General features: G+C 38.2%; 1 protein-coding gene across 1 annotated transcript; it reads right to left on the bottom strand.

Moving 5' to 3' along the window:
- Positions 1 to 7510: 7510 nt before the first annotated feature.
- PAPOLG (poly(A) polymerase gamma) lies at positions 7511 to 40171 on the bottom strand. Its single transcript, XM_036262725.1, has 23 exons — positions 39926 to 40171; positions 36128 to 36289; positions 34383 to 34449; positions 29472 to 29553; positions 29154 to 29263; positions 27829 to 27882; positions 25496 to 25607; positions 22924 to 23013; positions 20534 to 20672; positions 19684 to 19756; positions 18532 to 18652; positions 18100 to 18184; positions 17637 to 17690; positions 15677 to 15796; positions 15150 to 15259; positions 13353 to 13474; positions 12964 to 13139; positions 12485 to 12573; positions 12176 to 12396; positions 11561 to 11626; positions 11207 to 11263; positions 9316 to 9410; positions 7511 to 9146 (listed from the first exon to the last, which is right to left on the bottom strand). The coding sequence occupies exons 1-23, from the start codon at positions 40153 to 40155 to the stop codon at positions 9029 to 9031; spliced, it is 2553 nt and encodes an 850-aa protein (XP_036118618.1). The 5' UTR covers positions 40156 to 40171; the 3' UTR covers positions 7511 to 9028.
- Positions 40172 to 60948: the final 20777 nt, after the last annotated feature.

The following is a 60948-nucleotide window of genomic DNA, read 5'->3' as shown; positions in this document are numbered from 1 at the left end:
AGCTGGAGGCAGGCAAAACAGGCGTCTCTGCAGCAGTGAGTGGGCCTTGCTGGAGGAGTGGCTGCTTTGTGCAACCTCAGGGCCTCCTGCAGATCAGGCTCAATCGCCTTCATTTCCTGTGCTCAGGGAGATTAGATACTGCCTAATCAACGTCGATTTTTTTTCTTTCTTTTCTTTTCTTAATATTTGAAACTATCAAGTACCAGTTGCCATCCTAGTGGGTGGCCTTCAGAAATCCCCTCTTTTCTGGTGTTTGACTTCTTGTGAGTTTCAAGAAACCAATCTATTTGGAAAGAACCTGCACTTAAAAGTTCTTTGAATTGCTCTGATGCCCCGGCAGGAAGTGACTTGGGATCTGGGTTAGACAGTCTTGTCTCACTCCCAGGAAAGGTGGGAGTAATGAGGTATAGGTGCATCTGGGAATGGGCGTGGCTTTAGGTCACTCCTGTGGCCATTTCTCCATGTGTGGAGTCTGATCTGAAATCCGAGGATGTGTCTATTGTACATCGGCGGTGCACCTGCTCTAGAGGCGCTCCGGGAGTCCTGAGCTGGCAGGGACTTTCTCATCTCCACCTAACCTGTTGTAACCTTCAAGTAGACTGAAGAACAAGCCTGTAAAACCCTGTACGAATTAGATGAGTCTTACACACTTTCTTCAAATAAAACAACTGTTCTGAGAAGTATGTTTGGAGAGGGTTATATGGCAGGGCAAGAAACACGACCTCCACATCATTGCATGGGGGGTAGAGATCTATTACTTACTTCAGCCCACCTGGGGGGACAGACACTGGCTTTCTTTCCTGATTTTTCTGGTGTGTTTTTAGAAGGAGATGCACATTACACTATGTGTCAAGAGTTTCTGGATTCTCTTTCTATCCATTTAGCAACTCTCTGAGGGAGGTTGTGTTGTTATAATTACTATTTTTTAGCAGGAAAAAACTGAGGCACAGATAAATTAAGTACTTTCTACAGTTTCTCACAGTCAGTGAGAGCTTGAATCTGAGCCTACAAGTAAGTGGTAAGAGATGACCCTGAGGGCTATCTGTTCCAGTCTACGACACTCTTATTGCATACTGGTTAAATAGTAGATACATTAGTTTAAAAGTCAGAATGTCCTACACATTTTCTTTAAAAAACAAAACAGCCCTGGCTGCTTTGGCTCAGCGGTTAGAGCATCGGCCTGTGGTCCAGAGATACCCGGGTTCAGTTCCCGCTAAGGGCATGTACCTCTGTTGCAGTTTGTCCCTGGCCCTGGTTGGGTTGTGCGGGAGGCAGCCACTCGATGTGTCCCTTTCACGTCGATGTTTCTCTCTCTCTTTCTCTTCCTCTCTCTCCTTCCCACTCTAAAAAAGAATAAAAAAACCCAAAAACATAAAAACAAAACAAAACAAGTCCAACTGGTATGGCTCAGTGGTTGAGCATTGACCCATGCACCAAGAAGTCACCAGTTGGATTCCTGGTCAGGACACATGCCCAGGTTGTGGGCCCGATCCCCAATGGGAAGCTTGAGGAGGTGGCCAGTCGAAGTTCTCTCTCATTGATGTTTCTATCTCTCTCTCCCTCTCCATTCCTCTTTCTCTGGAATCAATAAAGGAAAAACAAAACAAAACAGAAAACCCAGCTGGTGTGGCTCAGTGGATTGAGTGTCGTTCCATGGACTGAGAGGTCCCAGTTCCATTCCTAGTCAGGGCACAGGCCTGGGTTTTGGGCTCAGTCCCCAGTAGGGGGCGTGCAGAAGGCAGCCAATTGATATTTCTCTCTCACATCAATGTTTCTCTCTCTCTCTCTTCCTCTGTCTCTAAAAATCACTAAAAACACATACATTTTTTAAAAAGTGATCTCCTTCCTTCCTCCTCCCATTCCTGAGTTCTGCTTCCTGGAGGCAATTATTTTCTTTTTCAGACTTTTCTCCTATTAGTTACTACTAGTTTTCTATTTGTGTTTCTTCTATTATTTCTAAATGACATGCTTACATATTCTAGACTTTACAGTTTTCGGTATTTTCTACTTACTACCAGTGAAGATGAGAATTTCACTCTCACCCTGTCCTTCCTCACCTTACTCCCACCTTCTCAATAGTTACAATGTTGGGCTAGTTCAATATTCTCTACTTTTTTTTTTTTTTTTTATAACTATATGAATATTCACAGAGGAGCCATGTGACACTGTAGTTACAATTCTTTTTTATTTAGCTTTTTGATTTTCCTAAAGTTAATGTTTTAAAACATGTACTTGGTTATTCTGAAACTGACAGAAATGTTAATTTCCTTTCACTGTGATTCAAGCGTATCAGGCAAACCTTCATTTTCATTTTTCTTTTCTTGGCAATATTTCTCTCGAATTCCTGTTCTTCCTCCTACAGCCTAGACTAACAGCTAGGGAATGTTACATAGCTTTATTCTGGGAGAGCAACCGTCTGTCCATCCTATCTGTAGAACTCAGCAAATCTTTTGGAATGTTTTCATGTCACAGCTTTGCTGAGATTTGAAAGGCAAGTGTTTCAGATGAGAAAACAGCAAAGTTACTTAGATGTTAAGCGGTAGTGCTGGGCTAGAACTAGGTTTTTCTGACTCTTAGCCTTGGACTCTCTGCAGGAAGCCACAGTGCCCCCTGCAGCCCATTACAAATGACCATTGTTGCTGCTGACCAGGTTTACCTCAAAAGTTTCAGACTCCATGGAAGAATGCAGGATGGCAGGGATTTGATCCACACCTCCGTTTAACTTCTTTTATAAATGGGAGATATGGCTGAGCACTAGGCTTTGAATCATACTTCCTGAGTCTGCCAATTAATATTTATGCAATTTTGAGTTGATCACAATCTCTCTAAGCCTCAATTTCCTCATTTGTAAAATAACTGCTACCTCATAGGATCATTGTAAGGACTAAGTACCATAATGTATTACAAGGCACATCCTAAATGTTAAACACTTTTATAATTATGGTCTAGGATTTCTCAGGAGATAGTAATACTTTTACTATTGGACCTCAGTTCTCTAGTATCCTCGAGTTCCTGGACCACACTGGGATATTATGTGAGTTGTGTACAATAGCATTTTCTAAACGAGTAATTTATGCATCTCACGTGAGTGACTCGATTCACGTCTGTCATTCTTCACTTTACCTCCAGTCCACCCTCCAGGGACTGATGACATCCCTTGGCTAGCCAAGGTCAACTGACCAATACTAAAATAAATACCATCCAAATGTTCCAATTCTTGCTCTTTGCTGATTTTTGGCTTTACATTTTTAAAAGTATTGATTGATGCAAAGATGTTAAGTTTCCTGGGTAATATTTTTTCTTAGGAGAAAGAAGTTATCTACATATACGTCATCTATTTCTTCCACATTCTTCATATTATCCTTTCTAGTACTAGTTCCTGTACCAGTTTGCATTCTAGAATAGACCAAATAAAGAAAGATGACCCATGTTTGAGATAAACTTTTGGGGAAAGAACTTCTAATGCAATGTATTTCAAACTGTAGGTCATGACTCAGGGGAGGTTGTGAAATCACCTTAAATCACAACTAGCACTTAAAAAGTTATAAAGTATCAACCTGTACTACATTGTGAAACGTGTTTTCATTATATGCGTGTATGTACAAATATAAAATATATATGTATTCATTTGTGTGTATACATGTGCTGATTTGCAATGTAAATGTATTTCTTACTCAGTGTTATAGTTTGAAAAGTTTGAAAAACATGTCTTAATGATTTTCACTAAGTTTTGTTTGCCTCTGCATCTAAGTTCTTTCGTCAGGCCTCTTCTAGACAATCCTATTCAAATGAAACAACAAACAAATAAAAAACAAAAGATCAAAAACTAACCAAACAGGACTCAAGCATTTTCTTCTTCAGCATTTTCTGAGCACCCATTACATAAAGATTCTTGGATAAAGGTTACTATTCTCAAACCTACAATCTCATCAGGCAAACAAGTAGGTAAACTGAACATTACCAAAGTGAGAATAGTTAAAATGTTCAAAGATGCAAATAACATGTTAGGGAATGTAGAATGAATCACTCTGGCCAAATAGTCATGGAAGGCTTTTATGCAATCATTAGGCCCAAAATGTCAATCACTAAATTGTTAAGGGAGGGTTCTCAACCTTCCTAATGCCAAGGCCCTTTAATACAGTTCCTCTGTTGTGGTGACCCCCAACCATAAAATTATTTTCGTTGCTACTTCATAACTGTAATTTTGCTACTGTTATGTCTTAGGCGACCCCTGTGAAAGGGTCGTTCGACCCCCAAGAGGGTCACGACCCACAGGTTGAGAACTGCTGGTTTAGAAGCATGTCTTTTTCAGGACTAATAAGTAAGTTTGGCTGGATCATACGGTTTGAGATAGATTTAGAACATGTGCTTTAAGATAAATTCCCTTGCCCTGGCTGGTTTGGCTTAGCAGAATAGCGCCGGCTTGCAGATCAATGAGTCGCAGGTTCGATTCTGGTCAAGGGCAAAACCTCAGTTGCAGTTCGTCCCCAGCCCTGGATGGGGTCATGCGAGAGGCAACCAGATGTGTCCCTCTCATGTCAATGTTTCTCTCTCTCTCCCTCCTACTCTGTCTGAAGATTAAAAAATAAATTCTTTTGTCCTTCAATACATTTGGATCCACAACCTATTAAGATGTTAACTTACTTTAAAACATTTCAGCATAGTGGGACATTTGTGTTATATCCTAGGACAAGTGAGTTGCTCTAATCAGAAAGTCACACTCCAGGGATGGTCAGCTGGCAATCCAACCTGGAAGACCATGCTGCACCAGTGAGGACTAGGTTGCCCTTCTGTTAGCCATTGCTCAATTGATACAGGTGGCCTTGCAAATTAGCTCAATAAATGTCAAATGTGTTTCCATTGGTGCTATGAGTGGCTTGCTAATAATTTTAATGATGTAGACACAGGTTCTTATTTGTGAACTTAGTACTTCTGATATTCAAGATATGTGGATTGGCTATAATAAAGTTACTTCATTAACAAGAATGTAATGTGTACTTCTGTAGACAGTACCAAAGGCATGACTGCTAACTGTACCTTTGTCCAGCCATTAGTAGAGGACTCTGGTCACCTGATATTGGTCACAAGGCTGACAAAATTTTGCCCTCAATACATGAGGCAGATGCTATTGCTTGCTAATAAATGTTTAATAAGTGATTCTTGTGAGGCAAATTGAGGATGAGTTTTGCTTTCAGATTAAGCAGGAAGTGGATACCATTATCTGCCCCAAACAGTCTGAGTGGTAAACAGGCTGTCAGTTTGAAAAATAAGTAAAGATGTCTGGTACATTTGTTACTCCCAAATAATATCAACCATCAACACCTATTTATCAAAGCAAGTTTATTTGATTACTTATTCCAGACAAATAATGAAGCTCATGTGTACAACTAATAAGACAATCCAAATAAAAGGCAGGAAAAATTAATATGAACTACACAAACAGCTAGCCAGAAAGGAAGAGCAGCTGCCTTCACTTTACATTAACACTGTGGAGTGAGCGATGTAGCACCATTTACCTCAAAGATATCCTAAGTACTTTATAAGGTAATTATGTGGGTCTTTGCTAACATGTAGCAGTAACTTAAAAATTATTAGCAAGTCTGATGATAATCTTATGTTCAACTAACTTCAAATATAAAATTATATCAGAAAAATTATTTCAGAAAAAAATAGGGAATTTGGGAAGGATCTGACCTTGTACAATTCTTTTGAAAAAATCCTAAGGAAATAAGTAGTTACCATTATTGAGACTGGTTTCTTCCATCATCTGCACTATTTATCACTATCACCATGACCTAAATTCTAAGCTTTGGAAGATTTAATAGGTAGTTATTTATTTAAACACACAATTTGATTTATAAAAAATATTCTTTAAACAAAAGTTCTATTTGTTGGTCTGTTCAGTACGTTCTGGTCTGAACTACAAACATGGAGGAACAAGAGACCTTGAATGCTACTGAAATCAAAGGATGAGGATCTTTAATGATTAACTGTACTTTTTACCATTTCTAATGGTCATTCTAAGCTATTCTGTCTACACTGATCAATCTCAGGTTGAAATTTGTCAAACTAAAGATTGACCCAGTTGATGAATCTAAATTAACATGAGGACATTTATAAATCCAATAGGAAGCATTTTTCTAAATACTGAAGACGTTTCATCTAAAATATATAAAGAAACTTGGAGAGAAATTTGGTGTTCCAGCCTTCTCCATCAGCCCACTTTACTCGTTAGGAGCCACAGTATATTTTCAGATACCACAGAAAAATTTTAAGGAAAAAAATTCCCCAGACCCGGGATTATTCAATTGTGGACAACTGTGGTTCCTAACCCCCACCCCCCTTTTAGGGTCATGAACCACTTTGAAAAGGTTATGAAAGCTTTGAATCCCCCCCCCCACCCCCGAAAAAATGCATATAAACAAAAACTTCTTATATACACTTGCAAAGGATTCCCTAGGGTCTACGACACCTAAATTAGGAATTCTGATTTCGAAGCTGTGAGACAGTGGAAAATAAGATTAGCCCATCTCAACATTACCTATCTTCACTTTATTGTTTCTATAGTGAGCATTTTAATGTTACTAAATTGCCTTAAAGTTATTCTTATTGTAAGCACCAACGTAGTCTTTTAAAATTCATTCTCCTGCCCCAATTTTATAAGGTCTTAAGCCATGAAACCTGTCTCTCAAAGTGTCCCTAGAGTAAACTAGCAGATAATTGTTCTCCTTTGATATATACTATTTTTCAGAGCCAGCCACTGAAAAGTGAGATTAAAATTTAATACCCTTGTGAAAATGAACATGTGTCTACATAATGAAGAACAGATTTGACTTTAAAAAGTATAGTTTCACACCTGAAATCAAACACATCTACTTAGTCCCTCATAAAATAACACCCACCCTGATCATACTTTCCCTTTACTTAGTTGGAACCAGTACCATGGAGGTCTCCTACAATAGTAACAAAATATACTGAACATTCTACCTACTGTTCAGGATAATAAAAAAACAAACTTCATTTGTGACCAAACCCAACATCTTAAAAGCATCTCATCAACTCCCAGTTACCAAACAAGCTGAAGAATACCAACTTTGAGAGTTCCAACTTGAACCACTGGTTATGTCTTAACCCCATGTTGAATGGACCCTTAAAACAAGAGAAAGGACTATACTATAGTACAAGGGTTAGGCCTATTGCTTTCTTAGTAAAGAAAGACTCCACTAGTCACTCCAAAGAATCTGTTTATAAAATACAGGTAAACACGGATGTATAATGTACAGGGAATTCTTAAAAGAGACTCTGAAGACTAATAATAGAAGGGGATAAGAGGTATATTAAATACAGAAATGCAAACACATCATATATAAAATTTAATCAAATCCCTTTCTAAAGAATTTTTCAAAGTTTGAAGTCAGATGACAATTACTTAATCCTTTCATAATCATTCACTTTTACTCAAATAGAGTATTTGTAGAAGAAATCTCAAAATATTCAAATAAAGGAAAAGGTTCAGCTAACAGAACAGCTTGCTAAGGAAGCTACAACTTGGTTGTGGAATTTCATTCTCGTCTTCTGCTATGTAAAAGGTGAATAATGAAATCATTATTTTTCCTCGCTCTTCTTTACTTCCAAGAAGTTTTCCTTTGTACAAGTAAACCCTAGAATTTTCATTTCGGAGACCTATGGGTCATGGAACAGGAGTGGGAGGAGAAGTACTGTTCTTTGACAATCAGAATTCAAGTATTTCAATAAATGGTAAAGGGCTCACAAAATGGACTGCTATTACTTCACTGGCTAAAAGCTGTCCCATAAGTCCTATAAAATACATAACCAAATATTTTCCCTGCATTATTCAAATGTACCACTTTGTGTTTTTCCTACTGGATCTACTAAATGCTGAGTGAAAGCTGAATAAGGTAATATATACCAGCGTTCCTGGCTGTGTAATCTATACATTTCATTTCAAGAATAATTCAAGCATAATCCATGTTTAAAAAATTAGACTAAAGAGAGACAGTAAAGGTTTTAAAGTTTTCTCTTTGAAAAGATGGTATCTTACAGTACATACAAAAATACTCTGAAAATACATACGACTTCATTTACAAAACACTGAATCAACATATTACAAGAATTACATGGTTATGGATTTTAATAAACTGAGCATGCGGTTCATGAAACTTAAAAAATATTACGAAATGCGTTGAAAAAAGCAGTGTAAAAAAAGACAACTCATATAGTTAAATAAAAATTACAAAGGTCCTGAGCCAATTAATGTTGGTAACAGTGTCATTCAAAAATGCCTTTAGGTTTCAATAAAATCCACTGCTTATTTCTGCATGCCTAGTCTGTGAAGAAAATGTGTGAGGTTGTGGGGTAATAGTCAGGAATTATCATGCCAATTTAATTTTACACCTCAAAAATACAAGTTTGCCATACTTAAAGGTATCTTACTGTTGAGGCTGGAATGAGTTGCTTCTCAGTAAAAAATACCAGCCAGCTAACAAGAATGGCATGAGATAGGATATGTAACAATTTCACCATTCATATACTGTTTTTTAGTATCCTGGTTCTATTTTGATTCTTAATAAAGATGCATTTTGAAGGCCTCCATGGGAGGCAAAATATAGAGAATTTATGGTGCCCAACTCTTTTGTAATCACTAGACTAATCCTCCCTAGTAACTATGCAACACTTGAACAGAAAGGCACAAAAAAAAAATTAAATATTTCATGTGCCAATCTGGAAAAAATAAGTTAAATCAAACAGAAGACAATAAGTACATCTACACAAATGAGGAAAGCAGAAAAGATACCTCACATTAATTTATCTCAGTTTTCACAAAGTGGTTTCAATGCTAAAGTAAATGTGTTAACATTTGGAAAATTACAAGACAATTTTTTTTTTCAACTTTTTCAATTCTATACAATGATTACAACATAAGACAAAATGAAAGGGGGGAGTGCAGGACTTGTTTTATCAGTGTCCAAAGAGCCAAGAACTGGTTCCCATAATAGAGAAATATGCATCAAAAGTTAAGGCAGTAAAACCTCCAACACAAAGCCATAATATGGTAGATGACAATTTGCCAGCAGGTGATCCTCAGAGAAGTGTATGTAGCAATCAATGAGAGGATGCTACAGCATCTGCAGGTCAAAGGGTGAGAGTTCAAAAACCACTTGAAGGTTGTTAGACCGATGACTGTGACTTTCACCTTATTTTATGTATGACAGCCACTTCTATTTTTTAAAAAGTGGCTTTATCTGAGTCACTAACGATTGCATATTCACCTAAATAAGGAGGCACTGCTTTTACCGATTAAGGGTCAGTCGAATGGAATTTTTGATGACACGAATGTTATTTGCTGGAACTGGAGATGATGAATCTGGTAGTTCTTTACTGGGCAGTCTCTATTACAAAGAAATAGAAACAAAGGAATAGCAAATTATAAGGCCCAACTAGTAAATCAGTCATAACTGAGTTTTCCCCCCAAATCCCTTAAGCTCCTAAACACTCAAGTATGTGTTGAATATTTTATCCCAATGTTCATAGGCATTTCTTGTTTGGGGAACTTTTTTTCTTTTTTTCCAGTCAGAGGTAAAAAGTAAAGGGATAGGAAAAGGATGAAAGTGTGAAGAGTGTGATGTATAGGAAAGAGGACTTTATTACATTAAATCAATCCTACTTCTGGACTAAGAAATACATAAAGAACACAGTCCTCAAAGTCAGGCAATGATAAAGAGAAATAGGAAGAACTTGGTTACTACACAGGAAACTCTTGGGGTGTGAGGTGTAAAATGAGTGTGTGTTACAGAGGAAAATTTGATATGTGGTTACATCCCTCAATTAGTTTCTGTAACACACTCATAAAGAACACCGTGAGATAAACTTTAGTTTTCAGGAAAACTGACTTTGTAATCAGGCAAGGTAACTGCAGTGATGGTGAAATTCAGGAATATCTATATGAGGGCTTTTGAGAATATTAAAGATTATTAAATGATGAAGGCAAAGTTTAAGAAATTGAAAAATGAAGACACCTAAAATACAGTGTGTGATGGAAACAGTATGTTAGCTTCTTGTCAAAGATGACTGCAAGAGTTAATTCTTCTCACATTGGCTAAACAAATATCTATATGATATCCAAAGCCATTCAAAATAACATGAAAAATTTCAAACATATAAAAGTAGGAAACAGGAAAAAGAAGGTTTCGATGCCATAACCAAGACTCAGACATTAACATTTTGCCACATTTGTTTGGTTTATGCCCTTACACGAAATATTTTAAAGCAAAACCCAGACATTCCATGCTTTCATACTTTAATATCCATTTCAAAGCTTTTTCTTCCATTATCATATCCATATTTTAATTATACACACATTTTTTGTAACCCACTCATATGTTAAAAGCAATTTTACAAATCTACTACTAATAGAAAATATGAAGTCACTCTATTTTGCTTTAGAATGGCCATTTAGAATACATCCTGGGGAACCTGCTAGGGCCCTATGACAGTTGATTGTGATGAAAAAAAACCCCACTTTATTATTTAATTGGGGGTGGTGAAAATAAGCCATTTTCTTCTTTGTTCACTGTAAACTCTCAGAGGACTTTCTCTGATTTACAAAAGGCTGATTTTTGAGGACCTGCTTATCAGTTTACCATGCTTAATAATACTATATTATTAGTTTCAATGGTAACACTTTAAAAAATAATTTAAATTGAGGTTTAGAAGCTCTTTAGCTCATGTTTTAAGGCACTCAGTATGTACACTAGTACATATGATTCCTTCAAAACATTAATAATATGGTTCCTAACTAGTCACCCTAAATCAGGACATAAGCAGTGGTGCATGACAAAAGATAACTATCAAGTGTTGGTAAGAAACTACTGTGCTGTGCACTAAACTGCCTTTTTTAATGATAAATAAAAAACAAAGGTTGAACAAAATATGAATAAATCATGAAGTCTTAAACTACTTTGTCTTTTCTAGACTTTTGGGGTACATATATTTAGGATCATATACTTTGCTTGCTATTTCCACTCCTAACTCCCAACTATATTGCTGGTCTTTGAGGGTAGGGACAAAATCTCTTTACCCTTTCCCTTCACCTAGTGCTAGGCTCTTAATAAGTTTTTGTAGCTGTACATTAAGTATACATTTTAACCTATGTATATTATTACCTATCAGTAAGACTATCTGTTACCTTTTTGCGTGAAGTATCAATAGTTGGAATAGGCATACATTCTCCCCCAATGGCATCCTAAAAACAGAAGAATTATATACAAGTGTAAACTTTCTCTCTTATATAAAAATGCTTATTTCTATATGAAATAAAATATAACAAAACTCTACAGATCCGATCTGATCCACTTTCAAATACAGTACTTTTCCTGATACATGGGGCCTAATTAAAAGTGTTTTGGCTCTGGCCGGTTTGGCTCAGCGGTTGGAGCATCGGCCTGAGGACCAGAGAGTCCTGGGTTCGGTTCCCACTAGGGGCACGTCCCCCAAAAAAGAACAATAAAAGTGTTTTGAAGTACACTATTAATATATTTACCACTGATTTTCTTTTTCTGTTTTCAGCAGCACGCGATTCCTTAAACTTTGATTCAAGTCGAATAAACTAAAATATAAACATTAAAATAATTGCTATTATTACCTATAAAAAAACATACAAAATCAATATAAACTGAGAGCTAATTAGTGATTAGGCTATCATCAAGACTACTTATAAATATGGGTTGATCACATAAGAGAATTTATAGTAGGCTTGGATTCAACGACCACCCTTAATTTCTAGTTTGAGTGATCTTTTGATTAAAACAATTCAGTTTATAATACATAAAATAGTTTTACCACCCTCTACTGGAGGCAGAGGAGATCAACATTATAACACACAATAAACATGATTGTTTAGTTACCAATGACTTCTGTGTAAGTCAAGAAGAAACTTATATTAATCATTCAAATTTTCAGACACAATAGTAATTTAAATTTAGGAAGAACAATCAGTATTGTTCCTTTAGGGTTAGAGTAAATATTATTTTTGAACAGGCAAATCCTAATAGAATACTAAGATGACTAGGGAGAACTGTGAGTTTCCTTAGTACTCCTTTAAAGTTAATTTTTTAAAAATCAACTACTGAAATCATGACTAAAGTTGTAACTTTACCTTTTCTATATCTTTCAACCTCTTTGAAGATACATCTATAGATGGGGAGTGGGATCTCTTGGGCACAACATTCTTTGTTATATTTGCCATTCCATTTAGATGTGGTTGTCCCTGGACAGGGTTGTGGGGTGTTGTGATCCTAGGAATAACATTTCGTCCTACTACAGTAGGAATAGTGCACACAGCTGGGGGTGATACAGCTTTTACTACAGAGTCAACTTCTGAAAAGGAAAAAAGACAGATTGTAGTAATTAAATATATATATATTTTTATATTAGAATCATTACAAACAAAAGTGTAGATACCTACTTGCACCAATGACTGGAATAGATAGTCCTTGAGCTGGTGGAACACTTAGTGGCTTTTCCACAATTACAGCAGCAGGCTCAACGTTATTCCTATTAACAGTGTTAAATGAGCATTAAATGACTAAACTTTACTTATTTAAAACACTTTTAACATTTAGGATTACTTCTTTCAGGTAGTCCTACTTTAATATTTCATTAAAAAAGAGAAAAGGGAAGAAAACGGAGGACACAGTGAGAATTAAGAGAAAAAAATTAAACAGAAAACGTGCATTTCTATGTACTAATCTAGACCCACATATTCATAAATCTATACCATGTCCCATAGGGTTACTAAAAGTTCTCCAGTATTTTTAAACACATTAACTGGTAAAATAAAACAAAATAATTTAACAATTAAAAAAGGTATTTAGAAAAAGATAGAAAAGTTTACATTATCCTCATATAAACTGAAGACTGAAAGGACAATTTTGAAATACAGACCTTTCTGTTTCTCCTGAAGGAGAAATATCAAGCTTCGAAGGTTTGTTTGTAGTCACTGGGGAATTAAAAGGTGTTCCATTATCAGTGTCTCTGGAGCTATCCAAACAACTGCTATCCAGAGATGATCTTTTGGATTGAATTCCACTTGAACTTCGACTGACATCAGAAAGACTTTGCTGAAAGGAGGGAAAACTTTTAGGATTTCAAGAAGCAAATGAGAACAGTAACTTTTCAGTTCTTAAGTACATATAAAATAATCTTTTGTGATGAATGAAGGTGAGATGTTGGTCTTAGATTGAATTGTCTGTACATTCTCAATGGGTTTGGGAGCTGTAAGAATGCAAATTTGGTCCAGGAATCATATTGGCAAGTTAAGATTACAAACTCACCTTTTTCTTTTTTTGAAGAATCTCTGCTGGAAGATAGTGATGAAGTTGTTTTTTTTTAACATGAGTTGCTTCAATTTTCATTCCCTCCTTTAGCATGTTTATATTATTTGCTTGTCTGTACACTGCAACAATGTCAATATGTTAAATGGAAACTTCTTCCTGAACCAAGATTTTTTTTCTAAAATGCATACTCTCCATCACTACACAAACACAAATGCACATCCCTTTACAGAACAAATACTTCTAAAACATTTTCACCAGGTCAGTGCTATTCAAATACTGACTACTTTTCTCATGTACAATTTCTAAGATGTTCCCAAAATCAAATCACATTAACAATATAAATGTATGAATAAAAAGTTTCTATCCAAATCTTGTTTTCTGTTATTTTCCCAAAAGGAAACTCTCCTCATAATTATTTGCCCAAGTCTGTTAATCCTTATACCAAATATCCAAGATGCAATTCAAGTCCTCCCCCTCCATGAAGCTTCTTTTACTATACCAATCATAGAATGTCAGATGTCAGAAACCAACTAGAAGTATCATCCTTATTATATAGGTGGGGGAATGAGGCTCATTAGCCCTGAACACCTTTGCTGGGGTCAGAATACACACACCTAGACTCCTACACAAGTGCTTTTCATACCTTATCAGAAAACCAGTTTTATTAACTACTGCATAAATGACTTAATGTATGTTAAATATGGTTATCCAGTTAGATTATAAGCTTACTGGCGACAGGGATGGAAGGTTTCTTTTGCATAGTAACTACTGTGAAATGAGATAAATTAATCTCTTGGGGTCTCCGTATCTCTACCTGGAGAACATTTTATACATTTATAATAATGATTCCCAATCCCCTCATTTTAAAAAAGTCAAGCCAAATTAGAATGGAAAAATTGATATCTATGTTTTCATTCCTGACTGCTGATAAAAGAATCACTAGGAGTGCTTGTTCAACTTGCAGACTCTCTGGCTCCATTCCCAGAGTGTGATTCAATAGTTCTAAGGTAATGCAGAGGAATGTGCACTTTCATGATAAACGTGAGGGCTAGTCAAAAAACATCCTGAAATCTCAGATGGGTCCAATCAAGAATATTAATAGTATAAATGTACACTATTCCAGTTTAAAACTATTCCAAATTTATAATAGATATATTAAGTTATACCAGAGAGAGGTATTAGGGAGCTAGATGTGAAAGACACTCTTTTCACTGACTCTGAAACATTCTGCAAGCCTGTATTGACTGATATTTATTTCACATTAAAAACGAACCAAAAAAACGTAAAAAGCATATCATTTTTATGACTGTGATTACAAACCCTGGCTTGTACACTAAGAATCACCTGTAGAGTTTCTTTAGTCTTTTTTTTTTTCTATTTTAGAAAAAAGTACATTCACATCGTACAAAACTCAAAGGGTTCAAGAATATTCAGTAAAGTCTTCTCACTCCTATCCCCTAAACACACCTGATTTCTTGACTTAGAAGCAACCAGTTCAGCCAGTTTCTTTTTAAAGAACTATATATTCTTCCAGAAATATTCTATTTTAAACAAGCATGCATATATTCTTTACTTATATAAATGGTAGCACACTATACTCACTGTTCTGCAATTTCCCCCCTACTTAATATGTCATGGAAATTGTTTTATCATGCCTTTTAAAGCAGCATAGATTTTCAAAATACAGATGTACGATATTCACTTAACCAACTGTAGAACTTTAAAAACTCAGCCAGATAATACTGCATTACAGCCAAGATTGAGAACCAAAGCTCTACAATGACGAAGTCTTACCTGTATCAGTAAATGACTGTATATCATATGTCAAGTCTATGTTAACACTTTCTGCATTTTCTACTCTTCGAAAAATTATTCCGAGGAACCACATTGATACGTAATTATTGCTATAAAATAAAATTTAAGAATTTCCATTAATTTTTTTACAATTTTACAGATGCCATCTGGTAATTAAAACTTGTGTCTTTATGAAAGAACACATATAAATTTCAATGTTTTGGCCAAATTCTTGAAAATGACACCAAGAACATTGGTATGTTATTATAAGGAAGATCACGCGGCTTTGAAAATGACTTACTGAATATATACTTGAAGATGCTCCAAATATTGTGATGGAGTTTTTGCTGGGGTCTGTGGGCTACCAATATAGCATGCACTTTGTTTTAATGCACGACTACTCAAATACAGAATGTATCATCCCCCATTAATGCCTATTAAATAACAGTCTCACAACTGATCTTATACAATGCATATATCAAATAACATTATTTAAGAACTATAATATTAAAAAATAATTAACTTACTCTTTATAATGTTCCTTACTTCCTGGGAATGACTGGGGATTTACATGGGCAAGAGTAATAAATTCATTCCGTTCCAAATTTCCAACAAGTACACGAATTTTAGATTCTACTAATCCAACCCTAAAATACAAAACAAAATTTTTCCATGTTAAATTTGGAAGTTATAGCCAAGTAAATCAAGCATTTCAGCTATGATGCTTTACATATTCATTTTTAAAATTCAGTCCAATATCTTAGTGACTCTTTAAAATATCATTCACGGAAATGACAAGTACTCAGTGCATTTCTTTTTTCCTTCTTTTTTAAAAAGAAGAACCGATCTATTTAATGCATTCCTGGTCTAAAATATCTGCCTGTAAAGACCATAAAATAGTCATGATTTCAGCATGGTTAATCTGTTTCTAAATATTTTTTCCACTTTCAAATTGTATGTCTAAACCCTAAGGCTAAGATGTGTTTACATAATGTGACACAAAACTAATAATTGGCACTTAATTTATGAAATACATATGCTCTGATTTTTACAAAATTGATACTAGATATTGCATTTAGAAATTCACTAAAATCAGATCTGATACTACTAAAATATCAAAAGTCTCATCAGATTTCTATAACTTTTCTATTTCACTTAAGAAATGTGACTGCTGGTTTGGCTCAGTGGCTGGAGTATTGGCCCCCAGACTGAAGGGTCTCTGGGCTGCGATTCTACTCAAGGGCATGTGCCTAGTTTGCAGATTCGAACCCCAGCCCTAGTTGGGGTTGTGTAAGAGGTAACTAATTAATGTCTCTGTCTCTATTTGTCCTCTCCCTACCCCCTTAGTCCCTACCACTCTCTCTTTTACAAAAAAAGGGAAAAACATCCTTGGGTGAGGATTAACAAAAAAACAAAAACAACAAAAAAGAAATATGACCACTGTCAGCTATCATATTAATGATTTTAAGAATTAGAAAGAATAAGTACAAGAACATTTTTACATTTTTTTAAACACCAGAAAAAGCTTACACATTATAACTGTGTGCTCAACAGTAGATATACAAAACACTGAATTATTCCTCACGGTAATCTAAATGAGAAACTGGTAAACTTTCTCTGTAAAGGGACAGATAATAAATGATTTAGGCTTTGTGTGCCATTCTATTTCTGTTGCAACAGTTCAACACTGCCTTGTAGCAAGAAAGTAGCCAGAGACAACATATAAATCAGTGGGTGTGGCTGTGTTCTAATAAAACTATATTTATAAAAACAGGTAGCAGATTGGATTCGGCCCAGACCATAGTTTCCTGACTTATAAAATACTGTTTTAGTGAAAGGTTTCTTTTTAGGGTCCCTTTAATTATCAATGAAATAAGCATTAAATCCTTGAAGAAAAATTAGATAGTACTGTCCTGTTTTCCTTTTCCAGAAGTCAGACCTGAAGAAAGCACAATCATCTCCGGTAGCCTAATAGCTTCTGTCTGATGGAGCTATGAAAGTCAATACACTAGAGACAAAGGAAATATATTTAGGTGCACTAGAAAGAATGCACTGCTTCTTGACCAAAATATCTCCTCTCTGTTGACAGAAGCTTAAAATTCTGAAACCTTTCATGCCACCATCTCCTAAATTAAAAGAATATATAAAATGTTTCTTTCTTATAGTTTTGATGGAAAAAACATGATGGCAAGGATGGAAAACTCAGTAAGAGGCTATCAGAATTATTTAAGTTGACTCACAACTTTGCTTAAAACTGATTTTGAGAAGTGACAGAAGGCAAAGATCTGTATATATATCATTATCTTGTCTTATTTTTGATTCTGAAACATTACTTTGATAGCATTTCTTAAACAATGATGCTCCATAGTCACGTATAACAGCATCAATAAGATTTAATAATTTTAAAAATAGAAAAAGTAAATGGTAAGGCACCATACAAATGTAGCCACCATACAGCAGGTAAAGAACTTGAAATATAAGTCTTACCACTCTAGATGGTTTTCTTCTGTTGATGCACTGGCAGTCAATACTATATAATGTCTATGAAGAATTTTCAGCAACAATCAGAAAAAAGGAAAAAAAGCCATAAATGTTGTTAGTGTTTGATTTTCCATCATTAATTTTTCTTTCTTTCTCCCAGTGAACAAAAGAGCTAATGCAGGCACACACACTTTATGAAAATCAAAACAAGTTCTAATTTTTACAAAAGTAATTACAGACCCTACAATTAAGGCACAATTCACTAAAAATAAAACCCAAAAGAATCACTAACACTGGGTTATATAATACTACAAAACAGAGACAGACTCTTTCATTACTTAGGAATTCTGTTAACCTATTCTCTACCTCATTTGAAATATAAGTGACAATTTTCACCTATCATTTATTAACTTTGTAAGTTTAACATTCTTTACACACACACACTAAAAAAAAGGAAAATTTCAAATACCTATACTTTTGAAAAAAATTTGGTGGCTCAAGTAGTTTGGACCAATCCGATTTCCCTTGAAGAATTTCACCTGTGACTGTGAGACCTAAGTTGAGAGAGAGAGATTGGTTGGTTGATTTTGAACACCGACAATCATATTACTGTATTACCCTACCCCCAAACCTCTAACCCCACCAAATTCTTAAGTTAAAAAAAAATGTAAATTTATTATGTTCTTTCTCAGAACACAAAAATCAATTTCAACCATATTGGGATGGCTCCATTTCTGGCCTTAACAATATCATGTATTTTGGAAAACCATTTACTAAAAAAGTAAATACACAGTTGAAAGAACTTTAAGAAATAATAGGCATAACTGCAATATAGAATAAAACTGTTGTCAACCAAAAACTTGTGGGAATTTGTAAAGGGCAATAGGGCCAACAGGTTTACCTTGTTTAAATTCTTCTACCATTACTGTTCGAGTTGATGTGGACACATTATACGTAGAATTCTGTTGTGGGTAGGCAGGGGTGATTATGGGCATGAGATGATACCTATCTGATGGATTTACCTGTGAAATTAGAAGCAGAATAATTGATCTATTCTCCTATTTCAGTTGTCCTCACTTCATTTCCCCAAAAGTCTGAAGAATATGAAATATAAATTCAATACTACATTTCCTCAATTCTAAGAAGTACATTTTCCCCTCCCCAACTACATTTATTTCTGAAGTCAGATGTGACTGACAGTCAAAGGAAATACTGCAGAAGTTTACTTTTCCCCTAAAAAGTTGTTAAATTGATGGTGCATCTTATAAACATGGTCTTTTAGAACCAACAAAATACAGTATCATAGCTGCAAAAGGCATTATATGGTCCAATGGTTCTCAATCCTCTTTCTGCACCTATTCAATGGTTGACTTCCCCTAGGTTACTCAGAGAAATGAGCACTTACTCTAAAAGCAAATTAAAATGCAAGGTGAGGCCCTGGCCAGTTTGGCTCAGCAGTTAAGAGCATCGGCCCTTGGACTGAAGGGTCCCGGGTATGATTCCCAGTCAAGGGCATGTACCTGGGTTGCAGGTTCAATCCCCAGCCCCAGACAGGGTTGTGCAGGAGGCAACCAATCGCTGTGTCTCTCTCTCACAGATGTTTCTCTCTCTCTCCTCCCACCCCTCCCTCTCTTCCATTCTATGCAAAAATCAATGGAAAAATCCTCGTGAGAGAATTAAACAAAAAGCAAGGTGAGTGATAGCTATGTGATCTTGGAACCATGAATCTGCTTTAAATTGTACTGCAAAGCAAATCTTTTATATACCTCAGTACTTTATTAGAAATTATAAGAGTTTTTAACAATGGATTATGACATTATAGTTGATACACCTACTCATCTAGTCTTATATGGGTGATTTTTTAATTGATGTAACATCTGGATTATCACTGGAGAAACACATCATCTGCACCAAAAAACACAGAAGAAGAAGGGAAAGGACTATAGTTATATAGAAGGAAGATGAGCAGGCACAAGAGGAATTATCTTTAGACTGTAATTTAGAGAATCGTCCTTTTCAAAAAAGATTTAATGAAATTCTGTAAGTCACATACCCGAGGATCCCAAACAGGCAAATTCAAATTGCTTTCTTCTGGTTGTTTCAGCAGCACAGGATTTGGCCATTCCCTAACATGAATAAGACAAATTAACTCACATAGGACCTTACTTCAGCAACTATATGAAATGCTAAAATCATTACTTTCCACAGCAAATGTTTTGGGTATTTGGCATTTTAAAAAATAGAACAAATCTGCTTATTTTAAAGCAGTATTCTCTGAAAGGGTAAATCCTGCTTTATCCATTTGCTGTATCTAATTTAAATCTGAATTTTCCCCTTCTCATTTACTTTTATGGATTTAACTCTGATAATAACAGCAGCAGCTAATATTTACTGAAAATACTCCTAAAAAATCCATGCAGTAGCTATGATTATCATTTCCATTTTACATATGAGGAGACTTAAACCACCTCAACATAGTAACTGGCTAGTATTGTGACCACTCTCTCAAGCTAAAGGTACACATTTACAGATCCCTGGAAAGTGCCATCTGGTATCCCACTGGTTCAAATTTGATGTTTTTAAACTTTTAACTTAAAAAAGGAATGCAGCCCTGGCCAGTGTGGCTCAGTTGCTTGAGCCTGGTCCCATGCACCAAAAGGCTGCCAGTTCAATTCCTGGTCAGGGCACATGCCTGGGTTGTGGGCTTGATCCTCACTAGGGGGTATGCAGGAGGCAGCCAATCAATGTCTCCCTCTGCCCTCCTCTCTAAAATCAATAAAAACATATTATAAAAAAAGTAATGTAAGATAACAGAAAAAGTCTATACATAGCTCTTAAATTTCCAAACAAATTTACATAAAGGCAGATTAGTAAATAGTGCAAGTATGCACATGAATACTTACCACTTAGAAAAAACTAAAAAGAACTTATGAACTAAAGTAGAGGCTGCTGCATTTGGATATAATTGGCAAGTTCTTGCAACTAGCATTGCCCAAGAGACACCACCAAGGAATCCCAGCATGTTGGAATAAATACCACGTCCTATAAAATTAACATATTTGTTAATTATTGTTAGGACCTACTATCCATAGCATTCAACTGTAAAGAACAGGATTACTTCCTTCCTAAGACTGTTGTTTAGAAGTCTTTTCCTCTATAGAGATATTAAAATCAATAAGCAGACCTTCATGCTAGGCCCAGTCTTATTGGTAAATCATCAGCTGCTCACCTCAGCCTTCTACTTAGCCCTCCAATACAGACACCCCATTCCCTGCCTCAGTTCTGACTGCCGAACTAGGTTCCACTGATATAACCTTGGAATCTCCCACATTTCAATATTTATTGGTTGAGAAAGAAATGAAAAGAAGGAGGCAAGATCTGGAGGGTCTGTAAGTAGGGAAAAATATAAACATTTCATTAGCAATCATATTCCTGGGCATTTTAAAATCAAGTGTAAGGCTGGAGACTAACTTTAGTATTTTGCATAATTTGGATACTTCTCCATAAAGTATAGCATACCACCGATATTACTCATTTCTAGTATGATTGTTTCTTATAGCAATCTATAAAAAAGCATTACCATATTTCATCAAACCTAAGATCCTTTCAATTATATAATAGAGCATGATTTTATATCCCATTAAGAGAAAAAAAATACAAAATATCAATTTCAGATATATTAAACATAAAAAATATGCATCTAAGAATTAACAAAACATGGTATTTAATCTGTAAGGAAAGACAAGTTGTTTGTGATATCCTCTCACTGCAAATTACTTTATTCTCACTATACAAGATAACTGAGCCAAATGACAAATTCTGCTTGCTTAAGGTTTTTTTTAGATGTGTACTAATATTATGGTAGCCACAAGTTATATATGGCTATTTTTTGGGGGGTGGGGGGTAACGACTTTTATTGAGACATCATTTACATACCTTAAGACTCATCCATTTAAAGTATAAAATTGAATGACTTTTAATATATTTTTCACAGAGTTGTGTAATCATCACTATAATCAATTCTGGAACATTTTTATCACCATCCAAAGAAACTTTTAACAGTCACACCCCTCCTCTGTGCCTGCCAATCCTCCCAGACTTAGGCAACTTGAAGTCTACTTTCTGTCTCTATAGATTTACCTATTCTGGACACTTCATATAAATGGAATTGTATAATATGGGTCTTTTATGACTGGCTTCCTTCATTCAATATAATGATTTCAATGTTCATGTATGTTGTAACGTATCAATAAATACTTCATCCTTTTTTTATTGCCAAATAATACTCCACATTATGAATACACCACTTTTTGTTTATCTGTTCATCAATTTATATAACATAGTTGTTTCTACTTTTTGACTATTATGAATAATGCTGCTATGAACATTTGTGTATAAGTTTTTGTGTGGACATATCACTTCTCTTAGGTGCAATTTAACTGTAAATTAAATTAAAGTTAAATAAAATTCGGTTCCTCATCTGCACAAGGACTTGGTAGCTACATGGTTACTGTGTTGTACAGCACAGATAGGAAACATTTCCATCATCACCGAAAGTTTTATTGGAGAGCACTGTTTAGACTATGTAAAACTTAGTGCCAGAAGTGTAGCACTACTTAAATGTAGTTACAAATAGTACAAAATGTGCTGTGTCAGCTCAGGATTGGGTCTTCATCAACCACATCCTATACATATAAACTAGTGCAGTTCCAGGTTTTATTAGAAGAGTGTTAAAATGTAAAAACAGCCCTGGCTGATTTGGCTCAGCGGTTGGAGCGTTGGCCTGCGGACCAGAGAGTCCCGGGTTTAGTTCCCGCTAGAGGCACGTACCAAAAAATGAATAAATAAAATTAAAAAAAAAAAAAAAATGTAAAAACAAAAAGTTAAACTATCACTGTAGGCTCTTCATTTAATAAATTTACTGTGAACACTTACTATAAACTTTGTTGGTGATGGGGAGACAAAGATAAGTAAGATGGTTCTGCCCATAGAGAGCTCCAAGTACAATGAGGGTTTCACTCTTCAAGTCCTAACTCATTCTGACTGCCTGGCTGAAACCTAAGATGGAAAGTCAGGGGCTTTTCAGTTTTCATCAATGGGAAAAGGAGGTAGAGTCACACATTATAGCACCATAACCCCTGCACCCGAAAAAGAAATAACATCTCCAAAACTTATTAGACTTCAATCCCTCAATATCAACAGGCTCCAGAGTTTTCATGTATGCTTCTATTATTGGCAACTAAAAATTGTAAATTTTATAATACAAACATAAAATAAGAGTTGGGATACTTACGTTTTGCCCATAATTTGACTGCTCTTAGGGTGAGTCTAAAAGTTTCTTTATTTGGCACTAAATGCAAAATTTCATCAGTAACTCTACATCCTGAAAAAGATAAAATATTCACTTTTCATTATGCAACAAAACCCAGTTAATCCTAAGCCCTTTTACCTCCAGACTCTCAAATGCTAAAAATATCAAAGGTAATAAAATGTGAGGGTTTATTTTTCTCTCTGTCTTTGAAATTTTGCACTTATATATATGAGAAATCACTTTACTTTTTAAAGAATTAAAAAACACATTGGGTAAAGTAACCCAATAATAAAATAAGAGATAGGACTACCTTTTTAGCTTTCTTCCACATTTGATTTTACTGTTAATCAACATGCTCCCAAGTTATAAATGTGTTATTGCTTTAATGCCAACCTTATTCACAAACACTGTGATTTACTGTTGCACTCTGGAAATACTGCTAAACACAATGATTCAGTTAAACAAGATGCTATAAACCAATGGTTCTCAAAGTACGGTCTGTGGACCCCTGGGAATCTGTTAGGTCAAACCTATTTTTATAATTACACTAAGGTTTTCTTTGCCTACTTCACTGTGTTAACATCTGCACTGATGGTGCAATCGCAGTGGTGGGTAAAACTGCTGGAACTCTAGCAATGAATCAAAGCTGTGGCAACAATGTACTGAACAGACATATTTACTGCCATGTATTTGCAGTCAGAAGACAGGAAAGGAACCTGTGCAGATATTTGAACATGTTCCATGAAAGCTAAACTACCTGCTTTTTTTCAAGGAATACCAGTTTTACTTGAAATAATGGTTGATAGACAAACTATGGTTATTCATACTTGGGAATTTAGCAGATATTTTCTAAAAAGAATAAAGTGAGCCTTGCATCAAGGAAAATTTATTGCCAATAATATTTGAGTTTCTAAGTAAAACTGAGAATTTTGGACTAGTATCTGCTACTGTGAGCTTCTGAGCTCTCCAATACTTAAAGACTTTTAGATAAGATTGGAGATGATATTAATAAATATAATTTTGATTTTTGATACTTCATAATAAAATGTGAATTAACATTTAGAAGAGCCAAATTATTTTGTGAACTAAAAATTTCCAAATAATGAAGGCATCATAGTACAAAATCAAGCATGAGTAAAAGATCCAGTCAAAGAATAAGACAGACCAATGGATTTTAATGTAATAGAGTACAAAAAGTTAACTGATATAGTTTTAGATTTGATATTCTAACCAACCTTTAAAAACAGATCACTTCTACTCAGCAATAAAAAGGACAAACTACTGATATATGCTACAGACATAAACTTCAAACATGCTAAGTAAAAGAAGCCAGACATAAAAAACTACATATTGTATGATCCCATTTCTATAAAATGTCCAGAAAAGGCAAATCTATAGAAATAGAAAATATATTAGTGGTTGCCTGGGACTGGGGGTTTGGAAAAGGGAATGACTGCAAATAGGTATGAGGGATCTTTTGAGGATGATGAAAATGTTCTAAAATTGAATTGTGCACAACTCTGAATATACTTAAGACTACTAAACTGTACACCTAAAAAGAATGAATTTTACAGTATGTAATTAGACCTCAATAAAGCTGTGGGAAAAAAACACACCTGTTGCCCTGGCCAGTTTGGCTCAGCGGTTAGAGCGTAGACCTGTGGTCCAGAGAGACCCGGATTTGGTTCCTGCTAAGGGCACGTACCTCGGTTGCAGTTTGTCCCTGGCCCTGGTTGGGTCGTGCGGGAGGCAGCCACTCGATGTGTCCCTTTCACATCGATGTTTCTCTCTCTGTCTCTTCCTCTCTCTCCCTCCCACTCTATCTGAACAAAAAAGGAAAAATGTCCTCGGGTGAGGATAAAAAAAATAAAATAAAACAAAAAAACCACACCTGTTACTGGTCAAGTGTTAGTGTAGTATCAAAAAATATCCACAATTATCTGGAAATATTATTAAAATACTCTTCCCTATTCCAATTACATATATTTAAGAGGCCAGATTCTCTTCCTATGCTTCAATCAAAACAAAATATTGTAAGAGATTGACTGCAAAAGCAAATATGATAATCTAGCTGTCTTATTATATCAAATATTAAAAAGATTTGCAAAAATGCAAAATAAGCCATTACTCACACAAAAATGTATTTAAATTCACTTATAATGGGTTGACTATTGTTATTTAAAAGTAAACAAACAAATAATTTAAAATTTTCTGTTTTTATTTCTATATGGTAAATATTGACCATATTACATGGTCAGTATTAGATATAACCCACATAAACAGATCCTTGGGGTCCTCAATAAATTTTTAGAGTATAAATAGGTCCTGCGACCAGTATGTTTGAAAACCACTACTATAAACATAAACATTCAAACAAATTTATTTTAAAGATGCTTAAATGTGGTCAGATTACCTGTATAGAGAAAAGTACATTATCATTTTAAAAATAAGTTAGTCCAATTCCTTAAAATGTCCATTAATAGTTCTGCAAATAGATTTCTCTCTGTCAAACTGTTTTCAGGCAGGTGGCTGAGATTTCTTTTTAGAAGCTTACCATTTAGGCTGCGAATACACCTTATATCAAGGCTTCTCAGTCGAGAGTCGTCTCTTAGATCTAAATTATCTGATATGGTTTGTATTGCCAGTCTTGCAAAGACTAGATCAATCTTAGGAAAGATGCAAAAAACAAAAAACAAAAAAAAAACCAAGTATTACTTTTTCTTCTTCTAGTCCATTCTTCCTCCTCCCCTTGTCAAAATTAAAAAGTTGTAATTATAAGTACTGGAAGTTCTACCAAAATTTCAAAAGGCCTATGTAGGCAATCTCATATGGGAAAATCACCGAAAAGTTTTGTGAGGGCAATTAAATCTTCAAATTAAGAGAAAGCATTTTAATTTTAACACATATGCCAAGCATTAAAAAAAAAAAAAAAAAAAAAAAATCAAAGACCTTATTGAATTTCTAGATAAAGATGGCAGATCCAACACACATTTACATTCACTCCCTCTGGAAACCCCTCTAAGATACCAGCAAAATTTGCTTTGTTTTTGCTTAGTTTTGTTTTCTTTTTAAAGGTGTGACCCTCTAGGACCCAAAAAAAAAAAAAAAATACAAGACAACAGCAAAAATTATGAAAACTGGAAAGTAGATGAGCAAGTGGTAACAGATTCAGCAGATCTAAGAAAGCAAAGATAAAAAATATTTGTAACCAAGAAATAAGAACAGAGGCTTTAAATAAATACATATGTAACAAAAAAAATATTCTTAGAAATTAAAAATATGACAGCAGAAACAGAAAACAACAGAAAGTTTGGGAGATAAGAAAACCATAAAAAGGAGAAAAAATATGAAGATGTGGCCAGTAAGTGGAAGGAAAATTAAAAAAAAAAAAAGGGTAGTCAGGCCCTGGCTAGTTTGGTTCAGCAGTTAGAGCATTGGCCCGCAGTCCAGAGAGACTCAGGTTCGGTTCCCGCTAAGGGCACGTACCTCAGTTGCAGTTTGTCTCCGGCCCCAGCGGGGGTTGTGCAGGAGACAGCCACTCGATGTGTCCCTTTCACATCAATGTTTCTCTCTCTCCCTCTCTTTCTCTCTCTTCCTCCCATTCTATCTGAACAAAAATGGAAAAATGTCCTCGGGTGAGGATAAAAAAAAAAGGTGGTCAGGAGCTCCAGAAAAGAAAGGAAACAATACAATGGAAGTCAATACAATTTCTAAGAACTGAAGGATAGAAGTTTCTAAATTGAAACAGGACTACTGAATACCTAGCATGTTTGATCGAAAAGACACATACTAACATATATTACCATGAATTTTTTAACTGTGAAAACTAGAAAAAAAAAAATCATGTTAAGTGTCCAAAGAGACAAAACAGATCACATACAAAGGATGAAGAACCAAATGGCATGACACTTCTCAACACAGCATGGAAGCTAGAAGAAAATGAAGCAAGGCCTTCAAAATTCTGAGAACATTACTCAGCCAAACTACCAATTTGGTGTGAGAAAATAATAAAGATATTTTTTTAGAGAGATAGAAACATTAATATGAGCGAGTAACATCGATTGGCTGCCTCCTGCATGCCCCCTACTGGGGACTGAACCTGTAATCCTGGCATGTGCCCTAATAGGGAAACGAACTGGGACCTCGGTCCCAGTGATGACGCTCAATCCACTGAGCCACACTGGCCAGGACATTTTTAAATATGCAAGATCTCAAACACATGTGCTCTCTCTCAGGAAGGAAGTGGATGAGTGCCACTAAAATGAGAGTCAAGAAAGAAAACTCTAGAGAAGTATAAGGAAATCCCAGGATGACAGGAAAAAAAAAAGATGTTAGGATGTCAGCTGTATATCAGCAATGGAGAATAATCAGTGTGGACTGGAATCGGTGAGAAAATTCTGAGATATTTTTCAAGATGATGACAGAATACCTAAAAAATCTAAATCCATTAAAAGGAAACTTAGACAACTAGGACAGGGTGGGTTTGAATTAGTCTTAAGCATAAGGCCCAAGCTAACAAATTGCAAAGCAATTAACTCCCAAGAGAACAAAATGCCACACAGCAAAAATGGTAGTCTAGATACTTTGTGCTCAGTTTTGAGCATTATTTATAAGATCATAATAATGTGAACACTAAATACTGTTCCACCAAAATTATAATTATGTTAGAGGATTATGGGAATGAGAAAAATGGGGTAGGAATAAAAGTTCATTTTCCATGGTGAGAAGTCAACGGATATAGGAGATAGAAAGGTGAGGGACTAAAGACTATTTGATTCTTTAAGATACGTTCCTAAATTAAGACTTATTAAAAAAGAAAACTAGAAAAAAAACCTCATGGGTTAAGTAATTCAACCGTAAAGTCAGAAAAATATTGAAAACACTTACTTCAATTCCATCAAATTCAAATTTTATAACAGGTACAAAGGCATCTTCTACAGCCTACAAAAGAAAAAATTATATATATATATGGTATAATCCTTTGTACACCTTTCCTAACTGCCAATGATGTGAATACCTTTGCCCTCAATTTTATCTTAACAGAAAAAGTGAAAATGTTCTTGGTCTCTCATTCTAGGTAAGTACTCCTACTTTGCAACTGTGTTATTTAAGATACACAAAATGTCTATGACAGTTAGTTACCTAACTTATTCTTCTCTTAAAAATATTCATCATAAACTAGCAGGCAGAACTGCTATCATCTGAGTACTTACTATTTGTTGAGATTAAATTGAAAACTGATCATTTACAAAGGGCACTTGTGTCAGAAATTAAAATACAATCAGAACTCATGATTAATCTATCAAAAAAATAATATAGTCAATATAGTTTGGATTTAGTAGAAACGTCTTTGAGTCTTCCTTAATTCTCCAACCTAATGTTTAACTTTCTTCTCCATTCCTAGACACCCAATAATGCAGATTCTTTAATTTCCATCTTATCCTAGCACCTCAGATTGTATTAAAACTATTCATTCAGGCCCTGGCCGGTTTGGTTCAGCGGTTAGAGCGTCGGCCTGCGGTCCTGAGAGACCCGGGTTTGGTTCCCGCTAAGGGCGCGTACCTCGGTTGCAGTTTGTCCCCGGCCCTGGTCGGTTGTGCAGGTGGCAGCCACTCGATGTGTTCCTTTCACATTGATGTTTCTCTCTCTCTCTCTCTGTTCCTCTCTCTCCCTCCCACTCTACCTGAACAAAAAATGGAAAAATTTCCTCGGGTGAGAATAAAAAAAAACAAAACAAAAAAACTATTCATTTGGTTCGTTCTCCCAATCCTTCCCTCCCTCCCATAAACTGTCTTGTTCACTATTGTATTTGTGGAACTAAGGCCAGTGTCTGATGAATCACTGGTGCTGAAATTTTATTTACGAATCAATGGCAACATATACACATATAAAGGGTTACTACTAATTAACTTTATATATATTTGTAAATTATATCATCAATTCTCAGAAAAACCTTATAAAAATGTTATTACTCCATCTCCATTTTGCAAGTGAGGAAACTAAGGCTCAGAGAGAATAGGTAACTTGACCAAAATCTAAGAGCTAAATTTCTAGATTCAAATCCAGATCTGTAAAACTTTGTAAAGCATGTGTTCTTTATCATTATCCTAATGAGATAAAGCAACTTCTTAAGAAATATTTCAACAATCATAAGCCCTAGCTTTTAGTTATTTTTAACAAGTTCAAAATATTAAACACAAGAGGATACTTACTCTTAAATTTCTAATGCCATCTTGATGTTTCAATTTTTCAAAAAAAGACTGAAAAAAATCAGACCTCTCCACATGTCTTGGAGCTACACAAAGTGCATCAATGTCAGCTCCTGCAAATCAAAGTATTTCTTATTATTTTTATTAAGTACACACAAACATATGTACAATAAAGTATGCAGCGAGTATAGAAAATGTTAGTAATAATTAGCTCTGAATAGTGAGATAATGGAAATTTTTTTCTTCTGTATTTCTAAACTATGAACAAATAAAAACTTGTTGTTGAAAGTTCTTAGCAGTAGAATATAGAAAAGCAGTTACCTTTGGTGTGTACTCCAAGCCTATAGGAGCCAAATGTGAAAATTTTACCACCAACAGTAGCCACAACAGAAGGTGGGAGATTCTAAAATAAAATTAAATAAAAGGTATTCAACTGTTCAAATTATTTAGCATAAAAATCACCTAAATGCTACATACTGTATTTGCCAATCTGCTAAGCTGAGATTTGTAAAAATACTTCAGAGCTCTTTTGGTTGCAGCTTGAATAAGGGTATCCCCAGAGGGAAGACAAAACAAATTCATGCCCGATACACATGCACACATCCCTAACTTAAGAAAATCACTTTTTTATCACTTGTCTGTACTTATCCCCCCTCCAATTGCTTATCTTGGGCTCCATCACTCTCAATAGTTAAAGGAACTTTACCAAACTAATTAATGCACTTTCAGATCTCTCTCTACATTATCATATTCTTTTTTTTTTGGTACATGCCCCTAGTGGGAACCGAACGCAGGACTCTCTGGTCTGCAGGCCAGTGCTCCAACCACTGAGCCAAACTGGCCAGGCTGCATTATCATATTCCTGACTAATCCCATCTGCCCTTTGGTTTTTGTGACAGATATGCTTAATTTCTTTATTCTAGCTCGTCAACATTTTTGCAAGAAAGGAGGTCATCCTGACATGATTTCCTTGTGAGTACTAATATAACAACTTTAATCCAGTACAATCTTTTTTATTGTACTAGAATTACAATGCTACTTTTCACCTCTCTCTAGAGCCAATTCCAACTGCTTATCAGATATTTTCACTTAGACATTCTGATCCACTTCAATATCCATGCCTGAAATGAGCAAAAAAATCTATGATAAACCAGGCATCCCTCCTGATTTCTCTATTTCTGTTTCTCATTTTCCTTACTGTCCATTCCTGGTCATTCTTCTTCTTGGCTTACAATTCTCAGTTCATATCCTTCATGTCATCTCCTTTCTATTTAACTACCATCTCCCTAATTCTAGGTTATTTAATAGTATCATTAAGCCATCCTCTTGCCCTTAGTCCTTATTTTCTCTTACTCCATTTTGTACAAAAATCACTGACTGATGTTCTTAAGTTACTCTCTTCTCAAAATGTCCCAATACACTCTTCCCTGACTAATGAGGTAAGAATTCTTGGATCCTACAGATTTTTGCAATATGCTCCTATGGTATTTCTTGCCTTGTCTCCTGATCTTCCCTTCTGAAGTTCCAACTGCCAACATATCACATAATCCAGTCTCCTTCCCACTGTATTTGCCATTTTCCCTGCCTTGAATACCTGCCCAGCCTTTCTGGGTATCTCAATACCATCTATTTTTCAAGGTTCACGTCAAGTTCCACCTCTTTCAAGAAGCCTTCCCTAATTATCTTCCCCTCCATAATGAGCTCCTTTCCCTCCCCTTCAGTGTTCCTCTACTATTATCTTTAACCTCTTTTATACTATATTTAGTGACCTTTCTTTTTCTGTAAGTCCCATCTCTTCAACTATATTTAAGTATTTATTTTTGTTAATCCTCATTGGAAGATATTTTTTCCCATTAATTTTTTGAGAAAGTGGAAGGAAGGGAGGGGGTGGGGGAGGAGGAGAGCGAAAAAGAGAGACATATGGATTGGTTGCCTCCAGCATGCGCCTTGACTGGGGCTGGGGATTGAACCTGCAACCCAAGTATGTGCCCTTGACTGGGAACTGAACCCACAACCCTTGAGTGCCCAGGCTGATGCTCCAATCACTGAGCCACACTGGCCAGGGCACTTCAACTATATTTAAATTCCCAGGTAAAAACAGTGTCTCTTACTTCTCTTTTTCTTTTTAAAATTCTTTTTCTTATTGATTAGAGAGAGAGAGGAAGGGAGACAGAGAGAAAAATAGAAACATCGATGAGAGAGAACATCACTGGCCACCTCCTGCATGCCCCCCACAGCCTAGGCAACAAATGGGGATTTGGCCCACAACCTAGGCATGTGCCCTGACCAGGAATCGAACTGGTGACCTCTTGGTACATGGGTCAACGTTCAACCACTGAGCCATACCAGCTGGGTCTCCTACTTTTCTTATTTCCCCACAATGCCCAGTGCAAGTTCCAAAGAATAATATCTGCTGATTAACTTGAATAAAAAATATCTATATAATAGAATATTTTTGTTGTTACTTCTGCTTAATATTAATGTTTCAAGAGTATCATAAGTAATCTTTTAGCTAGAATGGAATCACTAAATTTATTGATGACTAACGTGAATCAAAAGGATGGAGAAGCAAGGGTATTTTAGTTTACTAAAATACATCCTTGTCATACTTCCAACTTTGAAAAACAAGATTCGTGCATGATTTATGAGAAAGAAAGTAACACACCAAATCACTAGGTAAAATATTTTTGCCACAAACCTATTAACTAAAATGATTTTATTTGGAGTTCTAAACTGTTTAAATATCCAAATTGTGTGCAGAACATTCAAATAATCTTTGGGCTAACTCAAATCCTTCAGGTATTTTTCCAAACTAAAACACGAATAAAAGGGAATTATAAGCAACACAGAAAATGACCAATCATCTTATCCACTCAATGAAGATGTTAAAACCAATTTACATTTTTTTACTTGGCTTTAGAAAAAAGCCAAAATGAGGGCAAAGTTTCAAATTTTTAACAATGGTTTTATGCCTATATACTGAATGTAAACCAGCTACTGCTTTTTGCAGATTAAAGCACTAATTGATTAAAATGGAATAAAAAGCAATTTTATTAATTAAAAAACAACTGTTTACCTTGGAACAGAATTCAACTGGATTTTTCTTTTAAGTGAAAAGTAACCTAGCAGTAAGAAAATTAGGTGCATCCCTCAACAAATCAATCTAGCTCTTTTTGCTAATAACAATACATGACTTATCTTGAATGCATCCTTGAATGGGGATGGAAGCAAAGACCTCTGCACAGTCACAACAGTTGACATAGACCATATACAAAAAGTTATAAAGCGTGTTATTCTGATTTTTAAAATAATTCTAGCAAGTTGGGTATTTGGTTTGCATACCCATTGCAATTATGGGCTGATTAGAAAGGGACAATAGGTTTCCCTAACATTTATGTAATGCCTGAGCCCTGTCCTGGGGTTGTGCAGGTGAATGAAGTATTTTTCTTTAGGAGTTGATAACCTGGTAGCAGAGGAACAAACATGAATTTTTTTTATGACTCATGACTAGCATTTAACCTGCTCAGAATTCAACTTATTTGAAAACTTCAACTATTTTTTATTTTTTTTATTTTTTATCCTCACCCGAGGACATTTTTCCATTTTTTGTTCAGGTAGAGTGGGAGGGAGAGAGAGGAACAGAGAGAGAGAGAGAGAGAGAGAAACATTGATGTGAAAGGGACACATCGAGTGGCTGCCACCCGGACAACCAACCAGGGCCGGGGACAAACTGCAACCGAGGTACGCGCCCTTAGCGGGAACCGAACCCGGGTCTCTCAGGACCGCAGGCCGACGCTCTAACCGCTGAGCCAAACCGGCCAGGGTGAAAACTTCAACTATTGATAACCCTGCTGAGAGCTCAGAAAAGAGCCCAATACTCATTTGGCAGCAAAAGTAAACAGCATAAAGACCATTTATTTAAACTCAATGACTATTAACTTAGCGGAGTCCCTCATAACCTTAATCATAGTTTTGTTTAAAAGAACCCAATTTTAAATACGTATTATAGGTATAGGAAGAAAGAATAAAAGTTGTATAAAAAAGAAGTCTAACAGGTGTTTATGTAATTTCTAAACCCATGCAGATTAAAGAGTAGAAAGGGAGTTTGCAGAGACACATTGACTGCTGTGAGACATTAACTTTCAGCTGACTATAGTTAAGGGCAAGATGGGGAAACTACAAAAAACAAAGACCTTAAAATACAAGTTTCAGCCACTCAGTCAAGAGGCAAATAGTATCACCCAGTTGAACGTGCCCTACCTCATTTTAATACAGCCAGTAAAATAATATTCATAATGAAAAAAAAGAAAAAACAATATTCATAATGATAATTCTCAAATTAAAGTTCAATTACATTAAAAATTCTCTAAGAAAGCAAGAAAAATTAATCGAACTTAGAAGAAAAATAGTTAAGCTACCACAGGAGAAAAAGTTGTATAATTATAAATTAGGTTTTATAAACCTGTCTCAGGGGCCAAGTGGGTATGCAAAGAAGGAAGTACCCATAAGAAACACAGAAACTGATGAATGACAGCTGCTGCTTCAGAGAAGGCAGAGAGTGGTGAAAACTGTGAGGCATTCCTGGAGGGCAGGAGCCCAATTCCATTCAAGCCTCTTCCTGCCTTCCACAAAGGCAGGCCTAGTATTGCCAGATCTGGTATTTCACAAGACTGAAAAATTTTTTTTAAATCCTCACCCGAAGATATTTTCCCATTTATCTTCAGATAGAGTGGGAGGGAGGGAGCCAGTGAGAGAGCGAGAGAGAGCGCGTAAGAAAGAGAGAGAGAGAAACATCAATGTGAGAAAGACACATCAATTGGCTTCCTACAGCACGACCCTGACCAGGGCTGGGGACTGAACTGCAACTGAGGTTATGTGCCTTGACCAGAATTGAACCTGCGACTCTCTGGTCCACAGGTTGACACTCTAACCACTGACCCATACCAGCCAGGGCTGAAATCTGGCTTTTTAAATAAAGTATCTTGATATTGAAATTGTGGTCACTACTGTGAGTCATAGAAGACTTATGTGAAATTTTAGATAGACACTAGGTACCTCTGAGCTAAATCCTCATTTTTTTAAGACTCAACTGTCTAAACCAATTCATTACCAAGTATACAAAAAAGCCAGTTTTAATGTATTTCAGATTCTTCTCAACTCCTGCATCTTATTACCAGGACTAAAGAACAGGATGTAATGAAGCTATGAATTTACTGTAGCTTAAAGTCTTACCTTACTCTCACTAACATCGGAAATCCATTCTTTTACTAAATTGTTCAATTTACCAAGAACAACCAGCCTATAATAAAAAATAGCATGCTTTAGATTAAAAAGCAAACAAACAAACAATATCTTAAAAAGTAATTAAACATATAAGCAGTACCTTTGTGTTGGTGTTAGGGTAAAAGCATACTATACACACGTTAATGCTATCACATCTGTTGATACATGGCACATCTCTTTGGCATTCTTAGGTTCCTAAGAGTTCCAAAGAGATGATAAATGTGATAATATTTTTGTCTTTGAGCTATTTTCAAAATTCAAAAAGCTTAATAAAGTCAAAATTACCTTCAATAAGGCTACAAAGGCCAAATGAGTTGTTAATTCTTTCTTACCATACAATAAAATAAATTCAATGTAATAATAATAGAGATTACCATTCTCTCATTGAAAGTCATAGGTCTTTGAATAATTAAAATGGGTAAATTATTGGCTTTTTATGAAATAATATTCTTAATAAATGCAATTTATTAAAACAAATTTGCAACCAATGACATATCCAAATCCGCAAAAAAAGAGAAAAGAAAAACAGAGTTTAGGCATCTCACAGATAACATGAAAAATTGAATTTCTGGATCTGTCTAAACATGCTTCTCCCTCAGCCTTCCCCAAGTAATGAAATTCCATCCTTGAGGTGCTGAGGCCAAAAACCCTGGCATCATCCTTAATCCCTTTTCCTTTCTCTCTCACACATTCCATAGTCATCAGACAACCCTACCTTTAAAACATATGCAAAAATTCTACTACTTTTTTTTCTTCCCTTTACTGATTTTTAGAGAGGGATAGAAACATCGATGAGAAAGAACATCAATTGGCCACCTCTTCCATGCCCCCCAATGGGGATCAGGCCCACAACCTGGGCATGTGCCCTGACCGAAAATCAAACCAGCAACCTCTTGGTCCATGGGTCAATGCTCAACCACTGAGCCACAACAGCTGGGCTCTAACCACTTCTTATCATTGCCACTGCCAACCACCATCAATTCCTCCCTGGATTATTATATTAGCCTTCTAACTAGTTTCCCCAGTTTAGACTTGAGTTCTCTTCAGACTATTCTCAATATGGCAGCCAGAGTGACTGCATTAAAATACGAGTAAGTCATAATATCAATTTTCTGGTCAAAACCCTTATAGCTTCCCGTTTCACTCAAAGTAAAAGCCAAAACTTTTATAATGGTTTACAATGTCCTAAGTGACTTTCTACTCCAAACTCCTTTCCACCTCACTTTCTTTAAGTCCATATTACTCTGCTTACTCACTCTTTTTAGGCACTCAGGCTACCTTGCTATATATTCCTTAAACAAAGCAGGTACACTTCCACCTAAAGCCTTCTGTCTAGAATGCTGTCCCCTCAACTATCCACATAGTTCCCTCATCTTCAAATTTTCCTTGAAATGTCAATGAAGCCTTCATTGACAACCTCCATTCTCAACTTTATTTTTCTCAGCAACACTACTCTTTCCCAGCAACATTCATCACATGTAACACATATCTATTTTACTTATTTGGCTAATTGTTAGTCTTCGTCCCTAACTGCCAATTAAAATAGAAGATCCAGGAGGACCAAGATTTCTCTTCACGTTGTCTTTTTTAAACAAAATCCCTAGGCAGGGACATAGTAGGTACCTAATATATGTTTGTAAAATTAATTATTAAATACCATACAATAAAATATTTTGCATTTTTAAGTGACATACCTGTGGTTCAATTCTTCCTCATCTTCAAATACTCCAAATGGTTTCATAGCATCAATTAATTTCTGTGTGTAAATGTGATCAATTTCTTTAGGACATGCCAAGCTAATTGGAGAGGTGATTCCATAATGCTTTTGTTGACGCTGGCTGTCCAACACGGTGTTTCTGTTCAAGAAAAAGGAAACAGCAGAAAAAATTTAAAGCATCATATCATACTGATACATTGACTCTCTCAATTCACTCATTAATATAGCCACCTTACAAGTTTACTTATTTAGTACTAACAGTCGGAGCAGAAACTTTTTTTAAAGAAAAAAAGGGTATTTTGTATTTATATTGATGAAAGGCTATTCATACTGTCTCCAGCTTTCATGGTTAGGATGTCTTTTCAAGCCAAAAACAGCATGTGTTGGCATCAGGACAACTGTGCCAACACCACTCAGCTCAAATTCAAAAAGCCTGAATGGGAATTGGGCCAGGGCCACCTCCACTATACCCTACAGACGTAAGTCAAGTACCATCTAGATTCAATCTCTGAAAAGCAGTCAGCCACTTGAAAGAAAGCTCTAAAAACAATGTTTTTCCTTCCCTCAGGAAAGAAATGAAAACATTCTGTTAGAAGGTCCTTGTGAAATATTTTGACTTTTAAAAAGAAATCACAAATAGATTTGTCCTTGAGATACCTAAATTAACATCCTTCGCTTGAATCAGAGTGTACAGTCCTAACATTTTGTGACTCTAGTTAATTGTTCTTTCATTTAGACTGGTACCCAGACCATTTTCACACTGAGTACTTATCAAATTCTTTACATTAAATTGCAACCCTTAACAGAATATAAACTACCCTTGAAAAGGTCCTAGCTATCAGGAAATTATAGTCTTGAATATAGCACAACAGAATTTCTGAGATTTTTAGATTTACACAAATAATTTCAAAATAAGAGACCAACATGGGTTGCCAAAACTTTTAATTATGCTAAAAAATAAAAACAAAAACATACACAATAACCAACTGACCCTACCACCTGTGTTAGGCATCCTTTCATGAAGGGCCATTAACACCTACAGTAAGAATGTAATCTCAAAGAGCAAGTCTTTTAAGTGAATAAATACACAAAAATACAATAATGATTGTTGAACTGTTTTTGAATTTGAACTGGTCAAAACACTGACTTATCAAATGCACTTTGGCTAAAAATTTCATTAGGTATAAAGAGAGAATCAAATGGAAGATAAAAGTCTACATATCTTCTGAAATAAACAAAAGAGAAACACGTCAATACTAATCACTTTAACTTCTTTCTGGCATTTATTTTGCTGTAAAACAAATAAAAATTCAATTAGTTATTTCAAGTAGTAACTTCTTTTTTAAAGATTTAGCTCTTTCACCCTGGCTGGTTTGGCTCTGTGGTTAGAGCGTCGGCCCGTGGACCAGAGTCTCAGGTTCGGTTCCCACTAAGGGCGCGTACCTCGGTTGCAGTTTGTCCCTGGCCCCAGTCAGGGTTGTATGGGTAGCAACCACTCAATGTGTCTCTCTCACATCAATGTTTCTCTCTCTCTCTTCCTCCCTCCTTCCTGCTCTATCTGAAGATAAATGCAAAAATGTCCTCAGGTGAGAAAAAAAAAAAAAAAAAGATTTAGCTCTTTCACCTCTAAGAGAGCTACAGAGGCATTTTGGTATTGCATATATAAATGTGTATAGTAAATGGATGGGACAGAATGATTATATATAATCATTAAATTAATCTGAACAACCCTGGCCAGTTTGGCTCAGCAGTTATACAGTGTCGGCCTGCAACCAAAGAGTGGCAGGTTCAATTTCGATCAAGGGCATGCACCTCAGTTGGAAGAATATCCTCAGGTGAGGATTCAAAAAAACAAAACAACAACAACAAAAACCTCTATCCAAGTCATCTCAACAATAACCCTGAGGGGTAAATACTGAATAAGTGCCACCTTACAGGTAAGTATCCAAGATCTAAAAAGATAAGAAGAGTCAGAATCTGAACTCCAAAACTCAAGATCTCTCCACCACTCCATTCTCCCTTCCATAGTTCTGACATTAATTATGATCCGGGGTCCCACTTTCTTGTATGCATGCTGAAAAAGTTGGTTTTCTAAATTCCTATTAGCACTAAAATCCCAAATCTATGGTTCTGAACCTCCCTTCATTTAGGCAGGGGTAAAAAAAAAAAAAGGAAGCAACAGAATCCCACATTCCCTTCAACCCATAAATTTCACTTATAGATAACTATGCTGGAGAAATTCCAGTACAAGTGTACAAGAAGACATGTACAAGAATGTTCACTGCCACACTGTAATATTAAAAACTGGAAACATGGCCCTGGCCAGGTAGCTCAGTTGGTTAGAGCATGGTCATTGTCATTGGATACATAAAAGCTGAGGGTTCAATCTCTTGTCGGGGCACATACAAGAAGCAACCAAGGAATGCATAAACAAATGGAACAACAAATCGATGTCTCTCCCCCTCCTCTTCCTCTCTCTCTAAAAAATCAATAATAAAAAATAGTAACAACTAGAAGCAAGCTAAAATAGTCACTAACAGGAAAATAACTAAATTAGGGTATATCCCTATGGAATACAATAAAGTAGTTACTATGATTTAACTAGAGCTAAACACATTAACATAGACAAAGCTCAAAGGTACTATGCTGCACTAAAGAAGCAAGTTGCAGAATGACAAATGTGATACTTGTTACATAAAACTTAAAAACAATGTCAGTTATTATGGGTATATACATAGTATGTATTAATGGCATTAAAATCACGCAGCAATAACCATCAAATTCAGGACTGTGGGGAACTCTGGGGAGAGAGGCAAATGGGACTAGATTAAGAGGTAGGAGAACCTGCCCTGCCTGCGGGTGAGCATGACCCATGCACCAAGAGGTCACCGGTCGGATTACAGGAGGTTGTGGGCCAAATCCCTGGTTGGGGGGGAGGGGCGTGCAAGAGGCAGCCAATGATGTTCTCGCTCATCAATGTTTCTCTCTCCCTTCCTCTCTAAAAATCGATAAAGAAAAAAAGAATTTGTTTTTAAAGAGGTAGGAGAATCCCACAGATGTTTTTGGAATGATTTACTTTAAATAAAGATAAGTGTCTGCACGCAAGCACACACACATAATGTTATGCTTTGGGAGAGATGGATGGTCTACACAAATAATGCTTACGTTTTTCTCTGAATCTTCCCATTATTTCCTAAAAAACCGAAATGTAGGAATGTACATCTTCCGCCCAGCACGGAAACCGTTCGTGACTTACCAGAGAGTGAGCAGGAGGTACAGACCGGTAGGTATGCTCTGGGTGGACGGGGAGGACGGGGGAGGGCGGAGGGGCCTCGGCCTTTATTACAGAGAAACGAGCACTCCAGAAGACCAGAGACAGCGGGTCCGGAAGGGTGGAGGGGAAGCAGGGGGATGGCGTTTGCGCCAATGCAGACAGGAGGAGACCGGTTCAGACGGTGCTGGGAGCGGGAGAGTGACCAACAACCGCTCCGCACCGACACGCTCGCCTTTCTCCCGCCGCATCCCCGCCGAGGGGCGTCCTCGGGGGCGGGACGGCCAAGGGCAGATGGGGACTCCTGGAGTCCCCGAGTCTGGGCACTGTGCGGGGGGCGGCCAGGTGAGCCGCCGGGCGGAGGGGAGGTACCCTTGCCGACCAGAGCGTGAAAGGAGACCACCCCGGCGAGCTCCAGGCAGAGCACGGAAACGGAGTTCCGGGCTGACCGCCTCAGCCCACCACTCACCGCCTCACCCACAACCGCCGCCCCCCACCACTTACGCAGACGTTTCTTTCATCGCTTCCTGCGTCTCCCTCACAGGCGAGTGTCTCTCGCTCTGGAGTACCGCACTCGTTCTTTCCCTTTCCGCTACTCCACTCTCCTCCGGTCGCTTGTAGCTCGCTTGCTCGCTCTCTTCCTCACTCACTGTGGCCGAGGCATCCAACCGAGTAGTGAAAACACCACATAACCGGCTCTTTTTATGACAATACAGCGCGGACGACGCCAACATGGCGCCGCTTCCCAGCCTGCCCCTCGCCCGCGAGGTCCCGCCCCTGGAAGCCGGGGCCCGCCCTCGATCCCGCCCTCGATCCCGCCCCCTCCCGCTGGGGGTCGCGGGAGGCTCTGCTGGCCCCGCCCACAGGGGCGCGGGCTCTGGCTGCAAACCTCGGTCGGAGAAGAGTGTTTGGTCCGCTTCTTTGTCTGTGGGAGTGTTAATCCAGGCAAACTGCTCGGAAGGTGATTTGGAACATATTTTTCTTGTTTCTCTAATGAGAACCTATATCTTATAATCTTTAAAAGATCAGAACCTTGCCTAGCAAATACTGTTTTAACTTTCCTATTATTCCACATCTTTAGTTGTAGTGATACGTCATCAAGCCACATTAGGAGATTCTGTCGTGAGAGGATCACATCCAGGACCGTGTAACTGCAATTATCCCAGGGAAAAGCAAGCTTGTAAATTGGAGGTTAACTGTTCACCTCTCCCATTCGTGACATCTGGCAGTTAAGTGCGGCAGGTCGAAAGGAACGGCTAGCAGCTGGCATAGCATGGTAAATGGAAGGCAGAATCAAAGTCTTACACTTTCACATAGTGGAGAACATGTACCTTGTGCGTGTGAGGATGAAAACGGGAAAATAATGACGAATTTAAAAGTATTTAAGTGTAGAAATAATGTAAAATACTAAGTCATTACAAGGAAAAGAGTGTCCAGAAGCTGCTTTTTTCTCCGAACATGACTAGTCACAGTAAACAGAGATCACGTATAGAATTACTCACTTATTAAAAAATATTTATTGAGAGCCTAGTCTGTGCCAAGCATGTGATTTCATGGTGCATAAAACCAGGGGTATTCTTTAACCTTATGAAGTTCAGAGTTTAATGAGGAAACAATCAAATATAAGTGATATTCTTCTGTTGCAGACCTAAAGCACCTACTATGTGTCAGGCACAGGCTATACTTAACTGCTGCCTTCAAGAGTTCACAGTCTAGTGGAGGAGAAAAATCATATTCAGAGATCATCACACTACATTATGGTCTGTGATACAGATGGGGTCGGGATTTAGGGAGGCCTAAAGAGGACCATCTAAATTTTAGGAGGGGATGCTCAATAGTTACTTCCTAGAGGAGGAGAATGCAGCCTAAATTAGCAAGATTTGTGAGTAGGAATTGGGTGCAGGTGATAGGGAGAAGACAAACCCTATTTCAGGCAGCACAAGAGCAGTAGCTATCACAGGTTTCAGGGTGAGGAAGACCCAAATTTGAGTTCTGGTTTTGCTACGTACTAGTTATGTGACCTCAGGAAAACTAACCTTAAAAAGCCCTTTCCTTATCTATAAAATGAAGATAATAGAGTGTAAGAGAATTAAATGAGAAGAGTATGTATAATCACATGAATGTCAAAATTCAGACATGCAAGAAATATCACTTTATTTTCTAACACTTAATTTTTTACCCTGAGGCCTCATTCTTCTGAACAGGCAAATGGAGACAATCTTGGCCTTCTGTGTCAACTACCCCCCCCTCCCCCAATGTTTAAGGTGGTGCCAAGGTATTGTTTTAAGTTGTTTTTCTTCCCATTCTCTTCTCTTTGTGAATCTACCCAGGGTTGAATGCCAGTTCCCAACCTTCATTTCAATAAGAACTCTTTCTTTCAGGGAATAACATAGTTTCCTTTTGTGGGGGAGGCGTGTTGACATTGTACCTATATTTTTTCAAGCTAAAAATTTCCAATTACAAAAGTAACCCATGCTTGTAAAAAGAAAGAGTGGAAATCTGTCCCTCCTATTCCATGTTTTATTCTTTAGGGAACCAATATTAACAGTTGGGTATCTATTCTTCTGAAATGTTTTAAGTATACCCCAAACTGCATGTAAATATGTACCAGAGGGTTTGTTTTTATAATTTAAAAAGGAGGGGAATCATACTGTACATGTTGTTCTGCTCCTTGATTTTTTTTTTAAACCTAAAAACCATGAATGTTTTTCCATGGCAGTAAATGTTATGGACTAAACTGTGTCCCCCTAACTTTCACATGTTGAAGTCATAACTCCCAGCACCTCAAAATGTGGCTGTATTTGGAGATAGGATCTTTAAAGAAATAATTTAATTTAAATGAGGTCATTAGTATGTCTCCTATTCCAATAAGACTGGTGTCCTTATAGGAAGAGGCAATTTGAACACACATGGCTAGAGAAAACCATGTGAAGGCACAGGGAGAAGATGACCATCTATAAGCCAGGGAGAGAGGCCTCAGAAGAAACCAACCCTGCTGACACCTTGTCTCAGAATTCTAGCCTCCAGATTGTGAGAAAATACATTTCTGTTGTTTAAGCTACCTACCCAGGCTGTGGTACTGTCTTATGGCAGCCCAGCAAGCCAATATAGTAAATATGCACCTACTTTGTTCTTTTTAACAGTAACATGGTATTCTTTGTCATAAGTAATATATAATACATTGTATTTCACCAAAATGTATTTAACTACTTCCTTTGTTTCAGATTTGTTTATAAATAGTGCTATAATAAATACTCTTATCGATACATCTTCTATACTTATGTCACTAGTCATTGAATAGATTCTCTCTCTCTCTTTTTTTTTTCTGATATCTTGTTCAGATAGAGTGGGAGGGAGAGAGAGAGAGAGAAACATAGACGTGAAAGGGACACATCGAGTGGTTGCCACCCGCACGACCCAACCAGGGCCGGGGACAGTCGCAACCGAGGTACATGCCCTTAGTGGGAAGTGAACCCGGGTCTCTGGACTGCAGGCCAACGCTCTAACCACTGAGCCAAACTGACCAGGGCTCGAATAGATTCTTAATGATGGGATTACTATGTCAAAGAACGTGTGTGTGAGTATATATATATATATATATATATATATTTTTTTTTTTTCTTTATTGATATGAGAGAGAGGGAGGGAGAGGGAAAGAGAGAAACATCGATGAGAGAGAACTTTGATTGGCTGCCTCCTGCATGCCTCCCGCTGGGGTTCAGGCCCACAACCTGGGCATGTGCCCTGACCAGGAATCAAACCAATGACCTCTTGGTGCATAGGTCAACACTCGACCAGTGAGCCATACCAGCCAGGTGGTCCTGGTCCCTTTTTGATGATGTTCTTTGAAACTAAAACAAATCAAAAATCAAAAAACTCCTGACCCCTTTATACACACATTAAAAAAATCTTTTTTTCTTTATTGATTTTAAAGAGAAGAAAGGAGAGAGAGAGAGAGAGAGATAGAGAGAGAGAGAGAGAGAGAGATTGACCGCCTCCTGCATACCAGACTGAGCCCACAACCTGAGCATGTGCCCTGACTGGGAATTGAACCGGCGACCTCTTAGTGCATGGATTGATGCTCAACCAGTGAGCCACACCAGCTGGGATACACACACATTTTTTTTTTGTTGTTGTTCAGATAGAGTGGGAGGGAGAGAGAGAGAGAGAAACATCGACGTGAAAGGGACACATCAAGTGGCTGCCACCCACATGACCCAACCAGGGCTGGGGACAAACCGCAACCAAGATACATGCCCTTAGCGGGAACCAAACCTGGGCCTCTCTGGACCACAGGCCGATGCTCTAACCGCTGAGCCAAACCAGCCAGGGCTACACACAAATTTTAATGAATCAACATAATTGAAGGATGCACCTGGAAAAGCTAATGAATACTTTGTTAAACCCTCTCCTGAGACCTCCCCTAGGATTCCCATGCCAAAGATAAAAAGCCAAGACAAAGCATCCAGTGTCCTCACTAGAACACGCCCACATTTTGTATCTCTTCTTTTTCTCCTAAACTCTAAGAGACCCCACGAGACTTGCAACCAGAGGGGCAGGGGGCAGCGGCAGTTTGTCCCAGGCTTACCCCTGAACCTGTCTCCAGGGCTCTCTTTTCTCTTTCTCAGAGAACCAGAGCAACCCTGCCTAGGCCCTCTCCTGCTGCTTTTTCTACACTAAACCCTTCCTTTGTTTCACTGTCCCCAGCTTTAATAACATCCTCTCAACATCACTTGGACTCAAATTGTGAAATCTTTCCTACATCAAGTCAAGAATTCACACACTACTGGCTGGCCTGAGGCAGCCCAGACTCCACTCAGTAACACTTGGATGTCTAGCTTATGCCTATCTCTAAGAGTGTGGAAGAGGCAGGGAACCCAAGTGTTACAATTCCTAACAGCCCTCTGCAAGGAACTGGCCTCTACAATTCCATGTTAGGGTGTCAGAGGGCACATTCTAGTATCTCCTGCTTATTCCCATAAATTGTTGTCTCCTCTCAGAAGAAGGATTGCCTTCTATGTTTTGGCTTTATTTTGCTACCCAGTTCATTCAACATTGAATTGTAGCACATGTTGTCAGTGTTTCTAATGTGAAATTTCCATTGCTGATGCAGGTATTTCATTTGTACACTTTACTGCTTCTTTTAAAAATATGAAATTGGTGCAAAGAAGGGATAAGGCATGTGCCTATGCATTTTTCTGTATCTAGAATAATATGTAAAATCCTGGACATGGTCCAAGCACTTCAAGAGCCCATTGATTAGATGGGTTTGCCCCTGAGAGCAACTCCAATTCCAAATATCTGCATTTTTATGGTTTATGATTGTGGGTAAGGCCCCCTGCACCTCTGAGTATTTTCTTTCATTAAAAAACTTGCTAGCTTCATTGGAAGAGCCTTTGCTCTATGCTCTGAGATGCGTCAAACCAAGCAAGGTAGCAATCAACAGCTTTCCTGGGAGGCATCTTAACTGCCTGAAGTTAGGGTAACTCAGCAGCCTCTCCCAACTATTTCTTCTCTGCACATTCGGAAGGGCAGAAAAAGTCTTTATGCCAATTTAAAAACTTTTTTCCAGAGCTCAGGGGATTAACATATAAACTCAGTAGACGGCAGGTAGGTTCCCTGCTTCCCTCCAAATTGAAGCCAAGATTAATTACGGTATTCACCTGTTCCTGAAACAGGCTGGGCAGGGATCCTAGCTGTGCGCTCCCCGAAGCAGCACTAATCCCACAGTCCTCTGAGGACTCACTGGCTTTGATCAACTCATTCCCTCTCAGCAGGCCAACACGGTAGCCGTGGGACACCAGTGCTTAGTTTACAATCATGTTAATTTTGCTTTGTGTTTGTCTTTAGCAGTTGGAGATTAATGAGTAAAAAGGGTGTTTAGATTTTCAGCCCGCCTTCCGCTAATCACTTGGCTGTACCATTGCTGGCAGTTTTATTACTTTGATTTCCTGAATCAATCAGGTATACAGTTTCCTCGTTCAATATCGGCTATGGTGCAGGAAAAGACAGTCCTACCAGGAATTGTTGCTACCTCTCTGAATTCCACAAAAGGCAACTGTGAAAATAGTCCCTTGGCAATGACTTTATAGGGTTTTGTTGCTGAATGCATCCCTGGCATTTTTAATAAATCAGAGATATTTCCAAAGTATTTTACAAAGAATGTTGCTATGCCCATTTTTCATAGCGTAGGCATCAAAGTAGCCTATAGATAGGGTGAAGATTAATCCAGAATTTAGAGTAAATTCATTAGAAGATTAGGTCGTTGCTATTCCAATTCCTAATTCTGCTTTCTGGACTGAGGAAAGCAAATTCCATTCCATTGCACGTTTTCTTTAGTTTGTGCTTCCTGGTGTGTACATAAAAATGCTAGGCCTTGATGATTCTCTCTCAAACACGCTTCATATCAAAGAAATACCCCTCAGGTTTATACACAGTGCCACCGACTATGCAGTGTTCCCGGCAGTAAGGAACAAGGATAGCTTTGCTTTAACACAGTGATGATTTTTCTAAGGTGCAAACCTGAGCATGATACTTCTTGGCTTAACATCCTTTAATGTTCCCCATATCCACTGGATCACGCTCTGACAAGATTATAAATGAGCCTTTCCTCTGCAAGTTCCTTCTTCCTTTATCATTGTGTTGCTACCAGCTCCTCACACAGGAGGGGGCCCTCACTGAGGTGGTTGAAGCATTAAGAATTTCACCTTGGCACATTGGCATGAAGATGCATGCAGGGGTCTGTCCAGTTGTCCCAAGTGCACAATGGCATTTCTCAGCACCTCTAGCCTGGGTGACATGTGATACTTATTTCTCCAGCCCACTAGGGTTTTTCCTCACCCTCCAAAACTCTAGGGAAGATATCTGAGAAACTGGCCTTAAGAGTGAACTTGTGGGACTCCAGTGTGTGGCTGCACATGAAGGACAATGAAATCAAGATGGGGGTAGCGATGAGAAAGGAGGTATGGAACCTAATGTAGACAGGCTGGAGGTGGGTATAAAGGCAAACATGACTGTAAGCTGGCTATGGGGTTTCTGGGATGCTGCTGTGGTAGAATGCATTTTCTGAAGATGGCCTCACCAAAGTACGATATCTGATCCAAATATTCTCCTTACAGTGTGACTTGACACTTCTCCATTGAGAGATGGGATTATGTTTCCAACCCTTGGCCCTACGTGGGCTTTTGTAACTGCTTCAACCAATAGTATGATGAAACGATGCTGTGTAACTTCTGAGGTTAGACCATAAGAGTCAACAAAGCTCCCCTCTGCCTCTGTCTCTCAGGACACATGCCTTTGGAACCCCGAACTGCCATATAAGAAGTCCTGCTATCCTGAAGCTGCCCTGCTGGAGGTACCATACAGAGTTAGAGGTTTGTGGAACATCCACAAGGTGTTCCGATAGCCAGCTGTTGGACTCTCCCCAGCCTAGGACCCAGGGATGTGAGGGAGAAAGCCTTTGACATGACTCCAAATCCAACCAATCTGACTTGCAACCTCATGAGAGACCTTGAACAGAAATGCCCAGCTGAGTTGTTCTGGAATTCTTGACACATAGACACCATAAAAGATCAAAATGATTATTGTTCTAAGCCATTAAATTTTGGTGATTTGTTACATAGCCAGTATCTAGAGAAGGGAGCCTGAATGTTTGAGATTTTCGTTGTTGTTGTTGTTCATCCTCACCCAAGCATATTTTCCCATTGATTTAGATACAGTGGAAGGGAGGGAGGAAGAGAGAGAGAGAGAGAAACATCAATGTGAGAGAGACATGTCAGTTGGTTGCCCCCTGCATGACCCCAACCAAGGCTAGGGATCAAACCTGCAACCCAAGTATGTGCCATTGACTGGGAATCAAACCTGAGCCCCTAGGTCTGCAGGCTGACACTCTAACCACTGGGCAAACCATCCAGGGCAGTTTGGAATTTTAAAAAACCATTTGGGATAACTGTAATTTAGTCTTTTTTTTTTCTTTATTGATTTTTAGAGAGAGAAGAAGGGAGAGGGAAAGAGGGATGGAAATATCGATGAGAGAGAACATCGATTGAGCATCTCCTGCATGCCTCCTATTGAGAATTTGGCCCACAACTTGGGCATGTGCCCTGACCAGGAATCAAACTGGCGACCTCTTGGTGCATGGGTCGACGCTCAACCACTGAGCCACACCGGCCAGGCTAGAATGAAAAGAATTTTAAAAGAGTTAAAGCATTAAAAAGTATTAAGAAGTTAGAATCTAGCAAAATTGCTGGACACAAGGTAATATACTATAATCAAGTGAATTTCTGTATACCATCAACAATCAGAAAATGACAGTTTAAAAATACCATTACAGCCCTGGCCGGTTTGGCTCAGCGGTTAGAGCATCGGCCTGCAGTCCAGAGAGACCCGGGTTCGGTTCCCGCTAAGGGCATGTACCTTGGCTGCAGTTTGTCCCCGGCCCCGGTTGGGTCGTGTGGGTGGCAACCACTCGATGTGTCCCTTTCACATCAATGTTTCTCTCTCTTCCTCTCTCTCCTTCCCGCTCTATCTGAGTGGAAAATGGAAAAATGTCCTCGGGTGAGGATTAAAAAAAAAAAAAATAAAATAAAATAAAATAAAAATACCATTACAATAGCATCAACCCCTACCACCTCAAACACATCAAATAGGGAAAATAGGTAACTTTACAATTGAGAAACCTGACAGATTGCACCTTAACTAAGTGAGCAAAGTTAACATTAACAGCAAAGGGAGAAATTAACATTATACACCTCCTGATATAATGCACCAAGAAACAGTGACACTGTCATGGTTTTTCCTGCCCAAAATGCATAACCTAATCTAATCTTGAAGAAATATCAAATAAACTCAAATCAAGGATATTTTACAAATTGGCCTGCATTCTTAAAAAAAAAAATTAAAAAATCACAACAAAGAAAGACAGAGGAACCATTCCAGATTTGAGAAAACTAAAGAGACAAGACAACTAAATGCAATACATGTTCCTGGATTGGTTCTAGGATCAGAAAAAAAAAACACCAAAACTTTTTTTTTTGCTAGAGGGGAAAGAATTGTGAAAGAATTGGTGGAATTTAAATAAGGCATGCAGATTAGATACAAGCATTACATCAATGTTAATTTCCTGATTTTGTTTATTTATTTATTTATTTATTTATTTATTTATTTATTTATTGGTACACGCCCCTAGTGGGAACCAAACCCGGGACTCTCTGGTCCACAGGCCGACGCTCTAACTGCTGAGCCAAACCGGCCAGGGCACCTGATTTTGATATGTGTAAAAGAATGTAATTGCTTTTATAAAATATAGATGGAATTATTTAGAGGTAAAATGGAATCATGTCTGCAATTTACTCACAAATGTATAAATGGAAGAAAATACCATGTTCGTGTCCTAGAATACAATTCTCCTTAAACTGATCTTAATATTCATGTAGCCCTAATAAAAATCTTAGCAAGCTTTCTGTTTCCTTGTTTGGGTGGGTTTTGACAAGATGATTAAAAAATATATATGGAAACAGAAAAAGCCAAAAATAGTTAAGATAACTTTTTTAAAACTTATTTTTATTGTTGAGTGTATTATAGATATCTCCCCCTTTTTTTCCCATTGACCCCCTCATCCATAATTCCACCCCTCTCCTGCCTTCCCCACCCTATTGTCTGTGTCCATTGGTTATGCATATATGCACAGAAGTTCTTTGATTTATCTCATAACCCCTTCCCTCCCCCCTTCCCTTCGAGGTTCATCAGTCTAACAACCTCTTTATCCCTTCATCTTTTTCACCCATCTCCTCAGCCCCCTCCCATCTGGCAAGCAACAAAAAGTTCTCTGTATCTATGAGTCTGTTTCTGTTCTGCTTGCTTATTTTGTTTGTAGATTCGATTGTTGATAGATATGTACTAATTGCCTTTTTTTTTGCATTCATCTTCAGATAGAGCGGGAGGAAAAGAGGGAGAAAGAGAGACAGAGAAACATTGATGTGAGAGAGACATATCCAGTGGTTGCCACCACACGACTCCAACTGGGGCCGAGGACAAACTGCAACTGAGGTACGTGCCCCTAGCGGTAACTGAACCCAGGACTCTCTGGTCCACAGGCCAATGCTCTAACCGCTGAGCCAAATGAGCCAGGGCACTAATTGCCATTTTATTGTTCATATTTTTGTTCTTCTCCTCCTTCAAGAAGACCCTTCAACATTTTATATAATACTGTTTTGGTGGTGATGAACTCCTTTAGCTTTTTCTTGTCTGGGAAACTTTTGATATGTCCATTGGTTTTTTTTTTTTTTTTTCTTTTATCCTCACCTGAGGACATTTTTCTATTTTTTGTTCAGACATATTGGGAGGGAGAGAGAGAGGGAGAGAAACATCGATGTGAAAGGGACACATCGAGTGGCTGCCACCCACACAACCCAACCAGGGCTGGGGACAAACTGCAACCCAGGTACGTGCCCTTAGCAGGAACTGAACCCTGGTCTCTCTGGACCACAGGCTGACGCTTTAACCGCTGAGCAAAACCAGTCAGGGCATGTCCATTGATTCTAAATGATAGCTTTGAAAAATAGAGTAATCTTGGTTGTAGGTTGTTGCCTTTCATCACTTTGAATATCTCTTGCTACTCCTTTCTATCCTGCAGTTTCTTTTCAGAAATCAGCCGACAGTCTTATGAGATCTCCGTTGTAGGTAAGAAACTGCTTTTCTCTTGGTGCTTTTAAGATTCTCTCTTTGTCTTGAACCTTTTGCATTTTGATGATGATGTGTCTTGGTGTGGACCTCTTTGGGTTCATCTTGTGTGGGACCCTCTGTGCTTCCTGGACTTGTATGTCTATTTCCTTCACCAAGTTAGGGAAGTTTTCTGTCATTTTTTCATAGGGTTTCAATTTCTTGCTCTCTCTCCTCCTTCTGGCACCTCCAAAATGTGAATATTGGCATGCTTGAAGTTGTCCCAGAGGCTCCTTACACTATCCTCATTTTTTTGGATTCTTTTCTTCTTTTTGCTGTTCTGATTGGGTGTTTTTGGCTTCCTTATATTCCAAAATGATGGTTTGCTTCTTGGCGTTACTTACTCTACTATTGTTTCTCTGTAAAGTATTCTTTATTTCAGTTAGTGCATCCTTCATTTCTGACTGGTCCTTTTTTATGTGGTTGATGTTCTCACTAAGTTTCTTGGAGTTCTCCTTAAGTTCCTTGAAGATCTCACTAAGTTCCTTGAAGTTCTCACTAAGTTCCTTGAGCATCTTTATAACCAGTGTTTTGAACTCTGCATCTGATTGATTGCTTATCTCCATTTTGTTTAGTTCTTTTCCTGGAATTTTGTTCTGTTCTTTCACTTGGGACATATTTCTTTATCTTCTCATTTTGGCTGCTTCCCTGTGTTTGTTTCTATGTATTAGATAGAGTTGCTATGTCTCCTAGGCTTCGTAGGGTGGCCTATTATTGTAGGTGTCCTGTAGGGTCCAGTGGCATAGCCTCCCTGACCACCCTAGTTGGACCCTTGAGGTGCAGCCCTAGTGTGAACAGTACACCCTTCTGTTATAATTGAATCTTGATTGCTGTTGGCACGTCAATGGGAGGGATTTACTCAGGCTGGTCAGCTGTAAGGACTGGCTGGGCCCACTGACCACTGGCCTCTGACTCCCTTGGAGAATCAGCTGTGTAGGGGCCCACCACACAGAGCAAGACTTACTTCAGCAGGGCTCTGGTACCACTGAGTCCACTCATTGAATGTGTCACTTGTGGAAGTGGTTGGGTGGTGGTGCTTCCATGTAATCTGAAGCTGTCCATTGGGTGTGCTGGCTCTGGTGCAAGGTCAGCCACTGCTTGTATTCTACCTGTAGCCACCTGGCATAAACTACAAAGTGATCTGCAGATGGCTGCTTCTTGTGCTGGGCTTGGAGGTGCCCAGGAAAAGCCAAGTTGTGAATCAAGGCTGGCTGCTTCTAGTGCCAGGCCTGGGGCCACTTAAGGAGAAGTATGGGGTTCAGTGAGACCAGATGCTGCTTGTTTGAGAGATTTTAGGAAACTCTGAAGCAGGATCCAAGACAGGCCAATCTTATGGTAAAGCCATTGGAGACAACTTGGGTGGGCCCAAAGGTTGGGTGAGGAAAAGCCTCAGGGAATCAGCAGGGTGGGGCAAACAGTATGAGTAAGGTTGCCTGGAGTCCCAGATATGGCAGCCATCCTCGGCCCCTGGGGAAGAGCTCACCAAAGAACAATGGGCCAGCACGTCTGCGCCTCCAGCCCTTGTCCAGAGGCCAAACAGCTCAATTCTTCCCTGCAAGTCTCTGGTGCCTTTCAAGCTGTCTCCCCTCCTAGCACAGAGGGAGTAAATGGGAGTAATTTGTTCCAGGGCCCTTTAAAAGGAACTGCCTGGGGTTCTAGCCGATTCAGCTTCTCTCAGCCTCCATTCCCGCTGGTTTTTACAGCCAGAAGTTATGGGGACTTCTCTTCCTGGCACTGGATCTCTGAGCTGGGAGCCTGGTGTGGGATGGAGACCCCTCCACTTCTCATGGAGGACCTTCATAGCTGAGGTGTCCTCCTGATTTATATCTGCCACACGTGGGTGTGGGACTAGCCCATTCGCACCTCCGCCCCTTCTTCCAATCTCCATGTGGCTACTTCTTTAATTTCATGTTGTAGGACTTCCATTCAGCTTGATTTCAGGCAGTTCTGAAGAATGTTTGTTCTGTAGTTTAGTTGTAATTTTGATGTGGTTGTGGGAGGAGGCGAGTACTGTGTTTACCTTTGCCACCATCTTTAGATATTATTCCATAGAAGGATTTAAATTAAAGGAAGGTAATCAACTTCAGAAAAAGAAAAAAAAAAAAAGGAAAAGGTAAAGCAAATTATATTAAAATTAGAGAGTTGTTTTTATCGAGTATCAGCACAAAGAGAATAAAAAGAGTAACCACAAACCAGGAGGAGCTACTTGTCACATATATCCAGAATATGTAAAGAAAACCTATGAATCAATAGGAAAGAGACAAATAACCCATTTAAAAATAGGCAAAATACATGTGCAGGCATTTTAGAGAAGAGGAACCAAGAATAAAGAATGCACATTCGAAAAGATGTTCAGCCTCATTTATTTCCAGGGAAATACAAAATATAAAACAGATTTTATTTCACACTTACTCTACTGGCAAAAATTTTAAAGTTTGATCATTGCAAGTGGAACAAAAAAATATATGTATTTTGATGGATAGGATAAAAATGGTTACAACCTCTATGGTAAACAATTTGGTATATCCTAGAAAGTTTTCTCATTAGAAAAATGGGATTGATGATATCAACCTTATAGAGTTGTTTTGAGGATTAAGTGATTTAACATTCTTGGGTGGGCCCAAAAGTTGGGTGGGGCAGGGCCTCAGGGAATCACAGGGTGGGGCAAAGTGTGTGAGCCAGGCTGCTGGAGTCCGGGATAGGCAGCTGTCTGCTGCCCCAGGGAAGGGCTCACCAAAGGATCAAAGGCCTCTGCCAGCACGTCTCTCCAGGAGAAAGCTGCGCCCCCAGCTCTGCCCCAATGCTGAACTATTTAGTTCTTTCCCCTATGTCTCTGGTGCCTTTCAAGCTGCCTCCCCACTCTGGAGCCTGGAGGGAGGGAGGGAGTGCGAGTATGTCCATGTGTGGGCCCTTTAAGAGGAGCTGCCTGGGGCTTCAGCAGCCTCAGCCTCAGTTCCTACTGGTTTTTACATTTGAGAAGTTAGGGGACTTCTCTTCCTGGCACTGGAATCCTGAGTTGGGTGGCCAGGTGTGGGATGAGACCCCTTAACTCCTCATGGAGGACCTTCCCAGCCAAGGTAGCCTCCTGATTTTTATCTGAAACACTTGAGTGTGGGACTAGCTTGTCCACACCTCCACCCTTCCTACTGGTCTCGATGAGGCTTCTTGTTTGATTTAGTAGTTGTAGGACTTCCATTCAGCTCCATTCAGGTGGTTCTGAATGATGGTTGTTCTGTAGGTTAGTTGGAATTTTGATGTGGGAGGAGATGAGACTGTGTTTACCTACGCACCATCTTGACTGGAAGCCTCAGTTAAGACAATTTTGGATAAGAACGAAATAGAAGGATTGGCTATTGAGTATCAAAACTTATTATAAATTTACAGTTTAGACAGCATAGTATCGTGGAAGAATAGATGTATAGACCAATTGGACAGAATAGAGTGACTGGCAATAGATACACACGTGGATATTTGATTTGTGACAATGGTGACATTTCAGAGCAGTGGGGAAAGATGATCTTTTCAATCTATAGTGCTGGTTACAATTGTATATCATGGAAAAAATGAAGCCTGACCCCTACATCATATCATATAGAAAATTAAATTCTAAGAAATTGCGGATCTAAATGTATGAAGCTTCTGAGTAACATAGAAAACTATCTTCATGATCATAATGAAGAAGATTTCATAAACAGAACATAAAAAGTACACTATCTGTCTGGCTGGTTTGGCTCAGCAGTTAGAGTGTCAGCTCGAGGACTGAGGGTCTTGGGTTCTATTCCCCATTGAGGGCACATACCTGGGTTGAAGGTTTGATACCAGGCCCCAGTCAGGGTCGTGCAGGTGACAACCAATCCATGTGTCTCTCTCACATTGATGTTTCTCTTTCTCTCCTTTTCTCCCTTCCACTCTATCTAAAAATCAATGGAGCCCGGGCCAGTTTGGCTCAGTGGTTAGAGTGCCGGCCCACGGACCAGAGAGTCCTGGATTCAGTTCCCGCTAAGGGCATGTACCTTGGTTGCAGTTTGTCCCCAGCGCCTGTTGGGGTTGTGTGGGTAGCAGCCAGTCAATGTGTCTCTCTCACATCAATGTTTCTTTCTCTCTCTTCCCCCTTCTCTTCCTCCTGCTCTATCTGAGGATAAATACAAAAAAAATTTGTCCTTGGGTGAAGATTAAATAAATAAATAAATAAAAATCAATAGAAAAATGTACTCAGTGAGGATTAACAAAAACAAAATAAAAAAGTACACTAACCATGAAGGAAAAGATTGATAAACTGGATCAAATGAACATTAACAACATCTGTTCACCAAAGGACACCATTAAGAGAGTGAAAAGGCAAGCCACAGGATTTATACCCAGAATATATGAAGAACTCTTTCAAAAATACAAAGTATTTTTTTTTTATCCTCACCTGAGGACATTTTGCATTTATCTTCAGATAGAGTGGAAGGGAGAGAGGGAGGAAGAGAGAGAGAGAAACATTGATGTGAGAGAGACACATTGAGTGGTTGCCACCCACATGACCCCAACCAGGACTGGGGACAAACTGCAACTGAGGTATGTGCCCTTAGCGGGAACCGAACCCGGGACTCTCTGGTCCACGGGCCGACCCTCTAACCACATAGCAAAACAGCCAGGGCCAGACAAATTATTTTAAAAATGGGCAAAAGATATGATAAAACTTTATAAAATGACTACTAACAAATGAAAAAGTACGCAAACTCATTAGCAATCAAGGAAATTAAAATGAAACAAGAAGAGAACCGCCTGAAATCGAGCTGAATGGAAGTCCTACAACTACGAAATTAAAGAAACAGCCACATCGAGACTGAGAGAAGACAGCCATCTACAAGTCAGGAAGGGGGCCTTCACCAGAAACTGACCATCCTGGCACCTTGATCTTGGACTTCTAGTGTATAGAACTGTGAGGAAATACATTTCTTTTGTTTAAGCAAAAAATAAATAAATAAAATGAAAACAACAATACACTTACTAGACTGACTAAAATGACCAAGACTGACAATACCAATTATTAGTGAGGGTGTGGAGCTAGTGAGGATTCTCATACATTGATGGTGGGGATATAAATTGGAATGACTACATTGGAAAAAACTGTTTAGCAGTATATGCAATTAAACATACCCACACCTTAAAATTCAGCAGTTTCACTCCTAAATATATGCCCTGCAGAAATGTGTACACATATATACCAAAAGACATGTACAGAAATATTTATATTAGCCCCAAACTGGAAAAAGTAGAATGGATAAACTGTGGCATATTCATGTAATTGAACAGTATTGGCAATAAAAATGAATGAGCTGCAACTATATTTAACCACATGGATGAATTTCTTGAACATAATGTTGAGCAAGATACAAAAGAACATGTGTGATATGATTTTATTTACATACAGTTCAAAAATAGGCAAAACCAATGCTTGAAGAAATTTTATTTTTTATTGAATTATAACTTAAGTAGTTAAAATGCACAAATCTTAAAAGTACAGGATGATCTTTAAGTATGTAAATTCTCATGATAACCATCATTCAGATCAAGATGGGGAACAATTTGAACATCCCAGCAGACGTGTCCCTCCTAGAAGATAACTCCCATTATTCATATTAACCATTATTCGGGCCCATTTTTACCCTGGATTAGTTTTTTCATGGATTATTATTTCCTGACCTGATTGTTGGCTACACAGATATGGGCACTTTAAAAAATATTTATCCATCTGTACACTTAAAACTTGTGCACTTTCCTGTATATTATACTTCAACACATTTTAAAAAATTAAAATGATTCTCTGACCTTTGGCCCCTCAAGCCCTCACAGGGACAGTAGAATTTTACTCAGGTATATTCTGAGTACTAGCTTCTTTCATTTCTGATACCGCAGGCATAGTTCATGATTTTAGGATTATTATCATTTTATGTCTATCTGTTTAAAGTAAAGACATTAAAATAGAAGGGGGAATAACATTAAAAAAAATCACTGTACTATAAAAGTCATTGTTTCTCTGTGAGGAGAGGTGATGAGTACATGAACTATTTTTTTCTCCTTCAGTTTCCCTTGTCTTCAAAAAACAACCCGAAAAGCACTCTGATGAGGTAGGGAAAGGGGCTTAACAAGGAACAAGCAAAAGCATCTTGTTTGGAACCAGTGTTGACCTGAATGCTCCATCTTCCTGTTAGCCTCATTTAAATGAAGATACAGCTCCAAGCCCAGCTGGTGTGGCTCAGTGGTTGAGCATCGACCCATGCACCAAGAGGTCGCTGGTTCAATTCCTGGTCAGGGCACATGCCCAGGTTGTGGGCCAAATCCCCAGTGGGGGGCATGCAGGAGGCGACCAGTGCATGTTCTCTCTCATCGATGTTTCTATCTCTCTCCCCCTCTTGCTTCCTCTCTCTCTAAAATCAATAAAGAAGTAATTTTTAAAAATGAGCTTCTTTCTGGTTCAAAAGCTCTATCCATTAAAAAAAAAAAGAAAAAAAAAAGATACAGTCCCAAGTCTGGTCTTCAACATTCAAGTCTGACACTAACACCCCAATGTAGAATCTCTTACTATGTCCAGTGGTATTTTTGTCATAAGTTCATTAATTTTACGCTGGGACTATGTATATTTCTGGCTGCTGCTTTCTGAGAAAACTTACAAAAGGAGTGAATATCAGTAATTACTGAAACCACCTGGGAATTGACTTTTTGTTGTTTTACCTCTTCCCCCACCCTCCTTATGCTGCGCAACCTTCCTGTTAAGATAATGTTGAAGCTGTTATTATGGCTAATGTTAAAGAATATTATTTCTATCTGAGTTAGTTCCAATTTAATCTCCATTTCATAAAGCTACCTCAAAATGAATTGATGGCTTTAAAAAAAATAATCACTTTTGTGAAACAATTAGTTTGAGACATTGTGTCTCTACTATTAGGTGAACATCAAGTAGAATTTTATGTTTGAAAAATTAGGAGCAGTTAATTGCACTCAAATTATTACTCTCTCTTGAGGAAAGTACTTTGCAGACTAGAATTATTAGTCCCACTTTGTAAATGAAAAAGCAAGCATTGAAGAAATTACTGCTCTGTGTAAAATTAGAGCCGGGAGTGAGACTCGGGATTTCAGCTTCTGGTTCTTGTACCAAACCATTTGACCACAGGCAACTTTTTAGAATTTAGCCAAGAATAAAGGATTTGTCAAGATAACCATAATAAATTAATGTGCAGTAGTAAAAGGAAGACTTTAATGTATGCAATCCTCTTTCACATTAAAGTTACGACATTTAATGGATACTGTAAGTAAGATATGAAACCTTACATGGGTGTTGTGGTACTTGATATAGGAGTGAAATTTTGTTGTTGTTGTTGTTTTTTATCCTCACCTGAGGACATTTTTCCATTTTTTGTTCAGGTAGAGTGGGAGGGAGAGAGAGAGAGAAACATCGATGTGAAAGGAACACATCAAGTGGCTGTCACCCGCACAACCTACCAGGGCCGGGGACAAACTGCAACCGAGGTACGCGCCCTTAGCGGGAACCGAACCCGGGTCTCTCAGGACCACAGGCCGATGCTCCAACCGCTGAGCCAAACTGGCCAGGGCTAGGAGTGAAATTTTGAAGTGGCCAAGTTGACATTATGCTGTGATTTCATGTTTATGAGATGTAAAGAACACCCAAGTAACTAGTATTCTTTTTTTGAAAGTCTCATGGCCAAAATGGAATTAAATATTTAAAACTATAACACAGTTTTTACAGGTTATCTTGTGTTATGAATACAGGGCAGTACACCAAATACTTCTGCATATATTAGAATTATTATATAATAGAATGCCTTTTATTCTGCATTATATTATTCAATACATTTTATAAACATATTGGCTTAAAACGAATATAAAATTCTTCATAAATTTATCCAGCTTCTGTACTCTTTCTAAATCTTCATATTAAATGCTAATCTATTTCCCTATTTATTTAACCAATTTAAAAGTTTTTTTGTTGAAAGTATTACAGATATCCCTCCTTTTTTCCCCCATTGACTTTCTCCTCCCTGTACCGGCTCCCCAGGCCTTCACCACATTGATGTCTGTGTCCATTGGTTGTGCATATATGCATACAATTTCTTTGGTTTATCTCTTTCCATCCCCCAACTCCTTCCCTCTGAGGTTCGTCAGTCTGTTCCCTACTTCCATGTCTCTGGATCTATTTTGTTTGTCAGCTTATTTTGTTCATGATATTCCACAAATAGGTGAGATCATGTGATACTTGTCTTTCTCTGACTGGCTTATTTCAATTAGCATAATATTCTCTGGGTCCCTCCATGTTGTCTCAAAGGGTAAGAGATCTTTCTTTCTTACAACTGCATAGTATTCCATTGTGTACATGTACCACAACTTTTTTATCCACTCATCTACTGATGGACACTTGGGCTGTTTAAATGTTTTTGTTTTTTTTTTATCCTCACCCAAGGACATTTTTCCATTCAGATAGAGCCGGAGGGAGAGAGAAGAAGAGAGAGAGAGAGAGAAACGTCGATGTGAAAGGGACACATCAAGTGGCTGCCACCCGCACGACCAACCAGGGCAGGGGAAAAACTGCAACTGAGATATGCGCCCTTAGCGGGAACCGAACCCCGGTCTCTCTGGACCGCAGGCCGACGCTCTAACCACTGAGCCAAACCGGCCAGGGCTGTTTAAAAGTTTTAAAGTGATTTTATATATAAAATTGTTAGGTTCACAGTCATCATTGACTATTGTAGCATTTTACTCTTGCAATAATGAATATACATTTATACATATTTCATCTAATACATAAGGAAAACTTACTCAAAATTATATCTAGAATGCTTACTCATTTTTTTTTTTTTTTGTTCAGATAGAGAGGGAGGGAGAGAGAGGAAGAGAGAGAGAGAAACATCGACGTGAAGGGACACATTGAGTGGCTGCCACCCGCACGACCAACCAGGGCCGGGGACAAACTGCAACCGAGGTACGTGCCCTTAGTGGGAACCGAACCCGGGTCTCTCGGGACCGCAGGCCGATGCTCTAACCGCTGAGCCAAACCGGCCAGGGCTCATTTTATATTATATTATTATTATTTTTACTTTTTTTTTATCCTCACCTAAGGACATTTTTGCATTTATCTTCAGATAGAGCAGGAGGGAGAGAGGCAGGATGAGAGAGAGACATATTGAGTGGTTGCCTCCCACACGACCCCAACCAGGGTGGGGACAAACTGCAACTAAGGTATGTGCCCTTAGTGGGAACCAAACCCGGGGCTCTCTGGTCGCAGGCCGACACTCTCACCACTGAGCGAAACTGGCCAGGGTTATTTTTACTTTTATTAGCATTTATTTTATGATGAATTTACTCTCCAGCCATACTTTTTTGTTCAGTTTCTTCTGGGATATATATATTTTTCTCTATGCAACCTCTGCTGGTTTAGGAACAATCTGCTCTTTTTCAGTAGGATTCTCTCAATATGGCAGGGAGAGTCATGTATGGGTTAATTCACCCATGAGCTCTGTAAATTCTGCACCGTTTCTTAGGAGCTTTGTTCACCTGGGTGTGCTCAATGACCAGAGAATCTACATCTAAACCCTTAAATTCAGCATTACTGTCTGCCATTTTTAAGCACATGCAGCAAAAATTTGGCACTAATTTTGGGCCACCGACCTTGTGTCCTGCCCCACCGTTTGTCCCGGGCACACCTACCAACTCCACCATCATAAGGACGGAATGGCACACACTGCTTCTGTAAAGTAACATCTTTTATATACTTTGTGACTTTTCGGATATGTGTATCCTTGATGGCCTGGGCAATTTCACAAGTGTTCTTAAAGCGAACATGAAGGATATGAAGGTGATCTGGCTGCAACATCTGTCACCCCACTGATCGCCAGTGTTGATTTGGCTGATCTGGCTGGCTAGGCGGGTGTCCCCCTCCTCCCTCAACTGATCCATGTGCGTTTCTCCCGAAGCTGCGTGCTCAGTGGAAGAGGATGACCTTCCCCCTGGAGGAGAGGACCGGTCTTCAGTCTCTTGGGTCAAGGGTATACGAGTAGCTGCACTCCCCTCCTGGAACCTACAAACAAGCTCTCAAGGTCCATTTGTAGGAGAACATAGGGTAGTCAAGCTTCCAAGACTCCAGACACATCCAAATGAGGCGCTGCATGTGGTAGTCTGCCTTTAAAAAACAAAAAAGTGAACATGAAGATTTGAACCTTTTGATTTGCATGATTTTGTTGGGTTTTCTGGGTCAAGTGAGTAGTGAGCCATTTTCAGAGGTTACCTCAGGCCACTTACAGGAAGAGAACACTCACTCATTTTAGAAAACATATCCTAATACTAAAAATGAAACCAAATCACATGCCTTGTTTATATAATTATTGCTGTTGCACTGACTAGATAGGAAGGTGATCTATGTTTTTACAAGATCTCTGATTACAGAGGTTCAGGGATGTCAGAAATGACATGAAAGTAGGCACTTGGTCAGAGCCAAAGTTAATTGGCAGATTCTGACTGAATTCTGAGGTTGAACAAAAACTTCAGGGTATGCATAATATTTTTGTTTATTAAATAACCTGTCCTATGACACTAATATATCATGTACATTATAAACCATGCACAAAAACAAAATAACTAAAGCATAAGATAAAAGTTCTAGCATTTTCTTCCTGTATTCCAGTGAATGTTGTCAGGCACATCTTGGGCGGGGGGTGGGGGGTGGGTGGGGGGGGTGCACCTCCCTGTTGGGAACCACTGACCTACAAGATAAAGTTCAAGCTCCTTGACCTGATGTAATAGAGCCCTTC

Source organism: Molossus molossus, unplaced genomic scaffold (assembly GCF_014108415.1).
Source record: "Molossus molossus isolate mMolMol1 unplaced genomic scaffold, mMolMol1.p scaffold_m16_p_15, whole genome shotgun sequence".
NCBI lineage: Eukaryota > Metazoa > Chordata > Mammalia > Chiroptera > Molossidae > Molossus > Molossus molossus.
The sequence above is the reverse complement of the archived record's forward strand: the minus strand, read 5'-3'. Positions and strand labels throughout refer to the sequence as shown.

Coding starts and splice junctions, on each gene's coding strand:
- PAPOLG (XM_036262725.1), bottom strand. CDS start 40,155: ATGTTGGCGTCGTCCGCGCTGTATTGTCATAAAAAGAGCCGGTTATGT. Junction 27,883..29,153: donor ATGGCATTAGAAATTTAAGA/GTAAGTATCCTC, acceptor TTTCTTTTGTAG/GCTGTAGAAGATGCCTTTGT. Junction 15,797..17,636: donor GAAGAAAACCATCTAGAGTG/GTAAGACTTATA, acceptor TTTGTATTTTAG/GGTTGGATTAGTAGAATCTA.